The sequence below is a fragment of the Vigna umbellata genome, chromosome 5 (genome assembly GCF_029865625.1).
Source record: "Vigna umbellata cultivar VRB3 chromosome 5, Vumbellata_1.0, whole genome shotgun sequence".
NCBI classification, from domain to species: Eukaryota; Viridiplantae; Streptophyta; class Magnoliopsida; order Fabales; family Fabaceae; genus Vigna; species Vigna umbellata.
In genome coordinates, this window is record NC_142169.1 from 54,433,204 (window position 1) to 54,505,292 (window position 72,089).

At 33.1% G+C, this 72,089-nt stretch overlaps 4 protein-coding genes, 2 non-coding genes and 1 pseudogene across 7 annotated transcripts in view; 5 read left to right on the top strand and 2 right to left on the bottom strand.

Annotated features, from left to right (window-relative positions):
* Positions 1-7,186: 7,186 nt before the first annotated feature.
* On the top strand, positions 7,187-15,971 carry LOC124827247 (peptidase uncH). Of its 2 annotated transcripts, XM_088092018.1 has the most exons (18): positions 7,195-7,441; positions 8,327-8,514; positions 9,042-9,146; positions 9,251-9,322; positions 9,508-9,655; positions 10,232-10,314; positions 10,722-10,777; positions 11,970-12,100; positions 12,183-12,273; positions 12,363-12,428; positions 12,948-13,170; positions 13,699-13,800; positions 14,018-14,103; positions 14,176-14,298; positions 14,926-14,995; positions 15,084-15,175; positions 15,316-15,420; positions 15,491-15,971. In XM_088092018.1, exons 1-18 carry the CDS (start codon positions 7,281-7,283, stop codon positions 15,605-15,607), a joined length of 2,019 nt encoding a protein of 672 aa, XP_087948144.1. In that variant the 5' UTR covers positions 7,195-7,280; the 3' UTR covers positions 15,608-15,971. The 2 variants fall into 2 exon arrangements, 1 of the variants encoding a protein (XP_087948144.1); XR_015779898.1 differs by lacking the exons at positions 14,926-14,995; positions 15,491-15,971 and having other exon boundaries at positions 7,187-7,441; positions 15,064-15,175; positions 15,316-15,375.
* Positions 15,972-24,920: 8,949 nt separating this feature from the next.
* On the bottom strand, positions 24,921-26,051 carry LOC148198633 (putative disease resistance protein RGA4; annotated as a pseudogene).
* A 2,414-nt stretch (positions 26,052-28,465) lies between these two features.
* Positions 28,466-35,972, top strand: LOC124827246 (Got1/Sft2-like vescicle transport protein family). Its single transcript, XM_047300258.2, has 4 exons — positions 28,466-28,853; positions 34,680-34,947; positions 35,096-35,200; positions 35,559-35,972. Exons 1-4 carry the CDS (start codon positions 28,666-28,668, stop codon positions 35,667-35,669), a joined length of 672 nt encoding a protein of 223 aa, XP_047156214.1. The 5' UTR covers positions 28,466-28,665; the 3' UTR covers positions 35,670-35,972.
* A 15,636-nt stretch (positions 35,973-51,608) lies between these two features.
* On the top strand, positions 51,609-55,685 carry LOC124827245 (leucine-rich repeat receptor-like serine/threonine-protein kinase RGI4). Its single transcript, XM_047300257.2, has 2 exons — positions 51,609-54,613; positions 54,952-55,685. Exons 1-2 carry the CDS (start codon positions 51,796-51,798, stop codon positions 55,407-55,409), a joined length of 3,276 nt encoding a protein of 1,091 aa, XP_047156213.1. The 5' UTR covers positions 51,609-51,795; the 3' UTR covers positions 55,410-55,685.
* Positions 55,686-65,604: 9,919 nt separating this feature from the next.
* On the top strand, positions 65,605-65,799 carry LOC124827250 (U2 spliceosomal RNA). Its single transcript, XR_007027935.2, has one exon. It is a non-coding gene; the product is annotated as a U2 spliceosomal RNA (small nuclear RNA).
* A 1,965-nt stretch (positions 65,800-67,764) lies between these two features.
* LOC148198634 (U2 spliceosomal RNA) lies at positions 67,765-67,960 on the top strand. Its single transcript, XR_015780031.1, has one exon. It is a non-coding gene; the product is annotated as a U2 spliceosomal RNA (small nuclear RNA).
* Positions 67,961-68,823: 863 nt separating this feature from the next.
* Positions 68,824-72,089, bottom strand: part of LOC124827248 (kinesin-like protein KIN-14F) — a 10,333-nt gene continuing 7,067 nt past the window's right edge. Inside the window, exons 10-16 of the mRNA XM_088115885.1 lie at positions 71,940-72,089; positions 71,653-71,817; positions 71,320-71,573; positions 70,849-71,012; positions 70,579-70,770; positions 69,758-70,461; positions 68,824-69,191 (exon numbers count right to left, since the gene is read on the bottom strand). The exon at positions 71,940-72,089 is cut by the window's right edge and continues 29 nt beyond it. Coding sequence (XP_087972011.1) covers positions 69,032-69,191; positions 69,758-70,461; positions 70,579-70,770; positions 70,849-71,012; positions 71,320-71,573; positions 71,653-71,817; positions 71,940-72,089 — 1,789 coding nt within the window. The 3' untranslated portion in view covers positions 68,824-69,031. The remainder of the gene's footprint in view (positions 69,192-69,757; positions 70,462-70,578; positions 70,771-70,848; positions 71,013-71,319; positions 71,574-71,652; positions 71,818-71,939) is intronic.

The following is a 72,089-nucleotide window of genomic DNA, read 5'->3' on the forward strand; positions in this document are numbered from 1 at the left end:
ACTAAGATAAGGAGAAACACAACTAAGGCTAGGAGGAACACATAAGAGATGTAGAGTATGTAAACAACTTGGACACAAAAGAACTAGTTGCCCACAAGTAACTCAAACAGGACATCAGGCAAGCCCACCAGCAACACAAGCATCAACCATAGTTGTTGCATATCCTCAAGGAAGTCAGCTAATGTCTTTTGAAGAACAATGTTCACTGTTTGAATGTATATTGAAATGAATATCATGTGTATTTGAAGCACAATTTCACTTGAATGTCTTTTTATATTAGACAAAATTTCTGATTCATTTAATAACATCACATTACAATAACATCATTTATATCCAAGTTTATCACACTTGATACAACCCACAAACTACATAGTTTGGTCATGACAACATGTCACTTTTACAACATTTCATGGATTTTTAAACATAACATTCATATTAATAACTTCTCCCATTTCTTAGAAACCATAAGTGATTTTTCCATAGTATTGATCTTTCTCCTTTGCCTAGCAATAATAGCATCCCTTTCATCCCCGTTATCTTCATTGCGCCATTTAAAACAATTGAATCCTTGAAAATCTTCATTTGTACTTTGATGTTCAAAAAGTCCAACCATAACAAACATTTCATTAACACCAAAAAAAATTACCCCAATGAAAAAGTAAAACCACACATCAAACCTTGTAGGGCAACCCCAAAAGTTTTCCCACCATTCTTAATAGTTTTGGCCACTCTCAGGACTACGACCTCCCTACAATAAAATATTTTTGTTCCAACCAATTCTCTTGATGAACCACCAGGAGAGGTCCCACATGAGCAAGACGAACAACATTGATTCCATGACAGTTCAACTTCGTCAACCAACTCGCAACAACAAAAGAACACTTCGTGAACAAACTCAAAATGACAGAAGAACACTTCGTGAAGCAACTCGCAACAAGAAAAAAACACTTTGTGAACCAAGTCCTAACTCATAACTCGCAACGATAAAAGAACAAGCTCCAAACTTCACTTAGGGGTCAAACTTCACTTAGGGCAAGCTACAAGCATATCTTTTAAAAGAACCGTTAAGAACACCATTGCACGATAAATTTACACATTTTTACTCGTTGCAAATGTATTTTGCCACATCACCATACTGTTTTGCCACATCACCACACAATTAATGTCGTTCTTGGAAAATTAACAGAATGAACTTGATTGATGTACATTAATCCAATTGTGGATAAAGTTGACACTTTTTTAAAAGTAAGGACCAAATAGACACACTACCCTAAAAGTAAGGACCACCCAAGCAATTAAACCTTTTATATATATATATATATATATATATATATATATATATATATATATATATATATATATATGTTTTAGTTAAATATGCTTTAACTCATAATCATACATGCAAAATTAAAATTTGTTCATATAATGAACTTTGATACATTTTAATTCTTAAACTTTAAGAGTGAATGAATGTAGTTATTTTAACCTCACAATGTTAACTCTTTATTACCACTTAAATAGTGTTTTAGACTAGGATTTGAGTTATTTTACAATAATTGACACGTTTTAATTCAAATGTCAACCTAAAATACCATTTAACATGTAGAAAAAAGTTAAGGTGATTAAATGAAAATAACTATTCGTTTTTAAAAATTTAAAAATAAATATCTATCAAAATTTACAACAAGAACAAATTTTAATTTCATACCTAAATTTAGAATTTGAAAACATATTTAATCCCATTTTTTAAGATGTAATATTTCATTGTTAACTTCATAAAATCTCATTTAGTCTCAACTTCATAAAATCTCACGTCATAAAAAATCTCACACTCAGACTTGTAATGTTAACAATCCAGAAAGATAATTTATTTTTAAAATTGAAAATTTCCTTCTACAATAATATTAACTTCATTCTTTTAAATACTTTTCGTCTCTTTACGTAAAAATATAAATTTATGATAATATGTTTAAATTTAAGAAAATATAACATTAACTCACTCTAATTAATAATCATTAACATCTTATTAAAACAAATTTCAAGGTAAGAAAATTGTATAATATTGTCTTTAAGTATTTTTTACAGTTATGCGATCGTATGTGGTAATTAAAGGATAATTTTATTTTTTAATAGATAACTAAAAACACCAAAATGCAATTTTATCTACCAATAAATATGTTACGTCTCCGGATTACACCATTTTCTATGTATTTTAGTGACGAGTTGAATTTCTTTTATACACAATGATTTGACACACTTTATAAATTTGAATTTGTTTTAGAATGTTGTAGTGAAAGATAATATTTGTTTCATTTTAATTTTTTTTATTTAAGAAGTATAAAATAAATTTAAAAATGATATAAAACATATAATAATTCTTTAGACTCATTGAATCGTTTCCAAAAAAAAAAGTTAAACCCCTTTAATAGTCCTTATTTATGTTGAGTTTTTTCACTTAAATCCCTTTATTAATTTTTTTTCCAATAGAATTCTTAAAAGTGACAAATTGATTCAATTAAGTCTCTGCTGTTAAATTGGGTTAACGGGTTTAAGTTTTTTTATGACCTGGTAGGTTGACGCGGTTAATTTCTAATATGTGGCATAAGCACACGTGGAATTTCATTATATTATACAGTTTAAAATTAGGTTTTCTGAAATGTATAATGTGATTACGAAATAAGGTTCATTGAAATTGGGATTAAAATTCTGAAAGTGTTCTTCGACATTGCGCGAAATCGTTACTGGAAAGAGTATTTTAGGGCTTTCGTGTTTGATAAAAATTGGAAATGAGAGTGTTATTCGAGCACAAAAGTTTCATGAAATCGAATCCATTACCACATTGTGTCCTAATTTGGAGTCCTTTCTTGTGGCCTGCACCTTCGATCTGAGATATACAGGGTTCATTGTTGGTTGTTATTCCATTTAATTGTTCGAAGCTCAAACTCCTTCACTTGGCTGATACATCGTCGTTTTCGAATCGCATAGAGGACGGGGTTTCGAGGGAGAAGATTGTAGGGTTAGTCGTGCTACTCTAGTGATTTTGTTCTTCGGACTTCTCTTTTGGAAGTGTTGGTGTTATATGTTTGTAAAAATGTGAGGGATAGTAGTTTGGTGCTAGAAGTGTTGGGTTCCTCTCACTGGCTATACCTAATTTTTCTGATTCACAATTTTAGTATAATTTAGGTCCAATCACAAATTCTTTTTGCTGATGATACCGATATTTTGTTTGGAGGTGCTAGTTCTCTGGCTAGTGGTTTATTCATGTGTTTTAATAAAATTCTATTATGGAATTTATCCAATAAAATTCTGATTTTGGAGGTCTTTTATCAGCATACATTTTGAAACCATGTACAATTTTTATTGAAAACATTGGCCACTTGCTTATATTGCAGAAATACAAGCACGAGTTCTTGTGTAGTGTTCCTAAAATGAATAACTTTTCTTTTGTAAATTTTATTTATCTGATTCTACCACTTTATCAGTGAATTATGCCATATATCAGAGTGAGTGGTGGGTTGCTTATTTACTAGCTTTTCAATAGAAAATTCCATACCTATAATACCCATCCAATTATTTTCTGTTATGATTCATTTAAAAGGAGAAGATGTCACATTCTGTATAACTTTCTGCATAACTTGTAGGTTTAAAAGGAGATTAAATTTGTAAAGACAACATATTTGTATTCTATAGTTTGTTAATTCTTTTAAAAGGGCATCAAAATTTTTGTTTGGATAATCCTTTCAATAAATAGTGTAAGATAAGAAAATTAAAAGCTAAAATGAATTTAGCTTTCCATCGTTATCACCCTGTAATCGACATAACGTAGTTCTATGAATATTCAAGAAGAAAGCAATAATAAATAAATCAGAGGTAATTAAGAAAAAGGAGGGGAGAAAAATAATAAATAAACAATGAGAATCACAACTTCAGCTCAATACTCTCAAATTTTTCTCCTGATTGAAGCAGCACCATGGATAGCAGCTATGTAGAAAAGTTGTGTAGTAGAAAGGATAATAATAAAAGTTTCCCTTATTTAAGGGTAGACAATTATTCTCTAATTATATTTCATTCAAAATTCATTTATATATAAAAATATCAGTAAGATTAGAAATATATTCGAAGTGCCCTAATTTGAGGGTTCTGAAATTAGGCCAGTTTCATGGGATGCTTAGTCCTTGGATCTAAGCTTGACGGAGTTGTTCTCAGTCATGGACTTCAGTCTTTGTCTGTTGGTAACTGCGCGGACCTTGATGATATGGGGTTGATTGAAATTTCCAAAGGGTGTTCATGGCTGGTTAGCACAGCCGCAAGAATCACGAACTCCTTGCGTCGTCACGAGACCACGCCAGGAGAGCTCCAACACTTCGTTTCTCCTTCTTCGAGTAATTGCGAGAATCAGTGCATCATTCATCTCCATAAGTCTCTTTTTTTCACAAATCCACCAACCTGCAAACCTAGAGACATCATTAAACACTCAAATAGATGAAGGAAGCGGTTGAAGATGATGAACCCTAATTTGAGTTTCAATTCTCAAAAACTTTTTTTTTATTTTTTAATTATATATTCCACGCAACAACCTGTGCTTATACCACGTATTAAAAATTAACCACGTCCTGCCAGGTCATAAAAAACTTAACCCTGTTAACTCAATTTAACCGTAGAGACCTAATTGAATCAATTTTTCACTTTTAAGGACTCTATTGGAAAATAATTTAATAAACAGATCTAACTGGAAAACCTAACATAAATAGGGGCTACTAAAGGGGTTTAAAAAAAAAAAAAATAGGAGAAGTCATTTCATAGAGGTTGAAGTTACACGTGAGGTGTTTAATGTTTGGAAATAGATATTCTCGGTTTTATATACCTATATATATATATATATATATATATATATATATATATATATATATTATAGTGTTTATATTTGACGACTCTTATGTTCGAGTTGTTTTTAATATATAATTATTGCTACCGTTATGTTAATGATTCAATAATTTTCGACATAGAATATATTTGACGACTCTTATGTTCGAGTTGTTTTTAATATATAATTATTGCTAACGTTATGTTAATGATTCAATAATTTTCGACATAGAATATATATAGAGGATAATGATATTTTGACAACATTTTAACATCATCTATGTGTCATTTTATGATTGGTTCATGTTGGTGTTTATGATTATTATTATTAATTGTGGAGTAATTTTGGACCAATCACAGAATTGTTGGATACAAACAAAGTCCCACATCAGATAAAACATGAGATGGACATGTGTTTATATACACATAAGATACTTTTATGTTTTTTTGTGTGAGAGATGGACAGTTGGGTTTTTCACCTTTATATATTGTTCTACTTTCTTATTTCTATCCAATGTGAGAGTTAGACTCACACTTGGAATCTCAACAAGAATGACATGTAGATGATATTGTCCATATATATATATATATATATATATATATATATGTGTGTGTGTGTATATATATATATAACTTTATAATTATATTTTCTCATTGATTTAATTTTTGTAGCTAAACTCATTAATAAACAACATGAATCATGATATTATATGAAAATTTTAAGTCATGTGATCTAATTTAATTAGAAAAGAATAATCTATTGATGATCAATATGTGATAATGATTCCAATACCAATTATTAGAATCCTTGATAAAAAATAAAAAAACTATCAATTATAGAAACTTGAATATATCATGTTAAATTATTTTAAACTAAACGCGGAAGTTTACCTTAATTCTTTAATTCGTAATGATAATGAAGTGCAGAATGATTTTACTAACACTACTTTCTTGAAAAAACCATTTAACTTACAATGTCAGAATATAAAAGAAAATAATGTGATTTAAAAATTTTATCTATTTATTAATAAACAAAATTTTCTTTAATATTCGTATTTATCATCACAAAATAAAATTATCTTAACGTTCTTAATATCTTTAACATAATTCATATATATAAGATGAATGTTACATTAAAATAGAATCTTGGAGAGAAAATGGAGATGGACAGTACGATGATGTAAAATATTAGCCAAAAATCAAAGTATTGAAGGGCATGCTTTACACGTGTTACAAAATTGCAAAGTAATTTACAAATTTTGCAGCATCCATGGTCCCTGTATTCTCATGTATCTTTCAGTTCTGATTATTGAAAACGACGATACCTTCACGATATTCATTATTCAAAACGACATATTCCATCTACTGCTCAATTATTAAGGATTTTGTTTTAATTTCTTTTAGCACTATTGTTTATTTATTGGAATTAATTTCATCGTTCTATTCATAAACCAAGATTTTAATTCTGAAAATATATAAAAATGAGATAAATCTGCATTATTAATTTTCAGGTTTAATAAACTTTTCTATCATTATAATAACTACTTTAATTTCATTCCACAGTATTTGAGTGCTTTTAATTTTACTTTTTTAAAAAGAATAAGGTAATATAATATCTTCTATTAAATTTATGATAGCACGTTTTAATGTTTATTGTTTGTTCATAGTATCAATTTCATCAACAAGTCAATAAGTGTATCATTTGTTATTTATTGTACAGTTGTAACATGTCAACGATTTTTCTCCCTTGGAATACTACTCCTTAAATTCACAACAGATTATAGATTATAGGCTTAATATCTCTTTTGTCCCTTGAAAAAAAAGGGAATATTCAAAATCGTGATACTTTTTTAAAAAGTTTAAAATGGTCCCAATTTTTAAAAAAATTAGTCAAGTTAATCATTTTTTGTTACGGTGTCAAATTTCTAAGGGTTAAAAATTTGACACAGTAACCAAAAAAGATTAACTTGACCAGTCTTTTCAAAAGTTGACCAGTTTTTTCAAAAGTTGAAATCTTTTTAAATTTTTAAAAAAAAGTAGAACGATTATGAATATCTCCCCTTATTTCAAGAGACTAAAAGAAGTATTAAGTCATATTATATTATATATAAATTAAAATTATTAATATTTACTTGTTAATAATAATCGATTTCTAATTAGGTTATATTTTCATTTGAAACAACTGAAAAATATTTTATTAATAGTAAAAATACAGGAGCTAAAATAAATATTCATAATAATATAAATATGGGTTATTTCTGTATGTGATGAGAATTATGTCTATTTTTAAGGTTACTACACTCGTTGTTTGGTTACATATTCCATCTAACCATTGAAATAAGCACGTTTGTGTTGTGCTTTGTTCCTTCAAACTCAAAATCACTTTATTTTAATTGTTTCACTGGAACACACGGGAAATGTCGTTCAAAACAGTTAGCGTCACCGCTGCTCCCTATGGTTCATGGAAATCCCCCATCACCGGCGACACTGTCTCCGGTGCCACCAAGGACCTGGGCGGCACCGCCGTGGATGGTCGCGGCCGCCTCATTTTGCTGGAATTCCGTCCATTAGAATCAGGGTAAGTAAGGTCTTTCAGTTCTCTGTTATCTATGTGTTTATTTATTTTTCTGTATGAAAGAGAGAGTGAGAATGAAAAGCACTTAGGAGAATTTAGAACAACAAAAAAGTCAAAGCAACATGGTTTGCATAGCCTGAAAAAGAAAATTACATGAGTGGTCTTAAATAAGGTATAAATATGCCAAAATGATTTATGAAATTCAAGTCATAGATGTTTCTTTTTAAAAGTCTGAATTCATCTTGTTATTTCATATTTAAGTTATAAAATAGGATTGACCTTTCTCTACATCAATATATAATTTTACTAATAATTGTTTTTTATTACTAGTACTATTTATTTCAACTATTACCATTATTATCGATGTCCATATTTTGGTGATCACTGTTGACCTTTTGTTGTTGTGAAAATTATTGCCACCCCAACTAACAATCTCACCGTCAATACCATAAACCAGTCATATAAATATATACTTCTTTAACCTCTTTGTTATATGATATATATTTTTAAATTCATTTATTTTTAAACTAAAAATGCAAAAGAAAAATAAAACTAAAAACATCCTAAACTATTTTAAAAAAATTAAAAACTAATTGTAATATTTAAAAGTTTTGAAACGTATATCTAAAAACCTTCTCCTAACCTTAATTGTGTATTCTCTTTTATCCAAACGAATTTCAATGGGGGTGCAAAATAGTTTTATCTTAATATTTTCTTAAATAAATTTTTAAAGTATAACACCTAAATATTTCTGATTACCTAATAAAATATTAAAAACTGTTATGTTTTTATATAATAAATCCTAAACATTCACTCTTTCATATAAATGCTTTGATTTTTTGAGTTTGCATGTTTACCCTTTTGGTTTGGGACTCCTATTTGGTTCAGGCGTGGAGTTCTTGTTCTTGAGCCAGAAACAACAGGAGGTGAGTCTGTGGATATTACTCCTAAGGAGTTTGGAGTGAGAACATTGGCTCAGGAATATGGAGGCGCTGCTTTTACTGTTTCTGGGGATGTTGTCTTCTTTGCAAATTACAATGATCAGAGGTTGTACAAGCAGTCCATCACTTCTCTGGGTCAGTATTGCAAGCGTAAATTTTCATTATCCAATACCATATTTTCCATTTTTGTAGTATAGTTGCCACGAAATGACATGTTTGTTGGCGCCCCTTTGATCTGATGTGTAGTTCAATCTATGTTAGTTGCATTTTGTTTTGTTTTCTCTATAGACAAAGACAAATGTTTTGAAAGTGGAAAGTTTTATATTGAGATGTGTAAAAATGTGTTTTCCTCTGATTTTATAATACACTCTAGTATGAATTTCAAAGAAACTTCCTTAGTTCAATTCTTTAACCAGTAACTTAGTTAACAAATGTTGGAATTTCCTCTGATTTTATAATACACTGTAGTATGAATTTCAAAGAAACTTCCTAATTTCAATTCTTTAATCGGTAACTTAGTTAACAAATGTTGGAAGTTGACGTCGATTAGATATAAAACTAATCTAGGAATATTGAATTTGTATTATGTTACTATCAAAAGGTGTATGTTAAGCATTTTTTGTATTTCATTGTTTGAATTTTATGATTCATTTGCCTTGTAGATGAGCCTCCTTTACCACTCACTCCGGATTATGGTGGACCTGTAGTCAGCTATGCTGATGGAATATTGGATGCACGATTTAACCGTTTTCTTTGTGTTAGGGAAGGTAAGAAATGCACTATAAGTTTATCTTCAACGCTCAGGTGGCTTGTTCCCAGTGTTGTTAAATCGTTCATTTATATGATCATAAATGCTTAATCATGTTGCTAGATCGTCGTGAAAGCAGTCTAAATCCACCTACAACTATTGTATCCATAGCACTTGGCAGCAAAGATGTTCAGGGTAAAATTTTCCATCTTACTAGTGTGTTTAACTTGTGGAGAGGATGAATGATATCGCTGATAAGTATTTCATTGTTGCTCATCCAAGGTTTTCGAACGTTTGTGTTATTTTCAGTTGCTTGAGTGTTGTTTCCATTGTGCATCAATTGTTTGATATGATGTCTGACTCGGATGTGTGACATTCAGAACCAGTTGTTCTAGTTGGTGGGAGTGACTTCTATGCCTACCCACGTCTAGATTCTAAAAGTGAGAGAATAGCATGGATTCAGTGGAATCACCCCAACATGCCATGGGACAAAACAGAACTTTGGGTTGGCTATATTTCTGAAAATGGGTGAGCAAAACTCTCTGTTATTATGGTACAAGTAACTTATAAGAATTAAGATAGTTTGCTTAACATGTAGCCATGTAGATCTCCCAACTGTGGAAAGGCAGAATCGTTTTCACTTCTTATTTGTGTTTTGGTTTTTCAAATTTCTTACAAGTCTATCTATGATATGCTGAGCTTAAATATGAATATCCACTGCCTGTGCCTTTGGCGATATATTCTTTATTTTCTGAAGAATCCAACTCAGGTCTAATATTTTGTCGATTATGCAACACTACACGGTGTTGCCCTTTTCATAGTTAAGAAAAGGATGCAAGGATCACTTGGTTTGTATCACATTTCAAATCTCAACTATTAACACAACTTATCCACCCTCTTGTCTCCATGCACTATTCATATACAGGGTCATGCACAGATTTAATTCTCTCTAAAAGTTTTTCCTCTTAACCTTCTATTTTGTTTCCATCTTTGTATCGTGGATCTCATTTTCAAGTTCTAGATGATAATTGGATTACATGATTTTTAGTATATTCATAGTTCATGTTTCAACTTAAAGCTTGATCATCTCATGGTTTCCTGCAGTGAGATCTACAAACGTGTTTGTGTTGCTGGGCATGATCCTTCACTTGTGGAGTCTCCAACTGAACCCAAGTGGTCCTCTGAGGGTACATAAACTAGCTTTTTTGTAACTCCCTACCCCAAACAATACTTGGTTGTTTTATTCAACCGAAAGTTGACATATTAACATTAAATCAATCATTTAGCTTTGTTTGGTAGATGTTTCCTTTCAATAGTCAAGGCATGATAAATTTTGTTGAGTAAATGTTTTCTTAAGATCATCAAATCATTATAACTCCAGACATAGGCTCAGGATCCTTGATCTATGTTAATCTGTGACCTCGTAATGTTCCATAATTTAAAACTTTTATGTTTTTACTTTCATGGATTTTACTCATGTTGGTTTCTATTCGCATTGATGGAGGTGATTTTAAACTTACTACTAACTCCAATAGGAACATTTATTTTGATCTTTCTGAGCATTCTGGTTATTATATTTTATGTGAATATGCAGGGGAGTTGTTTTTCATCACAGATAGAGAAAATGGTTTTTGGAATCTCCACAAATGGGTAATTTTCTTTCACCTATTATTTCTCCAAGCCATTAACTATCTGTGGTAGTTTTCAAGAACTTCTGATTTCTAATTTTTGCAGTAATAAATACTTTGATACACTGAATAATTTTGTTTATATATAATTTTAGACCTGTTGTAGGTATAAATTGATATTCTAGTACTTACACTATTTGTGAAATTTATTAAACAAACAAATTTAGATGAAGAATTCGTAGTTAACTAGACGTATTTCCTGCTGATAAAATATAAATTTGTTGGTTTTTAAAAAATAGAATTTCTATGTGTATTTTGCAATGGAGTCAACTTTCAATTTTTCAAATTAAGATGTTGAAAAGTTTTCTACTACAAAAGCTAACCTATGAATTTTATATGACTTGTTTGTTGAGAACAACTAGGTATTGAATATCTTTTAGATATGATAAATTTACATAAAGGAAATTGATTTTCTCGCTACTTTTGTTGTTAACTGCACCATCCTTTATTTTTTAATTGTTGTTCCAAAATTACTTCTATCTAACAATGGAAATGATCTTTGATATACAAAATTTCCGGAAGAAACATTTTATACATTCTAGAATTAAAATCTCGGTAGAGTATTTAAAAATCTTTCTGGAACCATTTAACACTTTTCTAAAAATATAATTTTGAAAGTGATTTGTCAAGAGTGTATTAAGTTAGCAAGAACGTTTAATTATTCTGGAAGTAAAATTCTAGAAGAGTGTTTTAACTCTTCGGTAATTTTGATTATGGAATGTATTAAACACTCTTTTGGATATTTAATTCCAAGAGTGATTTAATCTTGATTTAATAACTTGCAATGATAAACTCATCTTGAAATGGCTAATTTCAAAACAACAATTGAAAAATGAAGGATTATATAAAATTTATGTTAAAATTATTTTTGGACATGATTCATTATAGTAAACTTCTTTTGGGGCTTGATCCACTCTGAGGTTCAGGTTAAATTAGTTATACAAATGCTTTCTGTTGATATTTTGCTCTTCATATGATCGCTTGCTCCCTCTCTGTTTGGCTTGGATTTCCCTGTGCAAAGGATGATTGTGACAATTCAGTTGCAAGCATGCTTGACTGCCTTTTCTGGTTGGACATGCTGTAGCCACTAAAAGTTAATTAATTATTTGAATTTCTACTTATCCTTTTCTAACTTATATAATAATTGACTGCAGATTGAGTCTGAGAATAAGGTCGTGTCAGTTTATTCTTTAGAAGCTGAGTTTACAAGGCCACTCTGGACGTTTGGTGTGAATTCTTATGAATTTGTTCAAAGTTCTAAACAGTTAATTGCTTGCAGTTACAGGTGATTCTAAGTCTACTACCTATAAATTTGTGTGCGTGTGTGTCCAAATTGGTAATTTAATTCAAAGTTTTGCTTTTTATAGGCAGCATGGAAAGTCATATCTGGGTATTGTTGATGTAGAGGGCTCAAAGCTAACTGTGATTGATTTCCCTTGCACGGACATAAATAACATAGTAACTTCCAAAATTGCTTCATTGTTCTTCACTTATGGCTTTAAATAAATTTTTGAAATGCATTCTTAGTTGTTCAAACATTTTGTTAGACATCTGGTAATGATTTCTTGTACGTGGAGGGAGCATCTGAGGTTCTTCCATCATCAGTGGCCAAGGTACTTTATTATTCCACCAAGGGTTTTAAATTACCAACTGCAACACCTAAATTATAGTTTGATTTTATATCATGTGAATTTCCTCAACGCATCTGCAACATAGCTGCAACAAGGTCACAGCAGAACTTTAACTCCATTCTATGTTGCTTTTTTTTTGTCAAAAAAGGACATTCAAACTTCAATCTTCTATTTCAAGTCTCTATGGTTCATGAGGTGTTGTAGTATGGGTGGTTACAGAAGTGTTGATAGGTATCTGATAGTGGAAAACGATGAAAAATCTTACAATTTGTACAGTCTTAAAAATAAAAGATATACTAATAATAATTAGAATAACTGTGGAATTCTTTTTTATATTTGGTGAAATCATATAACAATTCACAACACTCTGAAATGAAGCCCTCACAATGACTGCAACTGCAATTTCCCTAACCACAACAGCATCTGCAAATTAGAGTTTCAGCTATCATTCCATTTATTTGTTATCTCGATTCACCCCATAACAACTCTCTTGCTTTCCAGGTGACTTTTGATGATGATAAATCAAAAGCAGTGGATTTCAATATTATCTGGTCCTCATCACCAGATAGTCTAAAGTATAGCTCATACATCAGTAAGCCAGAGTTGATTGAATTCCCAACTGCCGTTCCTGGTCAAAATGCTTATGCATACTTTTACCCACCATCTAATCCTGATTTCCAAGCTAGTGAAGAAGAAAAGCCTCCACTGTTATTGAAGAGTCACGGTAATTCTGGGTCCTGAATCTGAAATTATCACTTTCTATTTGATATTCTTATTTGTTTGTTTGATCAATTAGATGCTGAAAATGTGGTCTTCCCTTTGCATCCAACATTTTTATGTAGCTTAATTTCTAGTGATCTACTTGATAATTGATAATGAACTGCCTTTAAAAGTTATTAGTGTATGCTAATGCTGCTTGGGTTGTCAGAGCATTGTAATGACAGTGACAATAGTTATTTTGTTTTTACATTGTTGAATACACATTATCTTTGGTTTAATTCTATCTGTAAACTGGACAGTACTCATGATTTTGTCCGTCTGTGCATTAGTTTATTTTAAGTTTCTCATTTTAACAATTATGACATTAATATTCTTAATTTAATTCAGCTGTTTCAAAACAACTTTGTCTAAAATTTCTGAACTGAATACAGTTTTACCTGGTCACTGCTTTCATTGCACTTCATTACTTTTGTCAAAGTGTCGTGTGCATGCAACAGAAACTCCTATATATACATTTTTTTTAATATTTCAGGTGGCCCAACTCAAGAAACTCGTGGAATTTTAAATTTGAGCGTTCAGTACTGGACTAGCCGAGGTTGGGCAGTCGTTGATGTTAATTATGGGGGAAGCACTGGTTTGTTTTTCATCTTGTGGAAGTGCTGGATATTGTTTTTCATCCTTTTCACTTTTACTTTTAGTCTCTATAAAATTTGTTTTTGGTTTTGGTCCTTGATTTATCTGAGTCCCCGGAAAATATTCATTTTTTGTATAAACTTGTAGCCTGTTTTAGTCACTTTGACTTGTTTAGAAGACGAAACTTAGTTTTTTCTGTCTTTCATACTATTTGGAAGGTTATGGCAGGGCATACAGAGAACGACTTTTGAGACAGTGGGGAATAGTTGATGTTAATGACTGTTGTAGTTGTGCTACATATTTGGTAATTGTTACGTACTTTTTTGGTTGGTGAATCTGTTAAGCAAAGGGGTATATGATATACTCTATTATCTAGGTGGAGAGTGGAAAGGTGGATAAGGAGAGGCTGTGTATAATGGGTGGCTCTGCTGGTGGGTATACCACCTTGGCAGTTCTTGCTTTCAGAAATACTTTTCAGGCTGGTGCTTCTTTGTATGGAGTGAGTGCATCTTCCGACACTTCTTTTTCCCATTTGTTCCCCATGAGCAATTCATTGTGCTACTGATTATTACAAAAGTTTTATAGTAATTTGTAATAACAACTTGGATTAGTTTTAAATAGATTTAAGGTATGAGTTTTAATTTCTTAACCTTTTGGCCAACAATATCAAGGAAGCTACAGTATTTGTTTTATAACTTCAGGAAAGAATATAGCTATTGCTAAGCATCTAAATGAATCAGTCGAGTCAAACTATTGAACAATGAGTTGGATTTAAGAAAATTAGATACTAGGCTTGATTAATTTATTTAAGCAAGTCAAATAAAAAGTATGAGTTTGAGTTGATATAAAAAAAGAGAATAAATTGAACTCATTTAACTTATTTATTAATTAATATAAAATGTGCTTAGTCATAAAAACAAAAATAACGAGTCTTTAATGTTGAATTTTGAAAATTTAAACTCAACTCCTTTAAATTATCAAATGAATCTCAATATTGAGATTGCTTATTTAAATAAACAAATAAAGTTGAACAAGTTGATATTGAATATTTCAATTCCATTCATTTAAATCCTTGACTATTTTCCTACCAATGGAATTGATTTGGCAATGGGGGACTATTGAACAGATAGCTGACTTGAATTTGTTGAGAGCAGAAACTCATAAGTTTGAATCCCATTATGTTGAAAATCTAGTTGGTAAGTCAACAATGACCATTTAAGGTACCTCTAATTTTGTTGGTTTACTTGTTTCATTTGGTTCTCAGTTTATTACAACCGGTTGCAGGAGGTGATAAGGAGATGTATGAAAGATCTCCTATTAATCATGTTGATGATTTTTCTTGTCCCATTATAATATTTCAAGGATTGGAGGACAAGGTTAGTAATAGTGTTATTATTATTTCCCCTTACCATATCTAATATTTGAAGGACCATGAATGTAAATTGTAAATTGTCACCGTTTCCACTTAGTGAACATATAGTCTTCACAAATCAAGTGATCAATCTATGCACCGCAGGTTGTGCCACCGGATCAAGCTGAAAAAATATACCAGGCAGTGAAGGAGAAAGGTGTGCCAGTTGCTCTTGTTGAGTATGAAGGGGAACAACACGGTTTCCGAAAGGTGTGTTCTGATTTAGTTATTTATCCTTTAGAATGAAACGTTGACTATATGGAGTAATGTGCTGGTGCAGGCTGAGAACATTAAGAATACAATTGAACAAGAAATGGTATTCTTTGCACGATTGATTGGGCACTTTGATGTTGCTGATGATATTACTCCTATCAAAATTGACAACTTTGATTGCTAATGGCTTTTCTAGAGGTACTCATGTTGAATTTCTCTGCAACTATGTAAAAGAAAGTCATTAGCATTCTTTCTTCTCCCAAATCCAAATTGTGCTCTGCAGTAACTGAGGAACTCGGATGAAAATTCTTGCACCAATGAGCTTCTTCTGCCACATAGCCATATAGAAAGTCTATATTAATGCTCATTCGAAAGAACAGTGTGCTGAGTTTCTACGATATCAATGTAGCAGTGTATCTTGTTTTCTAATTATGAATTTATGTTTTGAAAGTGTGTTGAAGATACTGTATATGTTTCTTTTCTACAATATCTGTCTTGAATGGATAAAGTGGGCAATGATAAACCTTACCATTATAATATTAAACTTTGTTATGTTTTTTTAGGAAATGTTAGTATATTTTTCTTTTATCTAACCTAAATGGAAAAATTAAAAGACTCAGTTTTTTTCAACCATATAGGGACTTAGATAATTTGTTTTCATTGAAAACTGTGATTCACTATAAAGAACTTCTTTACATATAAGTAATCATGTACTCAAATATTTATAAAGGAAATATATTCAAGTGCTTTATTTTCCTAAAAGTATAACTAATTGTAGCATGTACAATGTACCTATAGAATATTAGGCGTAGCAAATATCTGAAGATTGCATAATTCATATTGAATCACATGTGTATTACATATTACATAGTAAGAACATACATAACAAGAAGAGTAACCTATGTCATGTAGTACATATATTGATCAATGTTGTTTATATGCATACTTAGTATATATGCATACCTATATATCAATTTTCCTTATGATGATTTTGATCAATTTGTACATTGTAAAAGTTTTGAAAAATAATAACATATGACCAATTATTGACCACATAGCATGCCTCTCAAAACAATGTTGGGATTTTTCTAAGGGGATAATTTGAACGTATCCATGCCCTTTTAGATAATGATGCTCTTGTTTATCATAGAACTAGGTAATTGTCTTAGCGTGTGTCTGAATATGTGTTCAGATTGTGTGAAAGTGAAAAAAAAATTGTCTTAAACAAACTATTTGCACCATTATTATTGCAGAAGATAGGAATCGTATCATGACTGTGATTGTAGTCTTCTAGTTGATTCCTGATCCACAAGAGTTGAGAGCAATAGTGTGTAGTCGATATATACTCAGCTTCAGCGATCGATAGCGCAATTGTTTTCTACTTCTTGCTCAGCCATGATGCTAGGTTTCTTCTAATGAAGTGGCAACCTCCACTTGTACTTTTCCGTTCAACTTTATCTCCAGCAAAATTAGCATCACAATATCCTTCAACGGAAAAACTCCTACTCCTTTCATAGCACAGACTTAGAGATGTGTTTAACAACATTAAGATGGGTTTCTCTAGGATTTGACTGAAATCTTTTACAAAGACAAACACTAAACATAATGTCAGGTCTAGACGCAGTGAGTTACAAAAGTGAACCTATCATTTGACGATAAAGAGTATTGTCCACTTTTGTTGAGCTTTCGTCTAGCCCTAGGCTAGTTGTTGGATGCATTGGAGTCTTCATCTCCTTGGCATAATCCATTTTAAACTTTTTGAGTAGTTCCTTGATATACTTGGTTTGGTGTATGTAGATCGCGTCGTCTTCTTGCTTTATTTGTAATCCAAGAAAGAATTTTAGCTCACTCATGATACTTATCTCACTTTTCTTGCATTATGATCGAGAAGCCTTGGCATAAATTTTCATCAGTAGCACCAAAGATAATGTCATCAACATATATTTGAATGACTATGAAGCTTTTGATTGACATTTTTCCTGAAGAGCATGGTGTCTACTTACCTCTCGTGAAACCATTATTTATAAGAAAAAGATTTAAATTTTCATACCAAGCTCTACAAGCTTGCTTTAATCCATATAAAGGTTTGTTAAGTTTGAAGACGTGTATGGGATTGGTTTGACATTCAAACCCTAGAGGTTGTTCCACGTACAATTCTTCCTTAATATCGTCGTTTAAGAATGCATTCTTGATGTCCATTTGACATAACTTAATTTTGTTGAACGCCATGAATGATAAGAGAATGCAAATGACTTCCAACCTTGCTACAGGATCATAGGTTTCTATGTAATTGATTCCTTCTTGTTGAAAGTAGTCTTTCACAACTAGTCTTGCTTTGTTTCTGATGACATTTTCGTGTTCATCCAACATTTTGCGATAGAACTATTTAGCTCTAACTACGTGCTTTCTGTGGGGTAGCTCGATGAGTTCCCACACTTCATTTTTCTTGAATTGATCAGGTTCTTCTTTCATAGCTTCATCCAAGAACTCTTTTCAAGAGCCTGATTAACGTTTTAATGGCTCGATTTGGGAGATGAGAGAGGTGGTTGGTGGCTTGTGATACAATCTTGTCCTTACGTGCTCATTCAGACTTTCAATAATTTTCTCAAAGGGATGATCCTTGGTGATCAAACAATGTAAGCTTTTTGACTCCCTTCTTTCTTCACTAGTATCATTGAGTGGCTCTTCATGTTGACTATCGACTTGATGGTTGGGTTTTTCCGATTTGTTTCCTTCCTTGGATGTGCAATCGTTTACCTGCATTTTGGAGAAGGAGTCATCTAATTCTAACTTACTTTGGTCAGGCTTATAGTTAAATTTCACATGAATGACTTCTTCAACTTTAAAGGTTCTAGACTTGTAAATTGTAAATGCTCTTGAGGTTTCCGAGTAACCAAGCATGATTCCTTCATTACTACGAGAACCAAATTTACCTAAGTTATCCTTGGTGTTTAGAATAAAACATTGACAACCAAAAGGATGGAAATAAGAAATATTTGGCTTTTTGTCCTCCCATAATTCATAAGGTGTTTTATTGAGGATCGACCTCATGTAAACTCTGATTTGAATATAGCATGTAGTGTTAACTGCTTGTGCCCAGAAGTGTTTAAGGGTATTAAAAGCATTTAACATGGTTCTGGCCATTTCTTGCAATGATATATTTTTCCTCTCAACAACTCCATTTTGTTGTGGAGTTCTTGGAGTTGAGAAATTGTGTTTGATGCCAGAGTTTTCACAAAAGTTTTTGAAAAGCTCATTTTCAAATTCACCTACATGATCACTTCGGATAGACATAATTTTCAAATTCTTTTCAGTTTCTACCCTTTTACAGAGTTTGAAAAATGCATTGAAAACCTCATTCTTATGAGTTATAAACAAAACCAAAGTTCACTTAGAAAAATCATCTACACCTTTATTCCATAACGTTTATCACTCACAGACTCAGTTCTTGTAGGTCCAAACAAATCTATATGAAACTGCTCGGAAGAGGTCGTTTGGTCGAAACCATATTTTTACTTTTGAAAGATTCTTTGACATGTTTTCCCTTCATGCAAGCACTATAAAAGACTGTGTTGTTGAATGATACATCTGGCAGTCCTCTTGCGAGATCATGGCGTTGCAACTTTGAGATTATTCTCACGCTTGTATGTCTACAGTATGAGAGAGACTGCAATTCATCTAGATTTATTTTATACAGGTTACGTTGTCTATTAACAATAAATACTAAAGAGTTATTACTATCTAATACTCTAGATTGACCTTTTTCAAAATCAACATTATATTCGTTGTTACATAATTGACTTATGCTAAGCAGATTATGTTTAAGGCCATCTACTAACAGAACATTATCAATGGAAGGGAAAGGTTTGTACCTATCTTTCCAATTCCTATTATTTTTCCTTTTTGATTTCTTCCAAATGTGACCGAACCGCCTTTCTTGTCCCCTAGGCTTAGGAAGATACACTTTTCTCCCGTCATGTGACGTGAGCAACCATTGTCCAAGTACCATGACAAGGCTTTCTTTTTGGTCATCAAACATATCTACAGGAGAAATTATTTGACTCTTAGGTACCCATAACTAGTTGGGTCTTGACCTATTAGATACATGCATTTCGTTCTTTTCAGAAGTCGATGCATCATTACTTGACTTAGTGGAACTACTATGGTTAGTTTTATATACATGTTTTGTATTGGGTTTTATGTAACCTAGATCTTGTTTGTTAGATGCATGTGTACTTTCTCTTAACAGACGATTTAACCTATCATTTTCCTTAAGAGTTCTTACTGAGAATTTTTGTGAGGGTATCATTTTCATGCCGAAGGGATTATATGATTTTAACATTTTTGGCTACTATTGTATTATCTACAAGTTTCCTACTTTGCAACCTAGTTTCTTCTTTTTCATGTTTTGTGACACCAACTCTGACATAAGATTACTAACCTTTTGTTGAAGTGTCTTAACATTATCCCTAGATGCATCTACTTTATCTTTTAGGTTATTTTTTTATGTTAGGAGTTCCATACGTTGATCACACAAATTTTTAGATGTACAGGACAATTTAAATTAATACGATAGTAGTTCATAATATGAATTTTACTGAGTGTAGATTTGAAAAGTTTACCTCATCACTAGAATCATCTAAAGCACTCTCAATATTTCCTACTATGAAGCATACTTTAGCATCCTCGTCCTCGTCAGATGTGTCCAGATCTTTCCAGGTTCTCATAAACATACTTTTCTTCTTGTATCTAGGCCTGAATGGCTTTTTCTTCATCTTTTCAAGCTCGGGACATTCTGATCTGAAATAACCAAATTTGGTGCACTCGTAATAGACAGTTGTATCTTCTGGTCGTTTATCTCTTGGATTGTTCTTGGAACCAGATCCAAGGTGCCTAGCTTTGAACATTTTGCCTTTTCTTTTCTTCCATAATGTTTAGAGCTATCTAGTGATGAATAAAAGCTCTTCTTAGCCGTTTTCGTCAATGGGGTCATGTTCGTCATTTGACTCCTCGGAGGATTCATCTACTTTGAGAGCTTTGGTGGGTGTCTTCTTGACAACTTTGAGCATGATGCTTTTCTCCTTCTTGATAGAGTCATCTTGAAGAAGCTCGAGCTCATGAACCTTTAATATCCCTACCAGCTCTTCTAGATTCATTCCGTCTAGATTCTTCGACGTACGTAGAGTTGTGACCTGAGGTCTCCATTGCTTGGGAAGACTTTGCAAGATTTTGTCAATATGATTGAAGTTGTAATATGACATTTCCAAGGATTTCAGCTCGTTGAGGATCGTTTGGAATCTACTGAACATGCTATTAATGTTTTCATTTTCAAGCATGGGAAACATTTCATACTGTCTTGTCAGTAAGCTACACTTATTCCTTTTGACTTTGCTTGATCCTTCATACATGATGACCAAGGTCTCCCACATTTCTTTAGCTGCTTGGTAAGCGTGAACCTTCCTATATTCTTCTTCAAAGAGAGTGCACATCAAGGAGTTTCGAGCTTTGGAGTTTAACAAGCAGTGCTACTTCAACTCATCAATCCATTTGCCTTTTGAGATTGGCTCTCCCTCTTCATTTATAACGTAGTTGTCGTTCTCCACAACATCCCCCATGTCGATATGACATGATTCAAAGAATGCGATCATTCTTTCCTCGAGTCATGCTAAGACCTAACCTTACGAGGTTAACTCTGATACCAATTGAAGTACTTGAAAAACTCTAATAGGGGAAGGGGGTTTGAATACTATTAATGGAAAATTTTCGCAACCCTCACTAGTGCAACGAAGAGAAACGACAACGGTTGTTTTGACAATATGCTTCGGTTTTCGAACCGAGGCATATACCGGCGAGGTAAAAAGGTGGGGGACTTTTGGCCTCGGTTCAAACCGAGGTAATATGTCAAAGGTTTCTGCTTCGGTTCAGGCAAGAACCGATGTCAAAGCCTTTTGTTTTTTTTTAAATCACGTGCGCTCTAAACTGCCAACCTAAACCAAAAATACATCGTTGGGCTACTGGCCCAAAAGGTTCACTCCAAGTCTGCCAAAACAGAGTTGTCAACGTCGGCCACCTTAACACCCATGGCCACCACCACCGTTAGCGCCTCCCTCGCCACCACTCGCGCGACCAAAGAACAACCCAAAATCAAATAACAAACGGGAAACCCACTAATTAAGAGACGAAACTCATATCCCAATCATCAATCTTAACCAAAATTACAAGATTAAAACACCATAACAAGAAAGACCCCAAATTCAATTTGAATGAAACCCTACATCTCAAATCGCAAAAGAAATCAGATCATTAGTTCATCATAACAGAAACCCCCAAAATTGAATAATAACCTAAACCCTAAATCGCAGAATCAGCACCACCAAAATGAGAGTGTTGTTTTTGACGCTGCCGTCACCAAAGGTCACTCGTGACATGTCGCGGTCGTCTTCTCTCGTCACTGCGACGCCGATTGCACATAGGCTCGGTTAGAACCGAACCTGTGTTTGCTTCGAAGGAGGAAAGCTTCCGCGATCCCACCACCACGAGAACGCCCACTAAGACGCCGGAAAAGAAAACCCTCCCTACGACGCTTGAACTAGAATGAAAGAAAAAAAGGGAAAATGGAAAGAAGAGAGTGGCGCTACCTCTACCACCTCTTGCATCGCAAGCCAGATAAAGAAAGAGGAAAGGAGAAGGTCTACCAGCACAACGAAGGACCATGAAAGTCCATCGTGAGGTCATTGTCTCTCTTCGAGACGCAGAACTTCTCGCCCCCCAAGACTGGGTGGTCCGCGAGAAGAAAAAAGAGGAAGAAGTTGGTTTCTCGCGTTAACTGGAACAGAGAAGAGAATGGGGAAGAATTTTATGATTAAGGCTTAGTTTGAACCCATTTAGAAAAAAAATCGAAATAAAAAAACCTAATGTAGAGAACATTGAAAAAAACCTAAAAAAGGATATGGCTTCAGTTCCCTACTGAACCGAGGCCTATTCTATTTAAAAAAATCAAAACTGATCTGAAATAACAATTTTTGAAATTTTTTACAACTTTTTTGCCTCGGTTCCCCTTACAACCGAGGCCAAATCCCTGAGTCTTGTAGGGATTTTTGGCCTCGGTTCAGCAGACAACTGAGGCCATATACCCTATATGTCATCGGTACTTAAGCAACTGAGGCCTATACTGTCAAGAAAATTTCAAAAATGTCACCGCGCCATATTATGCTTCGATTTCTGATGAACCGAGACATAACGGGCGCGATAATATCTCTTTTTTTACCAGTCATTCTGATATAGCATGTTATCGAGTTCTTGAAATTTTCCTTTAAATGACTGAAAGCTCAACTTAATAAATTTGTATAATAACAACTTTTAACGTGCTATTCAGAATGTAAATACTACAATGTTTTCTTAAGAACTTCTTTTCTGAAAAAGATCTTTTAGCTTGGAAGAGTCTTATGTTTAGAAATAAAGCTTGACTATAGGCTTTCATAAAAGGATCGTTTAGGTAAGAGAAGAGATAATTGCACACCAGATTTTATACTAGTTCGCTCCAATTGCTATGTCCAATCCGTAGAGGGTTCCACTATAATCTTCATATTACAAATGAGTATTAGCACCACTCCTAATACGCAATAATGCCATCGAGATTTCCTTTGAGTATTAGCATCATTCCTGGTATTTAGCAACCCTGCTGAAATTTCCTTTGAGTATTAAAACCACTCTTAGTACTCAGCAACCTTAGTCCAGATTTCCTTTGAGTATTCGCACCACTCATGGTACTCAGCAACCTTAGTCAAGATTTCCTTTGAGTTTTCAAACCACTCCTAGTACTTAGCAACCTTGCCAAGATTCCTCAACTCAAATAGAGTTCAGTTGTAAGTATTTTAATTTTCTTTCGAATTTCAATCAAATATTTCTTACAAGTAGTTCACACTATATCTCTCGTAGAGAGGATTTGATTACAATACAAAGCAGTCTAAAAACTCACAAGTGTTTTTCTCTTCTCTTACAATAATAAGCAATATGACAATGGAGCTTAAGAGTATCTCTTTCTTTTTTTCTCTTCTCTTCTTTTCCCTCCAGCTCAAATGTATTCTTTTTCTTGAGCTCTTTCTCTTTTTCTTTTCGGGATGAATATATCGTTGTAAGTTTTCCTTTTCTATCCTCTTGATTTTCTTCTTGAGAGATCTTCTATTTATAGGCTTCATGGATATTTGTCCATTAGACTGAGCTTGCAGCCTTGATACTCGTGCTTTCTCTTTCTTCTTTCACATCAACCTTTCGGTAAGTCAACTTGTCAGAGCCGAATTGTTTTTTCAGTCCTTTGCTTGATGTAGCTTGTACGATCTTTTTAGACTTTGCTTCAAATGAAGAACATTATGTGAATATCTCCTTTGTCTCTAACATCCACTTTTTGATATTTGATCTATAGCACTATGGATGCATGTATAATAGCTTATCTGTAAAATTAAAGTAAATTGTGCATGCAGGAGATGCGTCTTTTCTTATGACTTTTGTTGTTTTTGAACGTTGAGCATTTAATTTCATTAAATGCTTGCTCAAAACAACAAAGTGCTTTTTGATTTTCTACCATTAGGTAGCACTTTACAATTAATTTTTTTTCTAAGGATACCAAGCGTAGATATATACTTCATCATAAGATTAGGTACTTGTTAAGCTCATGGTATCGTTTAATCAAGTAAACAATTCTTTATCTTTTGTCTCTTTTTAGACAGATAACGTATAGCTTGGTTAAGCTTTCTTTTATATTTTAATAATTATGTCTTTTAACATGTTTTGTCAGAGACATTGTCTTGACTTATTTTGTTTTCGAGAGAAACTGAATTCCTATTCCAGGTAGGTTTAAACCCTCGGATCGTCCTCATATTTGTTGGGGAATCTCAAGTGGGTCATCCTTTTTTCAACTGTCTCAATTCGGTCCATATACTTGTAAAATTGAGCCAATTAAGCCATGTCCGTTAAGTTTTCATTGACAGCGTTAAACTGTGATGACGTGATGCACACTTAAAATGCTGATGTAGCAGTGTTATATTACGTGGAATTGTTTTAGGTGAACAGTTTATGACATGGCTCAAAATTTAAATGGAAATGTTAGGGATTCAGAGTCTTCATCATCCTCCACCGTCTTCATCTTTCCTTTTGAGCATTTCAACATAAACTCCCTGTCCAAACCTGAAAAAACGCATAATCATCAAATCAAAGATGAAATAATTTATACATACTTGGGAATGAACTTGGGAATGGTTTCGTTGAGTTGGTTAGAGCTCAGATCCATGTGAAGTAGGCTGGGGAGGGCCGAAATGGAATCGGGGATGGAGCCAGAGAAGGAGTTGGAAGCGAGGGAGAGGTTTGTGAGGGAAATTAGGCCTCCGATGGAGGAAGGGATTTTGCCGGCGAGGGTGTTGGAGGAGAGGTTGAGAAGTTAGAGGAAGTCGAGCATGGTGGTGGAGGGGGGATGTTGCCTTTGAGGCGGTTGTTGAAGAAATCTATGAAAGTGAGGTTGGAGTGGAATTGGCCGGGGAGGGAGGTTCCAAGGCTTCCAGTACTCTCTCCACATTACATTATTACCTTCTTAATTAGCCCTACCACCCCATGACAACTGTAGGATATTCAAGTCCTTCTTATCAATCAAATTTGCTTGTTTAACATCCCTTTCATTGGGGACGTTTTCAAAGCCTTTGATTCTTAGTGTGCCTCCTAACTTTAAGCTATGCAACTCTCTTAACCCACACCTTGGTTTTGAACCCGCAACAAAAATGCCTAGTGTTCTTAGATGCCTCAACTTGCTAATATTGGGTGGTGTTTCTACACATTCATCAATCATAACATGTCTTAAATCCTGTAATTGTGTCAAGGTTTTGGGCATCTCAAGAAAGGGGCAAGATTTCGGTTTCAATATTTGCAATTTCGGCATCTGACCAATTAAATGATCCAAGCTTCCTTAGAAACTAAAATGCAAACTCAAATATCTCAAATGTACTAAATCCTTGAATGAGGGAAAATAGAGGAATAGATCTTAAGCATAATGCTCGGAGATAATGATTTGATGGCACTGCACCACCAAAAACAAGAAAAGTACGTAGAGATTCAACTTTCTTGAAAGTAGACATCAACCATCGCTTGAAAGCAGTCCAATCAAAAGAGATGCCAGGATTAAACAAGCTTGAATAGGGAACTCTAGCTGACAATAGAGTATTACTTGAAGCTTCAATAACCACACATTCCTCACCCATAATAAATTGGGAAAGATCATGAAATAGATCATGCATGTTAAAAGTTGTGATCATACCAAATTCATCATACTTTGCTTCTTGAAAAAATGATCTATTGTATAACTTTTTCCACACTTTATTTTCAACCTCCTCCACTTCTACATTTCCTTCACATATAATAAATCTATTAGCCATCCAGAGATGTATAAGTTCTTCCTTGTCTATTTCAAAATCTTTGGGGAAGATGTATAGTTTCCGACCTCCAGTCTCTCACGAGCATCGCCGGATCAAACCGAATTGTCCTCCGAGACAGCCGCTGAAGATGTTGTTGAAGGTAGCCATGCCGAGAAGCCTCTCGCCTGTGCAGGTGTTGATGACGCCGGAATCCACCGTCGGCAACCTCATAAAGATGGTGCTGCCACAATACGTGAAGGAAAGTCACCGCCCTATCTTACCGGCCAACACAACCTTCGATTTCGACCTCCATTCATTATTCACGTTTAGTCTAGAAAGTAGGTATCAACAATCTCAAACAGAAAAAATTGCTTGCAATTTTCAAAATAATTTGATGTTTCATTTACGCTAATTGTTGAAATGATTTTTTAATGCTAAATCAGCTTTGAAAGTTTGTATAAACTATTTCATCTTTGATTTCATGATTATGCGTTTTTTCAGGTTTGGATAGGGAGTTTTTGTTAAAATGCTCAAAAGGAAAGATGAAGACGGTGAGGATGATGAAGACTCTGAATCCCTAACATTTCCAATTAAATTTTGAGCCATGTTATAAATTGTTCACCTAAAAAAGTCCATGTAATATAACACTGTTACATTAGCATTTTAAGTGTGCACCACGTCATCACAGTTTAACGCCATCTGTGAAAACTTAACGGATAGGGCTTAATTGGCTCAATTTTACAAGTATATGAACCGAATTGAGATAGTTGAAAAAACGATGACCCACTTGAGATTCTCCAACAAATATGAGGACGATCCGAGGGTTTAAACCTTCCAGGTATTATAAACATTGAGCATTATAAAAAGCGTTAAACGTTATAGAGCTCCTAACAAAGCACCTAACCGTAGTGCTATCAAAATGGGTTAGAACTCGCGAGCCAACCTGGCCTACCACGGGTTTAGGCCTAGTTGGGTTGAAAAAAAAATTTGAAATTTTGATATGGGCCAATTTTGAGACCGACCCACTAAGAAACCGGTTCACCCGGGTTGAACCCGTGATGAGCCGGGTTGGCTCGTCAACCGACCTAACTTTGTTTTTTGTGCTTGCTTTTGGATTATATTTGAAGTTTAAGATGATTTTGGATTGTATTATATTTCTTTTATTTTGAATTGTCTTTGGAATTTAACATGATTTTAGATTGAAATTTATTTAGATTTGAATTAGAAAAAAATTGTTAATTTTTTTTGGAATTGAAAATAAAACTTATAATTAAGTAAGTTAGTGAGCCAACCCGCTAAACCCACCAAGTCGTGGTGAGTAAGCCGGGTTCAAATTTTTTCGGCTTGCTAATGAGTGAGTCAGGTTGGGTTTACTCACTAAATGACCAATCTGTGGTGTGTTGGGTTGGGTTAGGCCGGGTGGCCCGTTTTGACAACACTACCTAATTTTCGTAGCATTTGAACAAAAAGACAAAGTATCTAAACATAAGTAAAAATAAGCGTCTTTACAAGTTACTCAAAACAGGCTGCCATTAAATGATTATACCAAGCATCAAGCCTAAGCACTTAAGTCGTCTAATGCATCAAATTCCTAAATCGTCTAATGGTTTGAATGCATGTATGTCCAAGTACTTTTTGTTTGTTGTGTTGTACTCTCTCTTTCTATGCATTATCAACTTATTCAAAAGCCTACTCAAAATCAGAAGAACATTTAGAGGATATTCAAAGAAAGCTTCATACATACCTTTTGCATGTCTCATTTGTACACAACACCGTTGCTCTACAAGGAAGCAACACAACTTCTGACTCATCATAAATGCTACATACCTAGAAGAAAGTCAAAACTCTAACTCTCGAAGAAGGCTATATAAAGAAGAATAACATAGAGAAAAAGAAGAAGAATTGCGATCATTGAATCATTACGGTTCTAAGTTTAGAACGTCTAAAGCCTTCATTCCAGGAGAAAGAACTTTTACAAACTTTTAGAAGTTTATTGTATTATTCATATATCCTCTCTAACACTTTGTTCACTTGAATGGATTTGGAGATAATTTTGTTGTTGTTTATTTGAGAGAATTTGGAAGTGAGAGTGGATATGGAAGTAATTTTTTTTTAATTTGTCACATCAATCAAATCCTACGCTAATTCTCACAAACTTTACTTCAAAATCCACTCTCACTTACCTCCAAATCCACCAAATAAACAACAAAAAATTTACCTTCAAATTCTTTCAAATCCATTCAATCACTTTCCCCCAAATTCATTCAAGTGAACAAAGCCTAAGAGAGATAAACATTGTAAGAAACCAAAAAACTTGTTGTGTTATATTAAAAGTAAATTCAAACACTTGTATTATTTAACTGAGTGGAGTTAAACGTTTTAAACAATTTATCTAATATGGAAAGCTATCCAAAAATTAGAACTAAGTCGACCCATACTAAAAAAAACTATGCGGGATAATTGTCAAAAATAGGCAGGAATTTGGAAACAATACTTAATCAACATAAAAAGAATTTTAATATAGATTTAATTAAAAAGCTTGAAATTTAACTAGACTTATGAATAATTATGATTTTACATTTTTGTATAATTTTGACCTTCTTACTTGTTTTAAAATAAATAGAATACAAAAAAAAAAAACTGAGAAAGGGTGGTAAGGTATTGTAGCAATTGAGTGGTGATTTCAACAATAGAGAGCAGAAGCAGCTATTCAATTCTCAACAACCGGAAGCACTCAGCACACAACAGATAAATCCACACATCAAATCGCAAATCCTAATTAATTTCATTTCCCCCTTTTCTCCCTCCAAGCAACGGTCATTCGTAGTTGGAATTGGCGACCAAAATGCAGGGGTGGTTCTCGGCACCGAGCGGTGGTGAGGAGGAGGCGAAGCCCTCCTCGTCGTTGCTTGCCGATTGGAACTCCTATGCCTCTAATCAATCCTCCCAGGACAGCTCCAGTTTGGGTCTTTCCTTCGATCTCGAATCCGCCGTCAGGTCGGCCAATGACACCGTTTCCGGCACCTTCAGCGTGTAAGGAACCCCACTTCAATATCTTACCACGCCTCTTGTTTTGCTTTATCTGTTTGTATGCAAACGCAAATATGGTTTTAATTTTGTGTGTTGTGAGAATCGTGTAACAGCTTAGTGTTTGTAAGTGAAATTCCAGATCCGTATCTGAGAAGCTTGGGGTGGGAAATATTTGTCCCCAGTAATACAAAATCATGTTAACCTAAAACAATCACAATTATCGGTCGAATTAGGCTCAGTTTGGATAAACTTGTCTTTGGAAGCACTAGTAACTTATAGAGAAGAGATTAAGAAAGCATAACCGTTTGGGAATCTAATTTTTTTAACTCACTTAGGCTCTTTTTAGATGAACTTTTCTGTTGAAGCACTTATAAGAGAAGAAAACGAGGAAGTAAAACAAGTTAGTAAAATGGATTTGGACTCTAAATTGAGTGATCCACTCTAAAGCGTAAAAGTAAGTAATTTGATTGTTGATGAGAAATCGACAGTGGATGTTATTGTACATTCATGCAAATCACGTTTGTCTTAAAGTATCAACGGCTGATTTTCTTTCTTATCTCCTCCACTCCCTAAAGCGAATTACTTGTTTTTGAGGAAGTGGATCCAATTAACTAAACTTGTCATTCGTAAGTTAAAATCAACTTGTGCTTTTAATTTTTAATGAAGCTCTTTTATACAACTTCTTGAAAAGCTGAGGACTTAGGTGCAAAAGTTGTTTTATCTTATGGAAGAAATTTGATTCATCTTACCTTTATACGTTCTTTTCTTTTTAGTGTTTTAGGGAGAAATTTATCCTAACAAAGTCTTAGTTTATAAGCATGAGAGACTTTGGTTTAGTCCTTGAAAAGAATCAATGTGACTGACATTGTGATTTCTGGGGACTAAGGTGGAATTTTTCTATTTTTAAGGATGGAGAGTGCCATGCCAGTAGCCATTGGTAAAATTCGTTTAAACCTGAAGATATTGTCAAAATAACTTTAGCTTGGATTTTGTTCCCTTTATTATTATAATTGTTGTTGTATTGTAGGTTTTGATTGGTTGTACTTCTAATTATTTTGCTTATTTAAGTATAACGTTAATTATTCAATAGATAAATCACCGGGTTTAGAAAAAAAATCATTTTTAGGATGTTGATTTAATTGGAGTCATGTACCCTGTTGATTCAGAAGGAAGTTTGACACACAACTAGATTTGTGCTAGGCTAACAGAACCCTCAGTGAGGGATAAGATAGATGTTGCTTGGTGTTATTAAGCTGCTTAAGGGCAGGACTACACCAAGATGGAAAGCCTTATTATCTTGGGATTAACTCTATTGCTTGCAAGGTTTTGGATCAAGGAAGTGCCTAAGGTGTTTCATACCATGAAAAGTGTTCATCATACACATGGATAAATCTGTTTTGGTAACCATGTCCTGTAGACTAGGTGGATAGAGTGGACTAGAGACTTGTTTCGCAGGTCCCAACTTTTACTTTGACCCAAAACTCAGAAGTGGCCATCTATGTCTTTGATGCCACTGGAAACTTGAGCCTCCCAAAACCCACCTGTTAAATATAGTAAAGAGGGAGACATTGAACTAAAATCATGTGTTTCTGAGACAATACAAATGCTATATTTATATAGAGAAAAAGAAACCAATACAATAAATATAGGAGATTTGATATCCTCTAATGGTAAAGATATGGTACAGGAATAAATAAAAATATTCCTAAATACATTTATAATCTAGATATTCTTGGTTATATATGATATGCTCATTATTTCTATAACTCTGCCCTTCAAGGTGGACCATGTAAGTCTAATGTGCCTAGTTTCTTGCAAATATAATCAATCATTTGTCCTCTTAGAAACTTGGTGAATACATTTATTAACTGTTCACTATAGTTGGCAAATCTAGTGGTGAATACATTTAGTAACTGTTTATTATAGTTGACATTTAGTAACATTTAATAACTTTTCTCTTATGAAATGAAAATTCACCTCAATATGTATGGTCCTCATAAAGCACAGGATTGGAGGCTACGTGCAATATTTCCCGATTGTCACATATAAGGTGCCTTTGGGAAGTTTCTTAAAAAGTTTAAGCTCTTTGAGGTGGTGTTTTAGCCATAGTTCACAAGTGATTAATGCCATTATCCTCTATTATGATTGTTCACTTCATCTTGTGACAACATTTTGCATCTTACTTTTCGCAACATTAAATTACCTCACCCAAGAACACATTAAAAGAAGAGATTTGACATCCTTTAATAATAAAGATATGATATGGGAATAAATAAAAATATTCCCAATAATACATATATAATCTAGATATTTCTAACTATATAGGATGTGCTCCTTATTTTCGTATTATAATGTATCAAATGTTTCATAGGTTTCTCTTCCATTAACATGTTATATAGGGCTATCCAAGATGCAGCCCTAATCCATATATACCTTGTGGATTTCTTCTTTTAGGGCCATGTCTCATTCCCAGTTTCTCCCCAATCCCCCACCCCCATTGTTGTGTTCTCATTCTAGCATGTTCATACCTAATTTCCAGCTGCCACCACAACCATTGCTCCACGATTGTCATTTGATCCCCCATGTATAGCCACCCCAACATGCCTTTATTCCCGTCACATTGGTTAGTTTCCCACTGGATCTACCTCCACTGGAATGTCATGCACTCTCAGGAGTTGGTGACTGACGTTGCAAAATCTCCTTCACATTTTGTATTCATCTTATTGTCCTCTACTTAGATCTGTGGTGCTCTCTTCCATTCGACCTCTCCTTCAATGTGTCCCTTTGAAAGGTTCCTTTTAGTTTTTTGTTTTGGTACCCATTGTGAGCTTGGGCTAGACCTGCACCATCAGATGGTTCCAAAAACATTTTGAGTCAAAGTTTCCTACTCTCAATCTATTGTGTGTACTCCTCTTCACTTAAAGTTGGTTAGGAGGGGAGCAAAGCAACTATGATACATAAGCTTTGCTTATCAAATGACGCACTGTCCAGGAATCCTATTACTGGGTTTGTCAGCTCTAATGAGAAGCTCACAGACATTCTAACTAAATCCCTAAGAGGACCTAAGATTCAGTTTATATACTCTAAGTTTGGTGCATATGATCTATATACTCCAACTTGAGGGAGAGTGTTGAAATGTAATCTTATTTTAATAACATTTTCTGTGTACCCAGCTTTAGGGTTAGGGTTTTAAGCAAGTGTATTGCGTCTTTTTGTATCCTATATATTTGCATCAATAAGAAGCACGACAGTGCAATTAAATATGCTGTGTTTCTATCCATTCTATTTGTTCAAGTGTAGATAAAGGTGATACTCTGCTAAAGTAGTCCATCAAACATTTTATACTACTTAGTGAGACTTAGACACTCCATAATATCCAAGACCCCATTAGATCAAATTTAAATGCTAATATGGTTAGTTTCCTTGTTGATATTGATAGGATATAATGTGTATGATAGTGAGGTTTCCTTTATATAGTTGGGGGGTCCTGGTATGCTAGGGACTTTTGGATAATTTTGTAGATTGAGTTTTTGCTCTTTGTGAAGGGGAAACCCTTGGAGGAGAGAGTGCTCTCCTATTTTTTTGTGTTCTTTTCAGTCTATATAATAAAGAATATTACTCTTCCTCTTTTCATTTCTGGGTTTGTAACAGATATAGAGATCCATTGTTGGATATTGTGTATTTATTGGAGTTAATTTGGTATGTTGGGAAAGTAAAAGATAATGGTGTCATGTTAAGTGTTGGAGTAGATATGAAGTGATAGCATAGCTTTGGCTACTTGTGAATTCATTTGGTTCATTGTACATACTAGATGAGTCAGTTGTTTTTATTGGTGAAAAGAAGCTCATAGTCTTAGCGTTTTGTAGTGCCACAGTGCTTGTTCCTTGACCAGTTTAGTTAGCAGCTGTTTGCTCATTCATCTTGTAGAGCTGTCAAAGTTTGCTTGCCATCGCCATTATATTTCTTCTTCACCACCTTATATCCTTTGTCATTGCTTTTAGCAGGTTTTGGTGGAGTTGATTTAAGATGAGTATTAGAGGTTAGTTAATTGAAGCCCCTATACATAAAGGTTCAAGCAATCACTTTGTACTCACTCTCATCATCAATATTATCCCATTTCACTTTATTACACTTTTGTTCAAATTCTTTCTTCTCTGTTTGAAACCATGTTTACTAACAATGAGAAAGTGAGGAGTTCGCCGCAAGAGGTAGAACATGAATGGATTGAAGACTTGGACAAATAATGGAAGGCCATCATAGCTTGGTTACTCAAAGTTAACCATTTAATGTCTATTATATCAAAATCATTTTTTTATTGATTTTTTGCAGTGTGCCATTGTTTGTTAAAGACATTTTTTGTAAGCAGTTTGAGGATCCCTTCAAAGCCAATTTTTTGAGGGAAGAGAATCAAAACATTTAAGTACTCCACTGAGCATTTCATACTTCTTGATGTTGGGCTTAGGTACTCCATGATGCCCAAATCGGAATCATACTCTGCTCTATAACACTTAGTCTGTTTGTCTAGTACCTCTGCATGAGTAGCCTTTTCCTAAATATTGACAACCCACTCTTATTTAATTTGATTTGCCTTTGTGTGTGTATACGTGTCTCCCAGTGTCCTGTATTTTCCTAAATCGGAATCATACTCTGCTCTATAACACTTAGTCTGTTTGTCTAGTACCTCTGCATGAGTAGCCTTTTCCTAAATATTGACAACCCACTCTTATTTAATTTGATTTGCCTTTGTGTGTGTATACGTGTCTCCCAGTGTCCTATATTTTAGACATTGGCGTTTGAGATTTATAGTCTTGTAATGTTGGATATGATACTTAAGCATTTCATAGTATCCAAGTCCCCATCAGTATGTTGATTCCCATCAGTTGGGAATAAAGTTTGTATGTAACTGTTTTTTCCCTTTACACGCCACTTTCACGAAAGGATTTCTAACAAAATGTAGTTGTTAACATATTATTTATTTTTTAAATACTAAGGAATGTCATTCCCATTATTATGTTCCTGGGATCTTATTCCCAAAAGTAAAATTTGATAACCTGAAACACAATTCCTGTGTTTTCCTAATATCAATGTGATCATCTAAGTGTACACATGATATTTCTCTTCTCTCTCGTGTCAAAAGCTTCACTTTAAGGTCATATTAATTTATAAGGCTGAGTCTTGGTGTCAGGAACTTTTGTGAATTAATGTTACAACTGAACACAGGTTTCTGATGCAATTGTCTATGGAATAACTGGCTATTTTGTCTTCCTTATATGTCTGTGATAAGGTGGTGGAGTCGGAAATAGCTTTTGTTATACAAGAGCTCTAGGGCCTAAACTTGGCCCGTTTAGAACTTATAAGCTTAGGTTAGCCTGAAAACTTAAAAATGTACGTTGTGGTAAGACTTTTTTAATAGGTAAATAGCCTAATTCTAAATAGGTTAATGGGCCTAAATTTATACCTGATGTAGTTTGGTGAACTTTACCCTTTAAACATGTCAAGTTATAACTTCAAAAAATTTCTGTAAAAATTTAATAGCATAGTATTTATGATTTAAGGATGTCAGCGAGTTAGGCCTTACAGCTTTTTAACTAAATAGATTTTTTGTGAAAGCCTAATCTGGAAAAACTTGTGGTAAGTTAGCCTTTATGGTTTAGGCTTGACTCGGTTTAGAGTATAAAATGCCGCAGAAAGAACATATATTCTCCTAATTTGTCTTAAATGTATTTTCTACATCTTGGCAAAAGAACATGCTGGTAAGAAATTCTTTTGTAACAAATAATAATGATTTTTTTCCTGGGCTTATCAAGTAATTTTTTTCTTATTATTTAGGGTTTCTAAAGGCGTGAGAGATCTACCTGGCAATTTTCAGTCTGCTACTAGTAATGTGCCTTCTGGCAAAGCACTTGTATATTTTGGTTTGCTTCTGGCAAGTGGAGTCTTCTTTGTTTTCATAGCATTTACATTATTCCTGCCCGTCATGGTGGTTATGCCCCAAAAGTTTGCTATATGCTTTACACTTGGCTGTGGATTTATTATTGGATCATTCTTTGCTCTCAAGGGTCCAAAAAATCAGCTTACTCACATGATGTCAAGGGAGGTAACTTGCTAGAATTTCATTTCCTATTGCCTGCATTATGATAAGAAAACTTGACCTGCTGTTATGTTGCTTCAATGAATTTGTTTGGTCTCTTTGATTCCCGCTTTGCTGCTTCTTCCTTACAGTCCCTGTTATAATTGTTTTTCAGAGGCTCCCTTTCACATTGGCTTTTCTAGGCAGTATGATTGGTACCATATATGTATCAATGGTGCTTCATAGCTACATCCTCTCTGTGGTATTCTCTGTAGTGCAGGTATCACCTTCACGTATCCTTAAAAATGCTTCCTTGTAGCTTAGCCATGCCCATTCCCCAAGGCCCTTGTGTTATTGTTTTGATTTGCTATTGATCTTAAGGTATTATGCTAAAGGGTTTTTTACTTCTATTTTATTGAATTTATTATAACAATTAGGAACGCTTCTTTCAATCTAGCAAAACCGATATATATTTAGGAACTGCTATTTACACTCTTGATAGTGTGCTTTATGTGATGTGTGAGTTGCTGGTGTGTGGAGATAGGTCATCTGTACAGATTTTTTTTTTTCTTCTGTCATGTTTCTTTATAACTATATATGTCTTTACATTAAAAATGAAATCTTGACTTTACTTGCAGGTTCTCTCACTTGGCTATTATTCTATTTCATACTTTCCTGGTGGATCTGCTGGAATGAAGTTTCTAACTTCTGCTCTTACTTCTTCAATAATGAAATGTTTTGGGCGGTGACCAATTTTTTGGTTGACAGTTGAGTTGAGTTCGGACCAGTGTCTATAGAGTAGTTGACTTGTAAATTTATCTATCTGCTGAAGAGGCCTAAGAATATTACTGGATTGAAGCATCATCTAACAATTTCCTAGGGTTCAACGTATATTGCCACTGCCCTATCTGAATGGGAAAAAAAAACTGATTTGCCTCTTCGCCTCATGTTTGTGAAAAACAAAATAACATTGTCTGATTGATGAAGTTAATTCTACCTGTGTTGCTCCCTTTTACAGTTGGAATTTGAAATAATCTTTGTTTGTTTGCGAATTTCATTTTTTGACTGGGAATTGATTTCCCCCTTTCGATTTTGTCACCTTATGTCAAGAAGATGCAGACGTCACCCTTTTGGCGTGGAGGTAGATTAACCCAGTGGCATCAATACTCCACCTAAATCTTAAAAAGACTTGGATGGGTATCACTTGAACTACAAACTTTCTAACCCATTATTAACTTCAGTGGTAATGCAAAGTCTTGAATCGCAATCGGCAGTATCTGATTTTCATACTAAAAGCTAAACCTAACGAGAGAGACCAATCAAGGGCTCCAGGTATGTGTGTGTGTGTGTGTATATATATATATATATATGCATGTATGTATTAAAATTCAATGCCTCTGCAACTGATGCAGAGTGCCATATCAATTCATGGACTTGTCCGATATATACAAATTGTAGCTATTGGGTGAGGAACAAAAATGATGGTTGACAGAACCAGAAGGGAAGACATGAAAGGCTTTTTCTTTCTTTCAGGACCTCATAGTTTCTTCTTATCCTTCCACAAATGTAGAAAGGGTCTAAATTATCTGAGATCGATAATATTCTGAATTATACAAGTTAAAATACGTTTTCAAACTGTGGAAGTATAAAATTTCACTCATGAATAATTTAGATTTTGAATACTAGATAGAGCTGCATGGAGAATTGATGAGGGTGGGGAGGGAGAAAGAGGCAAGGTTATTTTGTGAATTGGTCCTTATTGGAGTGTGGTGGATGTTGGTTGGATTGTTTGTAGCAGCAGTGGTTAAAGTGGAATGATGAAATGGAATCTGACAGATTTGGTGAGCCTGCCAAAACAATAGGCAGAAATTTGGTTGAAACTGCAACCATCCGGCCCTTCCCCCCCTCACTCGTTTTGGTCCCCTCTCTTCTAGACATTGTTCAATTCAATACTATAAACAGACATAACCTTTCCCGGGTTTAAAGGACCAAAATATGCTCCCATTAAACTTTTGACCTGGCTTATACATCTTATAAGGGCATTGCCTTTTGCTTCAGATTATGGAATTTTTTAATAATTTGGAATCAAATTCACCATTTTTGATGAAAAAAACTATCTGCGAGTTTTGCATAAATGATACTGTAATAAGGTAAATGAAATTTACTGTTTGAGTAAAAAGGAAATGGAAACAACATCCTCTCCTCTTCAAGTCCCACACCTATCGATTTGTTTTTCCTTGAGTTAAATACATATTTAGTTCAACTAAGATTTACCGATTTGTCTTTCCTTTTGAGTTAAATATACATTTCATTTTAATATTTAAAGTAAAATTAAAATTCGTTTTAAAACTTTAAAAATGAATAAATATTTTAATTTAATTTAATTTAATTTTTTATGTGTCAATTACGTTTTAAATGACTTTTCTATTATTTACATTATTTTGATAAATATTAATTTAAATGTTAATCTAAAACATTATTTAACAAATAAAAAAATTAAAATTTTCAACTTAAAAAGATTGTATTTTTTATTTTTAAAAATTAAAAATCAAAATTTAATACAAATGAATTTCAATTTTACTCTCATAAACTAAACACATTTTTAAGTTTTTCTTTTTAATTTTCAAAGTGCAATGAAGCAAAAGACTTTGTATACCAATGTTGACTGGTGGAGTTGATTTGACAAGTTGAACGAGGTGTGGTTTTGGTGAAAAGGAAAGATTTATAAGCTCCTTTGTATTGATTACCTCTCTTTTTAATAATTTATAGCCATTGCAAAGGTTATTAGGGAGCATAAGCCCGAATTCCAGGAGATATTTGGACATAATAATGTCTGAGACTGCTATTTGACCTTTTAATACGAAGATTATGTGTGACCAAGCCATGTTTCTATTCGGCAAAAACCTTTTTAATAATGGAATTATTGATTTGCATGGGTCATCTTCATCGAGACAAAACAAAGCTTAAGTCAGTGGAGCACTTTGAAACTTTCAATAATCAAAAGGTGAACTGAAGAACAAAATCAAACTTGACACTCACAAATTAATCAAATATAAAACCATCTCATTATGAAGGAGCCAATAATTTCAATTCTTCTTAATCAATTTTCTAGACGGTGGATTTCAATTCTCAAGGCCACACATAATTAGAGAGAAATGTCTAAACTTAAAAGTATATTACTATTAGACAAGGAAAGAAAGTAGAAATGAAGGGAAATATGGTAGATGATTTGATTGATATAGTATAAAAGAAACATAATAATTTAAACACATCAAGTCTATACAACAATAATCACACGTAATAACAACTTAAATACCGTAATTTGGTTGAATAATTACAAAGAAACAAAGATAGAAATTGGTTTTATTTCCTTAGATGTGGAAATTGGTGTATTATAACTACATTTTGATGTGATTTCAAAGTGGCAACCACAGATACTATTTTGGATGCATTGATTTGAATGAGTGTTGTTGGGTACTGAAAAGTCCACGTGTGCCGTGCATATAAGGACAAAAGTTGTGATATGATATTGCAATACAGTAGAATAGCAATTGCAACAATAGAAGAGCATGTCAAAAGGAAAAATCATAAAATCTCTCACAATTAAAATAAATAATAATAATAATAGTGTTTCTCCATATCATTCATTTGATGAAATCCAAGAAGTCATGAGTAGAATTACTCTATTTAATATACACACCTTGGTCTCATAATTATCAACACACTTTTAACTTTTTTATTTTTAGAAGAAACAAGTTTGGAACATTACATTTTATGAATATTTAAACAAAAAGTTGTAATTTGTTAACATATTCCTTTAGCTAATAATGTATCTTGGGTATGAAAAGTTTCTCATTTATTTGTTCCTCTTCTCTCTCTATCTTTTTCTTTTTACCCATCAATGTCAATGTAAGTAGAAGGAGTAGTTAAAGATGATGTACAACTAATGGCCCATATTGCACACGCCCACAAATAGTACTATAGTACCTAATTCATAAAGGCTTACCGACACAACAATGTGCATGAATTTTTTAATTCATTATTGCTATCAAATAGAATGACGAAGGTAATGTGATTTTTTTATTGGACTTTTTCTGAAAAAAAGGGTTAATTTTTGGCGGATTAATCTATCATTCCACACAAAAAAAGTGGATCAGGATCATGTTTTTAATTTAAAAGTATAAACAAATCTGGTTCGTCAAGTCCAATGTAACATCCCAAAAATACAGTAATAAACTATATAATAGAATAATTACATTTAATAATATTTCAGTTCAGTCTTACACTAAGAAAACGTACGCTTAAGACCGAACGGCCTTACAGAAAGAGTTATACTAAAATTGTACAGAATAATCAAACCTAACCGACGGTTTACAAAATTTATACCGAACGGTCAATTAAAATCAAAAGGGGAGGTGATCGAACGACCACCTTGCTATACTAAACTACTAACCGAACGTCCTACTGTTTGGTCTTTACTTCTACTTCTACCAAATTTTCTTCTTCCAGCGCCTCTTCCAACAGCTCGTCTCCTTCTGCTCACATCCACACGGATGATCATTGCAATGACAAGGACGGACGTACAAAACCAGACAACACAGGAAAACACAGGGTAAGCTTATGTAATTTAATTCAAGTATACACATACATTTCTCATATTCAAACACATAAGATACATTTCAACATACGTTTCAAGCAAGGCCTACTACTAGACTGACTGTCCGGACTGTATGAAATCTGTGTAGCTACGCCGTTCGTGCACCCGGGTGATGTAGTAACTGGAATACTCTCATCAGCTGCCACCCGAGGTTAGTCCTATCTGTCCAAAGTACCCCTAAGGACTAGGACCTCCTGCCGTTCCCACACATGACCTACCCTCCTCTACGTGAGGACGAGTGCTCACGGAACATCAGGATGAACCGCCAGCTTAGCATTACCACATTCATACTTTACCAATTCCAATATTCACTCATGAGTTGTTCCTCCCGGAACGCTCGTTCATATTTCACAACATTTCATTCATATCATATTTTCTTCATCTTTCATTTTTCATCATCATAGTTCCATCTTTCATTCTCAATCATTTCAATTTCCTCTTTGTTCAAAAATTTATAAAGACACTAGATACCGAACGTCCAATCCTCACTCATAACGAGGACGAACACTTAGAACAAGACAGAGATGTCTCCAATTCCAGAATAGAACAAGACCGAGAGGGTTACTATCGGGTTACAAAAGAAAACGAGTACAACTGTATATCTCAAGAATGACTTGAACGAACGGTACTTACAAAGCGAGTCAATTAGATTAACTGACCCTTGAGAATTCTAACCGAACACAGAAAGAACTAGGCCAAATACTAAGGCTCGAAGCCGGAACCAAATGGACGTATACACTTCAAGACTCTCAGAGAAAAATGCTTAGAAGGATTCCCTTGAAGAAACCGAACGCTTATGAATATTTACCTTATTTGAATTTATATCAAGAAATTTGAATGCCAGTCAATGACCGAGCACGGTAGAGAAGAAAATTCTATTGAAGTTAGACGAACGCTATTTTTCATCAAGATAGATTATACAAGAAACGAGTACGAGCGCTTGGTGTAAGACCGAGTACTACTCAGTACGAGCGCTTGGTGTAAGACCGAGCACTAATAAACTTATAATAAAAGGCTTGATAAATATAATAAGATAATATTGAAGTAGTATTTACGAACAACAAAAATATACAATTACATATATATAAAAATTTAAGTTTATCACAGGATACCCAGATACAACTATGCTTGACAGAACGCTCAAACATAGTATTACCTCACAAGGACGCTCGTCCTCAACTAGGATTCTCTCCAAATGAAAGAATCTCATTCCAGCTATGTTCACCAGAAAAACCGAACAGTCAATGACCGTTCAGTAACGAACGTACACTTTCATATGAGAAATTTTATACCAGAATCATTTATTTTCAAACTCATTTCTTAACATATAGTTTCATAACTTTATACCTTCATATTATAATCAACTTTCATACTTCATACAATCCACATCATATAAGTTTCATATATTTCATACATCAGAACATAGCAACTATCATATATCATATAGTCGAATATCACAATAATCATACTTCACTTTAATTTAGCAACTCGAACGAACGTTCATGCAACACCGTAAACATACAAATTAAATTAAATAAGATTCCCTTACCTCTGAGCGTGAACGAACGTTTCCGGAGGCAGAAAGCAATTTCACCATTACCGGTTTCCCTACCGTCAACGCTCGACAATTCCAACTATACCAAGTGACAACCCAACACTATCAGAACCACTCATTTTGAGAATGGTGATCAACACAGGAACCTAGAACTGGGTTTGCATGCTTAGGAAACGAACGACTAGGTGAAAAGAAAGACTTACCAGCTCAGCTTCACAAACCGAACGGTTTATCTGGAAGCTCTTAACGCCGAAAGTGCTTCTACGGTGGCTGAATGGAGATCGGAGAAGGAAAAGGGAGTGCGTTCTTAGAGAGAAGATGAAGAGGATGTAGAGAGAAGGAGGAGAGAATGGGATTCTTCAGAAATCTGAAAAGAGGGTGCATGCAGAGAGTGGAGTAGATTTTCTGAAAATGCAAGTTATGCTTCCCTCGTCAAAACGAACGTCCGCTCATCTGTCGACACCTGCATTCCACTATCTGATTTCCGGATCCTCTTCGCTTGACACCTGGCGTCCGTCATTTGAGTGTTGAGCCTCCCTCTTGACACGTGAACTCCACTAAAACGATACGTGCGTGGATTTTACTGGTTCTGACATCCAATAAATTAGGATATGGGTCAAGTTGAACCAACTCAGCAATCCAGTTTCATTAAAAAAATTAAAATATGTATCGAGCCACTTCATATTAACACAATTTGATGAATGAAGAAAGAGACGGGTTAGTCCAACAACTCGGTGGACGAAGGTTTAAAATTCAATCCATTTTTAATTGGTAAGGCAATCCGATCTAATCTATTTTTGGCCGTCAATTTCAAGTTAGGCTTAAAAGGTTTGAATTGATGCGTTTTGCTATTCCTAATTTTTTCTTGTATTGTGTCTCATTTTTTTAGTTACTTTTTATTCATTATATTATTGCTTACATTTGTCTTAGCAAATATGTGGTCTGAAAGTTAAATTAAAATTGTGTTCTTGATATGGATTTGTAGATGTGAGAATGTTGATGAATACACAAAATATATTTATTTGTAAATCCTGAATTTATGTAATGAAGTTATACTATAAGAGTATGTTAAATACCGAATTTTAGTTGAAGTATGTGAATTTTGAAATGGGTGAATATTGTGATAAGTAAACACACGAGTTTTAGAAACCTTAAATATTGAAGTTGTAATTATTGTTCATTGTGTTTGGCACATGAATAACATGGTAACACTGGTTAAAAGAATTGAAGTTATATTGATGTATTTTTAATATTTTTGAAAGTGCAGTATTCTATTTCCTGCTTGAGTAAGGACTTGTGGTTAAGCGACCATTTGTCTTTGTTTTACAATCTTTTAATTTTGTAGTCATGCGAAACTAATTATACAGAAAGAAAAAATATATATACTAATTAAGATTTAAGTGTAGGATAAAGTTAGGTATTTTTAATTGAGTTTTTATTAAAAAAAATTAGCTTATATTGAATATTAAAATATTTATATTTTTTAATTAAGTTATTATTGTTTAATGTTGGCTTAATAGCCTTTTTTGTCCCCAATTTTGCTCGATTGTGTCAGTTTGGTTCCTGGTTTTAAAAAAGTCACAACTTTGTCCTCACATATTAAATTTTGCATCAAAATTGTCCCTTCCGTTAAATAAAACCAAACGGAGTTAAGGGATTGATTATGTGGCATAGTACAGTAATAACGTGTCAATTTGAAGTTGTATGCGTGGTGACGTGTCTCTTCATTCTCATTCTCTAGACTTCCTCTCTCCGCCACCATCATTCTCCAAGGCAACGCTACTCTGTAAAACCTCAACAACACTTTCCAACTTGGCTTCTTCAATTTCTTCCCAAGCCCAGGCCCGTCGAAATTCTACCTCGCCATCCGCCGCACTCTTTGCCCAGCCCCAACACCATTTGGGTTGTCAACCGCCTCCATCCCTCTCCTCCCAAGCCGCTTCATCCCTTGAACTCACCCCCACCAGTCAATTAAGCCACTTCAACACCACTCTCTGGACATTCGCCGCCGCCACCACCAACCTCACCCTCAAGCTTCTAGATTTCGGAAAACCTCATCCCCTCGGACACGTGGCTCTCCTACCTCTACGCCTTGTACTTCGTTGCGTCGTTCTCCCCTGTCGCGGCCTTCGGTTTCTCCGAACGCACCATCGAGACGAGCTTCTGACCGCCGACGATGTTCCGCCTTTTCTTGCAAGCGAGTTTTTTGGAAGCGTTAAGGAAGTGGGTTTCAATGAGGTTGGAGAGATTAATGGGACCGAATTTTCCAATTAGTTCCATGTACGAGTCGAGGGTCGCCTTGACTTGGCCGGTTCCAAAGCCATCGGTGAAAAAAGTGACTTGGATTCCGTTGATGGTGATGGAAGTAGGGACGGTGGCGGCGTCTGCGATGGAGGATTTGAAGACGCGGTGGTAAACTAATTCGGTGGTGGCAAGTGTGACGTGCAGGCCTCGGGTTAGTAGGGTTTTGCCTAGCCTAAGGTCAATACTCAAATAAGGGAAATTATATGTACAATGCATTCGTTCCCACCAAACACCCTTTGGTTTGGAGATACGTACAATGTTTCAAGTTCAAACCTTGCCTCGCAGAACACCTTCATAATTTTTTGTGCCACAATCCATTGATGTTCAATTTGTGAAACTTTTTCTTTCCTTCAGTGGCTACCTTATACACAGCACCACCCCTCTTACGTTTTTCCTCTAGGAGGTCTCCATCTTTGGCACCCGATTTGAGTTTTGGTAATTGGGGAAAATCAGAGTTGGGATTTGTGCCCAGAATCTCACCAGCAAAGTTGCAATGGAAAGGCAGAGAAGGGAAGTGGCGGAAATGGGGTGTGAGGTGCACTGTAGAAGGAATAATGGTCATTTATAATGCCCTTGTAGGTTAAGAGAAATTACATCTCATAATAAAGAAAATTAAACTAGATCCGACAAAGAATTACCCATTCACACCATGGTCATATGCAGAAGGAAAATTGTATTTTGAAACCCACTTTTCTCAAATTGAGTTTCGAAAAGCACAGTGGGTTATGCAAGAAATTTTGTGATTCGTTTTCGGATTTTCAGAATTTAATTGTCGATTCAGAATTTAACTGTTGATGGTGAGAGTGGAGTTTTACATGTTAGGGTTCCGAGCAGGGGATCTGGGAGGAAGGTGTTTGATTGAAAGGTTTTGAGTGGGGTTGTCATTGGATCGGTGGTTTTGGGGGTGGTGGTGGTGACATTGTTAGTGATGGTGAAGAGGAGGGTTGAGAGGAAGAAATTGGAAGAGGATGGGGTAGATGGGTTTTTGTATGAGAAATTACGTCAGCCTCTAATTCAGTGACATGTCATCACGCATACAATTTCAAATTGACACGTTATCACTGTACTGTGCCAGATCATCAATCCTTAACGTCGTTTGTTTCTATTTAACGGAAGGGACAATTTTGATGTAAAATTTGGTAAGTGAGGACGAAGTTGACACTATTTTAAAACCAAGAACCAAATTGACAGAATCGAACAAAACTGGGGACAAAAGAGGCTATTAAGCCTTTAATGTTTGTGTTATCTGGACGTGGTTATTATCTTATTCCGTCGTGTTTTTTAGTTGTCTTTATATGTTATTTTGTGTTAATATTAAGTGATCTTGAATATATGACTTTTATTGTTAAATAAGGATAAAAAAATAAAAGAAAAACAAAACAAAATTCTAAATACGGTGTAGGGAGGCTGTGAAACAATCGTGGGGTTGAATAAGAGAACAAACATAGAATGAGATTGAAAAAAAGTGAAAACCAAAACGTATTAGATAAGGATAAATGAAAACAAAGTAGGAGTAAAAAACACAAAAACCTAAACATAATTGTTGAGTGCAAAATCAACTACAAGTGCATTGGTTGCCATATAACAAGTGATAAATATCATTAACTCTTACAAAACTAATGTAACACCTAACAACTATTATTGTTCACAACTTAATTAGATACAAAGACTACAAAAGTACAAGAAACTCTTTCTGTATTTTTATCAAACAATTAATGTGCAAGAAACATAGAGTCTTTACAATTTGTTAATACTAGAGTCCATCCACTCCATTCTTATGCATTAACAGACATCTCAATTCCATATTCATGTCAAAATTAATTCACAAACATACTCAAATTCTATTAGACTTTGAACCTATGTCAATTTATCAAGTTTTAATCCCTTGAATCCTCAACCAACAACTATGCATGAAGTTCAAGAGTTTAAGATTACTAATGAATCAAGTTATAATTCTAGATACAAACACCCATTAGTCATTCAATTTAAAGTTTAGATTCTAAAGATATTTCCCAACACCTCAAGAATCACAAATCAAGTATGGGAACAATCTATATCAAGCATTACACATGAAAATTAACATGAATTGGAAAGACATATATCATTAATAACATATTATATAAGAGTTCCATGTTTTACCACTAATCTTAACAAATAAGAATAGTCCTGAACTTAGGCTTTTACAAATTGAAGACAAAGGAAATAAATGGAAACCAAAGAAAATATGCAAGTCTCTCCCAAGGTTCTTACTCCATGCTCTAATTGCGTCTCACCTTCACTTCAATACTCCAATTTGTAGCTTCTCTCCTTCATTAACCCTAAAAAGGGAAATACACCATGGATGAAGATTGAATAGCTAAGGAGGAGTGGGAGAGCTTCCTAACACCCCAAAAAACTTTCAAGGGCCTCTCTTAGTCGCCCTAGGTTGAAAGTTCAGTGTGGGAGGAAGAGGAATTTTCAAAGCTCGTGAGAAACATGTTTAAATATCACATTTTAACATGTTAGTAGTGTTGTCGCTCATCGCTATATATGCATCGCTCAGCACCATATCAGTTAAAACATGAAAGAAGCTCTCTGTCAAACCACCACTCACTACAATTTCACATTGCTCAGTGCAAGCGCTATTAGACCAGGTGGCGCTCAAAGTCACTTTTGTGTCGCTCAACGTCAAGCTCCTCTACAACATTGGTTATTTTGTGACTTTGCAGCATTGGACGCGATTTTGGTGTCACTCAGTGCGCTGCAAAATGATAAATTATTGTTCAAAACATATTTCCTTGAGTTCTAGTTTGTTGTCCTTCACCACAAAAACTTCATTTTATTTTACACTTATAAATAAAAAAATTAAAGATAAAACAAACATAAAATAACTAAAATACACAAAATACAAAATACAAAATACATTAAACTTGAAAATAAAATAAGATTAAAATTAGAAAAAAAATATTTACTTATGAGAATAGACATACAAATAAGTAAAAATAGATTAGTAGTAAAAATAGATGTTATAATCATGTTAGGAAATTGCGAAATAATAATAAAATTGGAGTTACACGTGAACTTTGCAAAACCAATATGAGAGATTGTCTTAAAGAAAACTAAGAACATAAGGTGAAGTTGTTAATACTTGTGATGCAAAATACCATTTAGTTGCCGGGACAAGCTATACAACTCCAAATGACCAAAATAAAACACAATAATTATGAAGAAAAGTTATGCATCTCAATCCATGACCACACATCATGCAAACGATCGATTTTTATTTTCAAATAAACATAAGAGTTTAAGGTCTTCTGGTAGCACATAATTCTATGATAAGAATCTTATCATAAGATATATGCATTCTCCCAACACCCCATATAGATTTCTGTTTTGTTTTTCTTTTCATTTCAATTTACCTTCATCCAATAATTCAAATCATCTATTATGTTAACCACAAAATCAAGTTGTTTTAACATAAAATAAAATACAGGAATAACCAAGTATGTTGACCAAACAATTTAATAGTCACGTCACCTAATTAATAATAAATTAAACAATATACACATTTAATTAAATTATTTAAAGCTTTTTAACATTCAATAAATCAAAAATTAAATATAATAAAAATTCAATTAAAAATATCAAATTTATCAGATACTTTAAGCTTAATTGAGTTTATATATATAAATTAAAAATTGACAAACATATAATTTAGTCTTTTTTTATAACCTAAAATTCCAAAATTACTATTTTAGTTTTAACAAATTACAGTGAAAGTAAATAATGATGTTTTAAAGCTTATCTAATATCTTAAAAAATATTTTGATTTTTTGTTACTATTTGGTTCCATAGGAAAATGCAAACAACATTTGGTCTCTTTTCCCCTTTAGCAGTGTCTGTCTTAGGTTTGTTTCTCACTTTTAATATTCTAAGTTGGTGCTTCTGAGTGACAAAATATATATTGCCAGAACGTGACTTTGATCCAATCATACAAATCATATTTAATTTCCACACATGTTTGTCACAAACCTTCAAAATAGGATCCATATTTTATTTCTAAATCATAAAACTTCAGCTACAATAGTGGATAAGAAAAATCACAAGAGGAAATAATGAATTATTCAAATTATGTGATCCAATCTCACCAACCAGAATTAATTCCCAAATCATGATGTTATTCAAATTATATTTCTATATCATAAAGAGAAAAAAAAAAGAGCTTGGGAAAAATGGTATAAAAGCAAAAGAAGAAAATGGAAGTAACACTTTTCTTTTTCTTTTCTTTCTAAATTAGCTCTTGAGTTTACAAGTAGAAAAAGCCTTATAAAATGTGTGATCAAACACTAAAAGCAATTATCAAACAAAAGTTATGTAGTTAACCAAATATATATAAATAGAATAAAATAGTATTGTATAAGGTTGATCATATGATTACAATAGGTTTTCTCTAATATTTGTAACTACAAAACTATATTCCTTTATGAAAATACAATAATTTTAAATTCACAAGTAAAACTGCGGAAAAGAAGAAGAATAAACTATAATTTATATTAAATAATATATATGTATTACAAGAGAAAAGAATAATACCAAAACCTTCAAAGAGATCTAAAAAGCTCGACCTAATAAAGTCAAGATACTTCTTTAAGTGATTGAACATTGAAACTCTAAAATGTTCCTAAAAGAGGAAAAGATAAAGAAAATGAAAAACCTACTCCATACAAAATTCTAATTAGCTGAAAATTATATATACTTATTCTCTTCCTAATTGTTGGAATCTAATCAACAAAATGATAAAAATTTTCTTTAAAAATAAAAAATGAAAATGAAAAAAATATATAATCTAAAGAGCATATCTATTTTCTAAAAATACATGACTAAATATCTAAAATGTTAATTTATGTTCTTAAATGTAACTAGACTTTTAATATTGATGATTTAAAAGTCTACTTCTAACACTCATTAATTTCATTGGTATTATAGGAAAACCCTTCTATTGTACATACGAGGATAATCTTAAATCGAAGACCTAAATATTACACGAGACCCTATTCTTCACAATTAAAAAACAACATTTAGGTGGAAAAGGGTTGGAATTTTTGTGTGATTAATTATAGGTTAAGTGGAACTAATAATTGTTTTGATTGAAGATATATGTTTGATTAGAGAGTATATAAGCTCCATAACTTTTGTTCTTGTTCTTCTAAAAATATGATTATTTTATTGACAGCACTTAATGGTTTTGCCTCGGAATTAGCAAGTGATGATAAAAAGTGTCTTGATCCTTATTTCTTGTGCTGGATTCTTATATACTATTTTTCTCAGACAATTAAACTCAACAATAACAATGGTGGGGTTGGAGTACCACAATTTCCAACTGTACAATATTTCTCATCCATTCAAGTGCAATTGAGAATTTTTTTATAATAATAATAATAATACTTATCAAATTTTCTCGTGAAATTTATAGCTGGATATATTTTATATCAATGTTATAATTTAAAAACAATTTATGCAGTTAACTACAAGAAAATTTGATGAAATTTGAGTGGAATCTTAACATTTTAAGTGATAATGCTTAGGCAAATTTACTATACATGATAATAGAAGAAAAACAATAACATTTTGAGGGCATAAAAATAAGTTGGTATATGAATTGAAATTATACCTATTTACATATTTTATTTATTATCATAATTTTTAATAGTTAATAACTTTTAAGAATAACTTAGTTAATATAGTAATTAATTATTTTTTATTTTTAAATTTGGTTGTTGGTTAATGATTTTCTTATAGTGAAATTATTTTAAAGTTTTCGAATAACATACTTAGGAAGCTAAAGTGATCTTCAACTTCTGAAAAATGTTTTTAGACCGTAGAATAGAAAAGTTAAAAATGATTTTTAGATTATATAATTTGAAAAAGTATGGGATTGAGAGGAGAGGGAAAAATAGGAAATAACTTTGACAGCCTTCCAAGTGCTTTTCAAATGTAACCATACATCAAAATCCACCTTTTACTTTTTTTCATCTCAAAAATCCTCATCAAACATTTCCTTTAACTAAATCATCTTTTTTCTTTTCATAAAATCACTTAAAAGTCTTTTTCAAAAATCTTCTCCTTACTACAAAACCTGTTTTAATATAAAGGCTTAATACCCTATTTTGTCCCCAGTTTCGTTCGAAAATGTCAAATTAATCCATCCTTTAAAAAATGTGTCAATTACGTCCTCACTTAACGCCGTTTGTACGGATTTAACGGAAGGAATTTCATTGATGCAAATTTTATTAAGTAAGGACGTAATTGACGCATTTTTTAAAGGATGGACTAATTTGACATTTTCGAGCGAAACTGGGGACAAAATAAGCTATTAAGTCTAATATAAATTCTCTAGTTTTAACCCGTGATGAGTTCATAATGGTCACTAAGTTACAAAGAGCTGACAGAATAAAGAATATTTAAAGAGATGATTGATCAATCTAATGTTCATTAATTTTGAATTTACCATTTGAATATTGAAAAGATGCAACGTTCTTCCTTCCTTTTCATTGTTTTCAATTCATTCTTTAGACTAAACAATATCAGACAACGTGATCAGATCTTTCAGAATTTTATATCACTTTTTTTTATTAGACATATTCTGAGCTCCATGTGAACTTCACTTCTTCATCAGATTCCTCACCCATTTCCTCCGTCTGAATATAAACAAATCTTTGTCATTCCCTTTACAATGAACTACAGATGAAAAATTTTCTGTTCCACGTAACTACTCAAATTTCAGTAAATTTTTTTCACAGTTCACATGAATACTAAGTTTCACATTTTGACAAGAGCTCATATCTAAACACCTTTACAATAGGTAATTAGAAATGTTAAAATGGATTTCAATCCAAGTCATCGTTCGTTAATGTTTGACTTCCAAAAAAATTGGTTTTTTAAATATAGATCAGACTCAATCTAACTCATTTAATTCACAAATTAAATGTATTCAAATCGAATTAAAAGTTAGTTAATATGTAACTCACTTCCAATAAATTTTTATTAGTTTTTTACAATTTTTTTATTATTTATCTTTTCAAATTTTAAAATGTTGTTCATTAATGTTTTAATAATTTAAATTATTAATTTATTTGCTTATTATTACACTTTAGTTTTAAACTATTATCTTTGTAACTATATTTGATGAAATAGATTAACATTTTAAATAAAAAAAATATCATGTAAATCCATTTTGATTGTACAACAAAGAATATATAAAATAGGTTGGAAGAACAAACAATTCTTAAATGAATCAACCTACCAACTCTAGATCGTATCAAATTACAAAATTTCTTATTCATAAAAATTAAATCAGGTTAATTTTAATTTAACTTGTGCTAACTAAGTTGAATCATTTAGACACCCTTACATGCAACAAATAAGAAATAATGTAAATTTGACTATGAAGTTAGTTGTTCTAAAAATGAGCAAAGATGTCATATCATATATGTTAAATTGATGAAAATAAAACTGTTTATACTTTACATCTCATGAGTTAGTTAATTGAGGAAACAAATACAACTGTTTACTTTACATCATGAGTTAGTTAATTTAGGAAAGAACATCTGTGCATTGTTTGATTACTCTAGGGAAACAAACAAGGTAACAACAATGAACGACATGAATGCCTTATCAACTTGAACCACATAAAATAGGTGGACCACAAAAAATGGAGCTAGATAAACAAAGGGAGAAGTTATATTCTTCTCTAAGCAAATCAAGAACTATAAAACACTGAAAATAAAATGAAACATGTATCATATTGTCTGTTATGTTGGATGATCAGGCTATCACTATCATTGAGGTAATAACCTTAATGTTCCATTAGTTCAAAAGCCATTTTCCTAGTCTAGTGCTGACTACATTTACTTTGTTTCCTTCCAACCGTGGCAACTAAAAGATTATAAGAGGATGAAAAAATAATGCAGAAATCAAAGCAGAATAATAATGTTAGAGTCCACGTGGGGAGCAAAAACTTGGGAAATCTTTTTACATGATTTTCAGCTCCACCATTTTCACCTCTCTGACATATTACTATTTTTGAAATGCTATTCTAGCTAAGAGTGTGAAGTTGGAACCATTAAGACTGCAGAATTCATATATAAGATTTCAATTTCAGCCTCTTACATGAGAGGTTAAATGTGAAATTTACCATAATGAAAGAGTAAGCAACATGGGCATGTTTTCATTATTAAACAACAACTTCCATTACAATAATAAAAGCATAAAGAAGCAAGCTCTTGGACCCAGATCTTCTACTCTTCATCCTCTATAAACAAAACATGGGGTTTCCCCCTCTACAATCCCAAAACAGATCAACCGTTCTCTTCTCTCAGCAATGCCTGGAAGCTTAAGGAATCTCTCACTTTCTCCCAAAATCTTCTCCTTCACCTTGCTTCTTTCATTAAACTCCCTTCTCTTTTTTCCATGTTGTTGTTACTCCCTTGATGAGCAAGGTCAGACTCTTATAGCATGGAAAAACAATTTGAACATCACTTCCGATGTGTTACCATCATGGAACCCTTCAGCCTCAAGCCCATGCAACTGGTTTGGGGTGTATTGCAACTCACAAGGAGAAGTTGTAGAGATAAACCTCAAATCAGTCAACTTGCAAGGCTCATTGCCTTCAAATTTTCAACCTCTAAGGTCCTTGAAGTTTCTAATACTCTCATCAACCAACCTCACTGGAAGGATTCCAAAAGAGATTGGAGACTATCTAGAGCTCACCTTTGTTGATCTCAGTGGCAATTCTCTCTTTGGTGAAATTCCAGAAGAAATTTGCAGCCTGAGAAAACTTATGAGTTTGTCTCTCCATACAAACTTCCTTGAAGGCAGCATTCCATCCAATATTGGCAATTTATCAAGCCTTGTGAACTTGACAATCTATGATAATCATCTCAGTGGTGAAATTCCAAAGAGCATTGGCTCTTTAAGCAAGCTCCAAGTTTTCAGAGCCGGTGGCAATAAGAACCTCAAGGGTGAGATCCCATGGGAGATTGGAAACTGCACCAACTTGGTCGTGCTAGGCCTTGCAGAAACCAGCATTTCTGGAAGTCTTCCTTCTTCAATCAAAATGCTGAAAAAAGTCAAAACCATAGCCATATACACAACTCTATTGTCAGGTTCTATTCCAGAAGAGATTGGCAATTGCAGTGAGTTGCAGAACCTGTACTTACATCAGAACTCTATCTCTGGCTCGATACCAAGCCAAATTGGAGAACTCAACCAGCTTAAGAGTCTACTTTTGTGGCAAAACAATATAGTTGGTACCATCCCAGAAGAGCTTGGAAGCTGCACAGAGATCAAAGTCATAGACTTATCTGAAAACCTTCTTACTGGTAGCATACCAAGAAGTTTTGGCAACCTTTTAAATCTCCAAGAGCTTCAGCTAAGTGTCAATCAGCTCTCTGGTATAATCCCTCCAGAGATTTCAAATTGCACTTCTCTGAATCAACTGGAACTTGACAACAATGCTCTCTCTGGTGAGATTCCTGATCTTATTGGAAACTTGAAAGGCTTGACTCTTTTCTTTGCATGGAAGAACAAGCTAACAGGAAACATTCCAGATAGTCTTTCTGAGTGCCAAGAACTTGAGGCACTTGATCTTTCTTACAACAACTTGATTGGTCCTGTTCCCAGACAACTATTTGGGTTGAGGAACCTCACCAAAATTCTGCTTCTTTCCAATGAGTTATCAGGCTTTATACCACCTGATATAGGAAATTGCACAAGCCTCTACAGGCTGAGGTTGAATCACAACAGACTAGCAGGTAACATTCCTCCAGAGATTGGCAACTTGAAGAGTTTGAATTTTATGGACATGAGCAACAATCATCTCACTGGAGAGATTCCTCCAACACTATCTGGATGCCAGAATCTTGAGTTTCTAGACCTTCATTCCAACAGTCTCACTGGTTCTGTTCCAGATTCTCTTCCCAAAAGCCTTGAGTTGATTGACTTGTCAGATAACAGGCTAAGTGGTCCGTTGAGTCACACCATTGGTTCATTGGTTGAATTAACCAAACTCAACCTTGGAAAGAATCAGATAAGTGGAAGAATCCCAGCAGAGATCTTGTCCTGTACTAAGCTACAACTTCTGGACTTGGGAAGCAATAGCTTAGATGGAGAAATTCCCAATGAAGTTGGTTTAATTCCTTCATTGGAAATCTCACTCAACCTTAGCTTCAATCAGTTTTCTGGTAAAATTCCATCTCAGTTCTCCGGTCTTACCAAACTAGGAGTGCTTGATCTGTCTCACAACAAGCTCTCAGGGAATTTAGATGCCCTCTCTGACCTTGAGAATCTCGTCTCCTTAAACGTTTCCTTCAATGGCTTCTCTGGTGAGTTGCCTAACACTCGATTCTTCCACAAACTCCCTCTTAGTGATCTTGCTGAAAATCATGGTCTCTACATTGCCGGAGGTGTTGTAACTCCTGCTGACAAAGTCCATGCTTCATCGACCATGAAGTTCATCATGTCCATTCTCTTAAGCACCAGTGCAGTTCTAGTGCTGCTTACAATATATGTCTTGGTCCGTACTCACATTGCCAGCAAGGTTCTCATGGAAAATGAAGCTTGGGAGATGACTTTGTATCAGAAGCTTGATTTCTCCATTGATGACATTGTCTTCAATTTGACATCAGCCAATGTGATTGGCACTGGAAGCTCTGGGGTGGTGTACAAGGTGACAATTCCAAATGGTGAAACACTGGCAGTTAAAAAGATGTGGTCATCAGAAGAGTCAGGAGCATTCAATTCTGAAATTCAAACATTGGGGTCAATTAGGCACAAGAACATCATCAGGCTTCTGGGTTGGGGATCAAACAAGAACCTGAAGCTTCTGTTTTATGACTACCTCCCTAATGGAAGCCTGAGTTCATTGCTTCATGGTTCAGGAAAGGGAAAAGCTGAATGGGAGACAAGATATGATGTTATATTAGGTGTGGCACATGCACTAGCATATTTGCACCATGACTGTTTGCCTGCCATTATCCATGGAGATGTCAAAGGCATGAATGTGTTATTAGGCCCTGGATATCAACCTTACCTTGCTGACTTTGGCCTGGCAAGAACTGCAACTGAAATTGGTGACAATACTAACTCCAAGCCACTTCAAAGACATTACCTTGCTGGTTCATATGGATACATGGGTCCTGGTATTTATTTTACTTTTCCTACTAAAAAACTATTGAGTCATTAGTAAAATATGTTTTAGTTCCTCAAATTTTGGTAAAAAGTTTCATCTCAGTCCTTTGAAAAAAATGGTAGTTTTAGTTTTTAAATGAGGTGGACTTGGTTCTTGACTTTATATATACTTTTTAACCTATGGATGGTGGAAGAAATCTACCACATCTGAAAAAATATAAAGAACAAAACTACCTTGTTAAAACATAAGACTAAAATTAATCTGATCAAAACATTAGAGATTTGAAACACATTTCTGTTGACCCTTTGAGTAGTGTACTAATTTGTGTTGTCTTTGGTTTATTCACAGAGCATGCATCTCTTCAGCCTATCACTGAAAAGAGTGATGTGTACAGTTTTGGCATGGTTCTACTTGAGGTTCTCAGTGGAAGGCACCCATTAGACCCAACTCTGCCAGGGGGTGCACACTTGGTTCAGTGGGTTAGGAACCACTTGGCTAGCAAAGGAGACCCTTCTGACATTCTTGACACAAATTTGAGAGGGAGGGCTGATCCAACCATGCATGAAATGCTACAAACTCTAGCAGTGTCATTTCTATGTGTAAGCACTAGATCTGAAGAACGTCCAACAATGAAGGATGTTGTTGCAATGCTGAAGGAAATTAGACCCCTTGAGACCTCAAGAACGGACCGTGATGTATTGAAGGGAGGTTTAACTTCACACAGTTCTCCACCACCTCCTAAGAATGTGGTTTCACAAGGATCTTCTACATGCTCTTATAATTTCTCAGATAACTCAATCAGTTGAGCATGTATATGAAAAATGCATCTCATGGAGAACCCATACTTCATTCCAATTTGTACATAGTCTAATGCAGTGCCAATTAGAGGTGCCTCAATCATTATTTAAATGATATTATAGTAATATAGTGTGTTGATTTTCCCCCTTTTAATGTAATGTCACACTGAAGATTTCAAGTATCCATATCTATGTTAAATATATAAATAAGTGCTAAACATTTCAACTCAATTATGATAAGTTTTATATATAAGTTGTTTATATCATGTTGTGTCCTTATGTCTAGTATTTGAGTTATTTACACGTATGCTTAGTATTTGAGTTATTTACACTGTAAGACGTTAAATTATTTACACTTTGTGCTTATATTATGAGTAGAATGTGGTCTAATTCATGTTAACTTTCTATCATAACTGTAATGGAATGAATATAAGAAATCAAAGACATTTTTCTTTGCTTGTAGAAATTGAACTTCCTCGGTGGCAACTGGAACAGTGAAAGCTGATAACTGTATATTAAGAGAAAGAGCTCAAATCTTGTGGAAAGTTGAAACAATGATTGGTTGTTTTGGAAATATGTGTTTAGAATTTATTGATGGAGAAAAATATTCCATGACTCGTTCTCTTTCTCTCTCTCTCACACGTCCCCACAAACACAGACACATCGAAGCCAGCCTTTCATAACTGTACTCACATGGTCCCATGTTCAACACCACATGTCCATGTGATGTCTGAGAGAGACTCTTACTTTCCAACCATTGGAATGGAAACTTCATTGGATACATATATTCGGTGAAAAAGTCACAGAAACTAACACTACGTTCTTCATTCTTTTACATTGATGTTTACAGTAATATAGTTGAACATATGTTTCACTTTCATCATTAACAGGATAAAATGGTATGTGCAGTGTAAAAGTTATGCAGTAAAAGTTATGCAGAAGAAAAGATTATAGTGAAAATGAAAATAGTAAAGTTATGCAGTAACTTGAAGTTATCTGAGGTTTCTGACACTGAAAGGTTGCATGCATCGTAATCAAATGCACATGCATCTGTGCAGGATCATTATAAATGGAACAGTGAAAGATGACATTGAATAACTATGGCTACTTTACCTGCTCCCAAACCAACTTCAGATTCTAAGTTTTTTTCTATCTTTATTAGTCAATTTTATGTAAATCTCGTATTCATATTTGAGTTTATATATTTTCGGTTGTAAACTTTCATGTTATTTATTTATTTTTAAATAATGAATTCTTTTAGATAGTAATCATATATTATAACTATAAGATAATTATCATTATGTTTAATTTGATTTTTAGTTTTTCATATTCCAATTATATACTGTAGTACAATTTTATTTCTTTATCAATTTTCTATAAATATGTAATAAATTGGTTGTTGCAACCTTAAATGATGATTGTCGATAAGAAATATTCAATAAATTAGGAAATTAGGAAATGCACTTATATAAAGACTTTGAAAATGATAATTTAGAATGGATAATGGTTTAAAAATTACAAGATTCGATTATTTTAATATTAAAAAATTTTGATATAAATATTTTTGTTATAAAATAGTCTTATTATTTTAAAATACACAATCTTTTTTATAAATAAGTTATCTAGAGTTATTTGACTTCTCTTTAGAAGTTCTCCCTCTCCACTTGTCTAATTGAATAAATGTGATAGTAGGATTCATCCTAATAGTGAGCTCTTCAATCAATTTCTCAATTTGGATAAGTTGAGTTTCAACCTTTTTTCTTGGTCTATTACTATTTTTGGTTACATGTGAACCTTCATTCGCTTGTATGCACCTTTTTAATCTTCTATATGACTTTTTGCTAATTAATGACCATAACGGCATGTTATGATAGTCTTTATGATGTGTCTATGTATAAATAGAGCATTTGTGGAATTGAAAGTCTTTTGGTTGTCTAGAGTTATTTGAGTTGTCCTAACGGGTTAGGAAAGCTAATTCTAGATTTTTGCATGTTGAGATTTGTTAATTGGTATTGTGATATGTGAATGTGGTGTTTTAAGTTGTGAATTTGTATTTCTTTGTTTTGTGATGAAGAAGTGCATGTCTAATTATAAAGTTATGAACTGAGCGATATGTTTGAGCTCTTAATTTGATTTTGAAGTTGCACAGTATGCAAAATTCTTTATAACATGTTTTTTCTATTGGTGAAGTTGTTGTTTCTATGCATTTTTTAATCTATGATGTTGTGGTAGAACATGTATGGAATGATAGAACTGTGTAATTGTTGTTTAGGATGGTTGAATTGAGATGTTAGCTAGTTTTGTGGATTACCTATGTGAGACTTGAATTGGGTAATATGACATTAGTTGAGCCAATAATCACGAATTTTATGATCATAAGGATGTTTAACACTGATAATTGACTCAAGGAATGTCAAATTACACAAATCAAGCTCAAAGGGAGAAGTTAACGTTTTCTGATACCACTAGGCACCACCGATAGTGGTGGATGCCATTGATGGTGTTAGGCACCACTTAAACAATGGCTTCACTAAGTTGGTTATCACTAGGCAGAGATTCTTCTCATTGGGCAACACCAAAGTCAGAGAGCTCAATGACTTAGTATCGATGGGCGTGGATCAGGACCATTGAGTGCCGAAGAATCAATTAAACGATTTGGTACGCTTGCCAAAGAGTTAACAATACTCTACTATTCATTCAACTCATATACAAAATAATGGTTGAGAGGGGCAATACGTAACATCCCAAATACAATATTGAAACCATAAAGGAAACATCATATATTCAATAATATAGATCAGTTAACAAATATAAAGTCATTTCTACAGTCATCCAAGGTAACCATAAAACTAACTTTATATACAACAAGTACAAGTATCAAAACTATGTACAAGAATGGTGTATGAAAAACCACCAAGATAAGATAAACACTAAGGAAAATGTAATACTAAAACTACTACACGTCAGGACCCTCGCCGCCTAACGCTTACTCAATCGTCACATCATCAGGCTCTGCTCACACCCACCAAATGATCATCACCAAGAATAAACACATATAACAAACAACCAAGAAACATACAAGAAGGGTAAGCTAATTGTAAAACAATTATTCATATTTAAAGTAAGTACAACATACAAATTTCAAACACACAATAAGCAGAACCTCATTCCCATTCACATCTACTGACTCAAACTTGACCAAACCCTTTTAATATAGTATAAATGTCGAGCCATGGAAGGTTTTGCACCTGTATAGTGGAACAACTGACCCACTCAAAGTTGCTACACAAGGTTAGTCCTTAAAAACGCCCTTTGCCACCATCCCCTAGGCAAGGACCTTCTGCCCCTCTCATGACATGACTCGTCACTTTCTAATTGAGCATGGATAGTCATTAGATTATTAGGATAACCTCCATATCGACTTCTTACAATTTATACTAATTCTCCATAAACCACCCACAAGAGATTTCCTCCTTGGAATTCTCATTCACAATATTTCATCCACACATTGATAACCTTATTTCACAATTCATCCAAACATAGCAAATCATGAAACACCATAAAAGAATCAAAATCATCCAGAAAAGTATCATAGAATACCCGAAAACCACTAAAAACCAACCTTGTTGGCTGGTGCTTACCGCCCCCGAGATAGAGAGTTGGCGCCCAGGTTGGCGCTCAGCATACTGTCACCCGAGAGCTGGCGCCCAAAAAGGATCGCTCAATGCCATGACAAATCCCATTTCCTCTTTTTCTTTGACCTTACACCCTTCACCCTCTACTTCTCATACTTCTTAAGACCCTATAAACACTAAGAAACCCCTAGAAACACCATTGTACTTAAATTTTCCACTCCAAACCAATTTAAGTTCTCTAAACTACCCAATATCATTTCTACCTCTTTTACCACTCATGTCACTGGTTTTACTACACTAACAAGTTTCAATTGAATCAATAATTGACTCTAAACCAACTTCTACTCCAATAAACTGCTTCTTCAAAGATTCAATACTCCAAACCCCTTAAATAGACTCGAAATCATTCCAACAACCCTCTCCAACTCTTTTCTGCATTACAAACCAAATTTTTCTGGTTTAACCATTCTCACAAGTCCTAATGGACTTCAAAATAGTCCCTAAACTCCTCTTATACCTAACCAATTACTTACTCGAAAACTCACCTACCAAAACCCCTAATTTTACTCATAAATAAGTAGGATTTGAACTCATTTTATCTCCCTTCCTTAACTTTCTCTATTTAACCATCTAATGATACTAACTAATCACAAAACACTCCAAGACAAATACCAAATTGCAGATTTCACATTGTTCTCATTATTCCAAAATTGACATACCTACAACATCAAGTCAAGCTACAATCTAGACTGTAATTTCATATATTCACAACCATCACTATTAATACAATTTTATCTCAACAACATATTAGATTCCTCATACAATAACTCCCAATAGCAATCATACAATCAAATTCTAAAAACACATCCTAAATATACAATCACTCGACACTTTTTCCCCAATTTAACACCATCAATTTCCATATAAACACCTACACACAAATTAATTGATTTCACCCATCTTACTACACTTATGAAAAGCAAATTAGCTTCCCTTACCTTAGGGAAACTAAGAAAACTCTACAAATGCTCGCCCGAAGCTTCCACCACAGAAATTTAGGAAAAAGCTACAATTGACAGAATGGTGATCGGAATAAAATCTTGGGACCCAAAGTCTACCAAGAATCGAAGGAGAAATTCACTTGATACATACGGAACAAATTTGGTACGCATGATCATAGACCGAAGATAGACCGAGAAAAGAGGTTAGAAACTTACTTGCTCTAAATGGAGAATCAATCAGATGAAAGTGGAGAGTACTTCGCCATGATCCTCTAGGAACTTCCTAATTGTCAAACAGATGATCAAAGAGTAAGAAAATGTAGAGAGAAGGTAGAGAGAGTTCAGAGAACGAGTTCTAGAGAGATGGAGTGTGTTTTAAGTAATGAGACGATTATATGAAATTATTTTTATATTAATGACGTATTTTAAAATAAAATAATTGGTCTGACTATTTTAACACAACTATCTACTCTAATATTCTATTTTCTAGGTTCTTACAGAATAGGTTGTGATCTAAAGAACAATGTCATTTCTTATTATAATATATGATAACCTTGTGGTGGAAGATATTCATCACAAGTGTTAAAACCTCTCGATATTCAATATCAATGTTTATATCTTGATAATTGAGTATTTTATAATATTATCTTGTTAATCGTATATATTTGATGAATGGTAGGTAAAATTGTGTAACTTGAATTATATGTTCTATATATGTTTTTTTTTTTTTAACATCAGCTTATCACTTGTTTATTTTTCTATTATGTATTGTGTTCTTCTTTTGTAATGATCATTTTATTGATGTGAGTAGATAGAGATGCATATGTAGAGACATCTATTATGGTTGAAGAGTTAGTCGTCTCGGCGGTTGAGCAACATGAGATCATGTTAAGTATAATTTTGTAATAAAATCATAGTATAGTAGCATGAGAATGTATATGAGTGATATTATTGTATTTCAATATTGTAAAATTGTACAAATATATGATAAACATTATATTATTTATCTTTTGAATATTTATAATAAAATATTTTATTTTAGTAGTATTATGATATTGAAATTAAATGTTATATGTAATGGTAAAGAATTAATTAGATAAAAGTGTTTTATGAATTATATATGTTTAATAAAAAAATGTATTATATTATAGTCACTAATCATAAAATTCTTCTAAAAAGGAAGTTTTTTTTTATCATTTATTAACTTTTGAAAAAGAGAATTTTGTTATTTGTGAAAAGAGATGTTACGTGAGTGTTATATATTTACTTGTTGATTGAAAAAAAAAAGTGCAGAAAATTCATTAAAATGGGTAATCAGGTTATTATAGGGTTTTCAGTGTAACTTTGTTACATTTTAGTTGATATTTAATTTTTATATATTGATAACTTTGCATTTGTGTTTAGCGTCTTGTAATTGAGTATTTTTTTTTATAAATATTTTTGAAACGTGTTTTGTGATTTTGTATTTTTTTTTTTACGTAAAAATTCTTACAATTAAATAATTCAATACTTCGGAAAAGAATCAACGCAAATTGTCTAGATTAATTAGATAAGAATTTAAATAAAAAGAAATCTGTGTCTCGTGTATTTCATCTTTCTTTCCTTATATTGGATTCTTTGTTATTGTTGGTATTCACCAGGTTACACTTAATTTCTCTTATGACATCATAAATTTAAGAATCTTTTTTTATTTATTTTTAAATTCATTTTTAAACTAATTCAGCCCATCTTAATTATGTTCCCAGTCCTTCTTTATTTTAGAATTAAATTATAGAAATCCTGCCAATTATAAAAAAAATAATAAATAATTATCTAAAACATAATGAAAAAAAGTATAAGAGCACGAAATAAAATTCAATTTCTGAACCTATAAATATTTCATAATTTCAATAACATGATCGGTTGAAATAAAACTATAATTATTGTAAATTCAATGGTTATACTCCGTTCTTATTTTATTTATATGCAGCAATACTATTTTGAATACTTTTACATCGCTTAAAGATATTTTTTAGAATATTTTAAATGTAATTACTTTCTAGCCTTTTTTTTTTGGTTTTAAGAAAAGAATATTTTAGAAAAATACTAGGACATTTAATAAGTATATGAATTCACTTTGGTTGCAATCCAAAAATTCTTGCAGGTGCACATATTGCAAAACTAGGGAATTTTTTTTCCATCATTTGCAAGGTTTGACGAAACTCTGTACTTGTTGAAATTCTTAAACCAAACTATTTCATAGTATCTTTGAAAAAGCCATTTTTGGCTTTACCATGCAAAGTGTAAGAGAAGGACAAAGTCAAGAAACTTGAGAGAATAAGAAATTCAAGATATGTTACAGCAGAATTAGAGAGCGATTTGAGGGTTCTTTATTAAAAAAGGATAAACAAGTTTTGTAAAAATAACAATTTTTTTTGTCTTTATATTTTTTTTTTAAATTTTATCTTTCAAACTTTATAAATTTAATTTTAATTTATATAAAATTAATAAATTTTAAATCTATGTAAAATATATATTTTATCCTTTTAATTTTCTGAAATTGAAAATAAATATTTTTATCTTAATATTTATTTTAAGATATATTAATATAATTTAATTTAAAAATCTTGAACAAAATTTGTGAATAGCTTTAAAAAAAGATAATATTTATATGACGTACATAACATTATCTATTATAGTATGTTAAATGTAAAAATAAGAGGATTATTTGTAAATAGCAATGTATTATGACATGTGAACAAATATATGTTATAGAAAATGAGAGATATTATGATAGGAGAAAAAAACTATCTCATAGAAGCCAAGATATTATGACAGGTAAACAAAATTACTTCATATTAAATTAGACATATTATGACTAATAGTTGAAAGTATGTCGTAGTAGACTGAATATATTATGACAAGTGACAGAAAGTACATCATAGTAGGCTGCACCTATTATGACGTACATTTTCATTACGTAATAAAATGCATAAATTTTTTTTATGATTGTAAGAACTATGACATCAGAACACCTGTCATAATATGATCATTTTACCTATCATAATATGTCTTTTCTGCATTAGTAATATCTTTGATCCCTCACTAACTCCAAGAAAAATAAATCTCACTTTTTTCATCAAGCTTTGCTTTTTACAATAAGAAACACGAACATGTGATATACAACCAAACACTTTGAAGTAAGTCATTGATGGTTTGAATCCTCTCAAGGCTTCTTCATGGGTTTTATTCTTCACTACTAGTGTTGTACTCCTATTGAGAATGTAAATTGAACAATTAATAACTTGGGACTAGAATATTTTTGTCTTGAGAGTATACTTTAAACCATATTCATGATTGTCCGGTTCTTCCGCTCAATTACACTATTATATTGGGGTTGTATGAAGTTGTAAGAGGCCTTTAACCAGTTTCACTGCAAAAATTATTGAATTCATGTGACACAAAATCACTCTTACAATCTATCTGTATAAAGACCTTTTATGGATAAACCTGTCTCTTTCTTAACTTAATTCTTATATTTTTTTTTAATGTAATGAAAGCCTCTGATATTTCACCCAAAAAAAATACACTTATATTTCTATTGGATATAGGGCTGATGGGTCCACATGTATTACCATGTACTAGTTCAAGAATTTGAAAGGCTCTTTATGTGGTTGCAAATGGAAATGAATTTCTTTGTTTCTTTCTCTTAAGACAATCGGAACACACTTTTGATGAAGTATCAAAATGAGGTAAGCCTTGTATCATTCCTTTATGTTGGAGTGTATTCAGACCAGACTTGTAAAGCTTAAGTGGTCACTAAAGTTAATCTTTGTCTATAAAGTGGTCACTAACTTAAAACAAGATTGATCACTAATTTAGTCACCAATAATGACTAATATTTTTGGTCACTAAAATTGATTACCATTTTTTTTTTCTAGTGTTAGATGATGGAAACATCAACGTGGCTTGATAGGTCTCTGCATCCAATAAGTTGGTGACTAATCCTTTTTACATCTCCACAATTACCAACTTCAGAATATATGTTTCCAAAATTATATTCCTGAAAAGTTATTCAGAAACATTTACTGTATTTTGAAAATTTTATTTCAAAATTTCTTAGGAAATCAATTTAAGTATTATTATATGTATAATTTTTTTATAAACTAGCTCACTTTTTTATGTTTGAGTTTTATGTTTGTTATTTTTTTTTTCGATGATCATCTTTATGAAAAATCAAATGATTATATACTCCAGAAGAGATTTTAGTACAGTATAGATATAGGATTGTGGGAATTTAGTTTAGCTTATATTTTTCGAAAAAGTTGTATTTTGTTTTTAACTTTTAGTTTCTTGAAGTGATGTAAAACATATTAATATGATTATTTTAATAAATGTAATAGTGTAGTTATATGTTTGTTTCTGATTATTTATGAATTATATGGTCTATATAATATTGTATTTAGTATTTTTTTTATTAAATAGAATGTTACATAATTCATTATTTACTTTATTCTAAAAAATCATAAACATTATCGAATTAATTTACTCTACAAAAATGAAATGAAACCAATCATTTAAAGAAATTTAAGAGTCTCACTGTTAATTATATATTAAGCAATTGGATACATATAAATATTACATTTAAAAATAATTATTTTAAGAAACTCCAGAAAAATTTCAAAATAACACAACCAAAATAAATTTTTCATTATCAAATAATTTTTAATTCATTCTTTCTAATTTTAACAATATTACAAAACAATTATAGTCAAAAATAATAAACTTTGAAAAAAAACTTCCCATTTACTACTACATATTTATTAGGATTTTGTATAACTTCATCGTTCATTGATATATTCCCTTCAATACTTAGTTTTTTTCCTTTTAGAAGTATTTTAAACAACCAACCATGTTATTTTAAATTCAATTTAATTAATATTAGTATGACAAAATTGTCCACTCCTTCTCTCTAAACATTCATTTTAAATTAATTAATTTTTAAATATATTCACTCTTCAACTTTTTAACTAAGTTAGTTCACCTTAAATACTAAATTAAAATATTTTATTTTCAAATTCTTCTGTCAATAATATAATTGAAGCACATTTTCTACTTATATAAAATGCACAATAAAAGACAATTAGCAAACAATTAAATAAGTTCAACAAGCTGCAGTATGAAAAAATTGATGTATTGATTAACAAGAAGATCAAATAGTGTTGTTGTATGGAAAAAATACTCTCCCTTGGTTACATTCTATGATTTTCTACTTTGGTAAGAATCAATGCTAAGCTGCATTCCTAAGTTACAACACAATTAAATATTGTTTTCTCAGATTTTATCATTTTCTGGTTACTCATTTTATCAGTAAAGCTATGACCTTATAATATGTAATATGGAATATGGAATAAGGCTAACAAAAACCAGTTGCTTCATATGCAATGACCTTATAAGGAAGAATCCCTAAACATTTATATCACCAGAGCTTCTGTTCAGCTAGCAAGTTATAAAGTCCCACATTACTCAAGACTCTGACAAGCAGCTTGAACTCAAATATAAATCTTCAGCACTTACTCAGTTCAAAGCATACCTTTCTCGGCCTTTTGGCTAAGATCAAGTGTAGTATCTGTTCTTATCAGTTTAATATCTGATATGTGAACCATTGGTTCACACGATATTAAATTTATTTTTTAAGGGAGAGGGTCAAATGCAGTGGCTTGCTACTGTGGCTCTCAAGCATTGGCTTTGCTTTGCACTACTGCAGGGCTGGGTGCATCCCTCCTATATTAGTCCATCTTTTGTTTCTTTAGTGTAATTTCTGCTCTTACCTCCCATTTATATATATAATGTACTCCTTTTGAAGTTGGAATCTCAAATTCTTAAGTTCCATTTATATATATATTCACACAGAATATTTGTGTATGGCATAAAGAGACTTAAGTCAATCCTTTTATATATATTTACACAGAATATTTTTGTATGGCATAAAGAGACTTAAAGTCAAGAAAAATTGTCTGAGACAGCTAGTTTAATAGACTCATTTTGCTGTATTTTAGCTTCCAAATAAGAATACAAACATAAGCAGAGCTAAAGTATAAGATCCATTCTCTTTTTTTCTAAATTAATTCAATTATTCTATGTTTCATCCAAACAGATAGCACAAGCTCATTGATATTGTGAGTGTTAAAATGCAAATATTTTTTACTTCTGTCACACATCCCTAAAAAGATTAATAAAAATGTCTTTATACTATCTCCCACAAGAAAGTCAGATTGCCAAACAGAATTATAGTCCATGCACCATGAGCAATAACAAGTAATCTTTAAGTCTACTGTTTTTAAATCTTCTTCATTTCATCAGCATAACCGTTGAAAACTTTTTCTCATTCTCAAATGTCAACACCCAATTTCCAAAACTAGCCCACTCCCTCATGTACATACTTTCTCTCCCAACAACACTCACAATTTCGGTGCAGTTGCCTTTTAGTTTCAAACTTCACATGTCAAAGTGATTGTTTTTGAAAGAAAGACTTTATTGTTGAGAGGGAATAGAAATAAAGAATTTGGAGAACAAAAAAAAAAAGAAAGAGGCAACACTCACAGAAGAAAACACAAATAGAGAACTAAGGGACAAGAAAGCATAGAGAATAGAGAATAAAAATATATTTCTTCTCATTCTTTTCCATGATGGGGTGTAGGATACTAACTAAATGTCTTAAATTTGCATGATTTTCATTGTCGTTTCCCAAATATGAAGTGTAAGCATTGGATTGTGGTCCATTTGGTTGTGTTGGTGTATGTTTGTCTTTTGTTTTCTTCTTCTGTCCTTCCCTTGCATGAAGTGTGTCATGGTTGTGTGTGTAAAGCCACCGTGAACATGTTTTCATGAGTGAGTAAAACATGTCTTCTACTTGAACATTCCAATGACGTGTTTGTAGAGTTTTGAAAACACAGGTATTATACATCAGAGGGTTGTATGTGGTGAGTGTGTTATTTATAGTGCAGCCTTTTGTAGTTCTGGTTTGCTTCTCTAAACTTGGTTCTCGATTTCATAATATTCTTTTAGCTTTTTCAAAAAAGCAAAATTTGACAATTCAATCATGTTCTAGATTGAACTAGATGCCTACAACAACACGATATATATTTATAATGGCATATCTAATCTATATTATTTCTATTGATAATATGAATACACTTCAATACATACTAATAATACACTGCTTTTGCATGCATCATGCACACTTTGAATGTCTTGTCATGCCTTTTGACCAGGCGAATGGTTTGGCCACATTTCAAAGCTCAATAATGATAATTTTAAAGGCGTCTTGAGGAAGTTTGCTTTCATTTTGTTCAATGACATCTTAATATAAAGTTCATCATATATTGAGCTTATACATAATTTAGAAGTAGTTCTCCATATTCTTGAACAATAACAAGTATATGCTCGATTTTCCAAATGTTCCTTTAGAATGTAGGAAATTGAGTATGTAGGACATATTCTGTCAGGTCTAGGTATTGCTATGGATACTTTAAAATTGAAAACTGTTAAGGAATGACTTCAGCAAACAAATTTGAAACAATTACATGAATTTCTCAAGTGGATATTATTGACAATTTGTGAATGGATACGCTAAGCGAGAAGCACCTTCAATTATCTGAATAAGTTACAAAGTCCCACATTAGTCAAGATTCTGACAAGCAACTGGAAGTCCAAATATAAACATTCAAAACTTACACAGTCCAAATCATACCTTTCTCGGCCTTTTGGCTAAGATCAAGTGTAGTATCTGTTCTTATCAGTTTAGTATCTGATATGTGGACCATTGGTTCACATGATATTAAATTTATTTCTTAAGGGAGAGGGTCAACTGCAGTGGCTTGCTACTGTGGCTCTCAAGCATTGCCTTTGCCTTGCACTGTTGCAAGGGCTGAGTGCATCCCTCCTATGTTAGTTCAGTCTTTTATTTATAACATTTATTAATAAACATTTCCGTGTCCTGCATTGGAGTATATTAATCTCACATAGTTGTTCATTCACCATGGCATTTAGAGTTCTTTAGAGGAAAAGATTGACCTCTTTATCCACTGGATTCCTCAACCACAAAAATCTTCTAGCTTGATATTTTGTCTTACAATTTGGTACAAATATTTTAACTAAGTCTTTATTGCTTGATATATAATTGTATGCACCAATTAAAGGGAGAGTGTTAGATATATTATTTTTATTTTATCTTTATCTTTTATCTTTAGTTAATTTGTTATTGCTTCTTATTTGTGTTTTGGATTTAGTCTATATTTTTTTTATTATAAATAGAATACCTTATACAAGAGAGATTAATCCCATATATTGTTTTTCACTGTATTCAACAAGTTTGAAAGATCTCTGATTAGAACTAACTTATTTCAAGTATTAACTCTAATTAGACAAACTTGTATTAAACAAACTCGTATTAAACAACTTAAAGGTTGTCAAACTCAAAATCATTAAGCATATTAAAAATAATTAATTTAAATAATCTTTGATAAATTAAAATATAGTCTTTACATGAATTTAAGTCTTATTACACTCAATCTTAAAGAAATAAATTAGACACTCATTTTTTCACTAGAGAGAGAATTTTGGATTATCACTCAGAATTCTAAATTTATTTCATACTCTAAAAATTGTATGACATCTCTCCCTAATAATAAGAATTTTATTGGACCCATACAAAATATTGCATACTTTCACAAAAAAGAATAAAAATAAAGTTAAATATCACTAAAGCTTCAAATTAAAAAGAATATTCAACAAAAACATGTACACAAGAAAACTGACTCAGAAATATGTATTGATATACCAAGCTTCAGATTACAAAAACATGCTCAAATACAAGGGATGGGTGACACATACATATTAACCGCAAAACCTCAGTTTGTATAGAATTGTGTGTGTGAGGAACTCAAACATTGATTGTAGTTCCTGTACAAAAAAAAATACTATAAAAAAATGCTCACTGTGTAACATGAACTCCTCAAGATAAACCAAAAAACTTTCCACGTGGGGTAGATCTGCTTCTTCTAAATTCAGGCGTGGATGCATTGCTTCCTTCTTTAAGATTGCTGGCTGAACCATTCAAAACTTTGTTTTCAACTTTGCTAGCCAATAAATGTTCTCCTGCTTGAACTATTCCTCTGCATGTGGACAAAATGGTTCTATTATCAATACTAGTAATGCTACTATTTTTGCATATGCATTTATAGAACTAATCTTGAATCAACATGATTTTATATAATTCATTCTAAGTAAAGGTGAGTTTGTAGTAAGATGCTTGTTCTGTGGATAACAAAGAGCAGAAAATTGATTTTGACACAATATTGTTTGGGTACTGTAATCAAATCGATTTTGAATGTGTAATTACCAAAATAGCTTTAGTCAAACACAGGTATATATAGGGCAAATAACAGCAAAACAGTGTTCATGCAAAAGCTACTTCTGATAGTTATAATAAGTAAAAATAAGAAGAAAAAGTAAAAACTGTTCTTTGATAAGTTAGAATTAACTAAGTTAAAAGTTATTTTTTAGAAAAGTTAACACAAATTTTCTTTTACATTACTTTTTCTAAGTGTTTTTCAAAAAGTTTATCCGAAGTTTAAAACTTGGAATCATGTTTCAACATATTGCAAACATCATGTCCGTCCTAAAGTCAAGCTGAAGTATGTCATAAGTTGATCCAAACACACCCTACTGTTAGTCATACCTTGATTCAGGGTTCTGAAAATTCCTGGCAAAGTTCTGACGTAACTTTTTGAGACTTAAAGCACCATGGACAGCAGACTCCATAAATCTAAGATCATTTTCAGCCTCGGAGTAATCATTCTTTGGAGGTGACTCCACATTACTTTCACCAGCATATTCCATGTCAGGAATGAATGATGAGGTCAAATCAGGCTTTTGAATCTTGAAGGGTGATAGTTGATTATGCTTGGGCTTAGCCTTACTCTCAACCTTGCTTTTTCTGATGCCACCTTGTCTTACTGCACTAAGTGCTTGCTTGAATTGTTCCTCTTCATGTTCTTGATGAACTTTCTTATAGTTGAACTTCTGGAGGTTGAAGATTGTTTCTGAAATGTTTTCATGCTTTACAGTCTCTTGTGAATTCACATAAATTCTTGTGTCAGTGGATGCAACCACTGGCATTGTAACAAGGGATTTGTTAGCAGCTGGAAATGGATGCTTTAATATTGGTTGGTTGTCCATTGTTTCAGTTTTTACTTTGCTTTTAATGACTGTCCCTCTATCATTGGATTGTGATCTTCTCACTGGAGGAGATGGTGATCTTCCCTTCACTGAGCTGACTAACTTTTCTTCAGTGGGAAAAGACATTTTTGGCATAGAATCCTTCTCCATTAGTGTTGAGGGAAACCTTGACCTTCTTTGCTTACCTGAAGAGCAACTTCTAGACTGAAAAAAGAAGTTCAAATTAAGTTAGAGCCTATGTGAATCTGCATCAACATGGCACAATGTCCAAATGCATATTTACATATTTCTTACAAGTGGGTACATATTTTATTTAACTACCTCCAAGCTTCTATCATCCATAAGTCTTTGACCAGTTTCATGCTTCATGTTGCCACTGGTACCATATTTTGGTAATTGAAAAGGTGAAACAGCTCTTGGTTTTTGAGAATCAATGACGTTTCTAGCATTCCCAGCCTTCCACTGATCCAGTTCTGCTTCCTTCCTCTCCAATGCCAATTTGAGATTTGATATCTAAAAAAATAAAGAACCGTTTACATATGTTGTGCATGTTATGTTCAAAATTGCACTACTTGTGACTAAAATGCAAACCTCTTCCTTTAGTTCTCGGATTTCACCAGTTTCTTTGTTAGATTGAGCAGCCCCAAGTTCAATGGATGAAACCCTCTCAGCAAATTTGAGTGTGCTAGTTGTCTCCCCAAAAGCATTAAGTTCAGGATTTATATGAACAAACATCAAAGTTTTTGCATGCCCTCCTATTGATAAAAGAAAAGAAACACATATCTCAAGTTAAGTTTGCAGAAATTCAAACAAGCAAACAACAATGGCAATAACCAAATTAATACCAGTATTTAAATTTCTAGTCACTTATCAGCCTAATCTAACAACCTGGTCCCAAAAGAAAGATTGTACATATAGTGGTCAAATAGTAGTAACACCTATTATAACAATATGGTTGTCATAAGAGAAATGGAAAAAAAATTCCAAATCTTAATGCTGCCATAACCTATCATTATAGGTAAGTTGCATCAAAGGGGAAAAAATTACATGGCAAACTGTTACCTAAAGAATCTTGTAACACTTGTGTGAGCTTGCTATTTCTATAAGGGATATGTGGACTCTTCTGTGCCAAGGCAGAGATAACATCCCCAAGTGCAGAAAGTGATCTATTTATATGTTGCGCTTCCTTTAGTCTCTCACCCACTGCCTCAGATTTGTCAACCCTCTCACTTCCAGCCAAATCCACAAGATGGAGACAACCTCTTAGAATGGAGTTGGAAACTAACTCCCTTCCTCTAACATGAACAGTCAAAACACTGCAAAAAGTAAGAACTTAGTTAAATATATTTGATGGTTGTTGGTTATCCATCTATGTTCATGAAGATGTCACTTTACCTATGGGAACGACTGCTTCTCTCATTTAGAGCTGTAGCACCCACGGCTCGGTTCTTCTGACCAATTCTCATCAAGTCTAGAACATCTCGAGTACAGGTAACCGGAACCAAAAATGCATCAGGCACATTGATGCCATTCATTTGAGAATTGTTTCGTATGTCTAATGTATATCTTGTTAAGGAACTGAAACAACTACATAAATTTCATTGTTGATATCTGTATAAAATTAAGAATTTGAACTGCCTTGCTGAAGAAAAAATTATGATAGAGCACTGCTTAAAGGATATCTTCTGTTAGAGCCATCACTGACTAGCAAATCTCTCACTTGTTCATTATATATTTCAATCATCTGAACGAAAACTTCATATTTTATGGAATCAGACCTTTCCTTTGATATATGAAATAAATCACCCAAAGCCCTGTAGTTTACACCCCAT

Bases quoted from the DNA above. Each gene is read 5' to 3' on its own strand.
- LOC124827247 (XM_088092018.1), top strand. From the start codon at position 7,281: ATGTCGTTCAAAACAGTTAGCGTCACCGCTGCTCCCTATGGTTCATGG. The intron at 7,442-8,326 runs GTAAGTAAGGTC...TATTTGGTTCAG, and splicing joins TTCCGTCCATTAGAATCAGG to GCGTGGAGTTCTTGTTCTTG. The intron at 14,104-14,175 runs GTAATTGTTACG...TCTATTATCTAG, and splicing joins GTAGTTGTGCTACATATTTG to GTGGAGAGTGGAAAGGTGGA.
- LOC124827246 (XM_047300258.2), top strand. From the start codon at position 28,666: ATGCAGGGGTGGTTCTCGGCACCGAGCGGTGGTGAGGAGGAGGCGAAG. The intron at 34,948-35,095 runs GTAACTTGCTAG...ATTGTTTTTCAG, and splicing joins CTCACATGATGTCAAGGGAG to AGGCTCCCTTTCACATTGGC. The intron at 35,201-35,558 runs GTATCACCTTCA...CTTTACTTGCAG, and splicing joins TGGTATTCTCTGTAGTGCAG to GTTCTCTCACTTGGCTATTA.
- LOC124827245 (XM_047300257.2), top strand. From the start codon at position 51,796: ATGCCTGGAAGCTTAAGGAATCTCTCACTTTCTCCCAAAATCTTCTCC. The intron at 54,614-54,951 runs GTATTTATTTTA...GTTTATTCACAG, and splicing joins ATATGGATACATGGGTCCTG to AGCATGCATCTCTTCAGCCT.